The 71,839-nt window shown below is 37.1% G+C and overlaps 1 protein-coding gene across 1 annotated transcript; it reads left to right on the top strand.

Annotated features, from left to right (window-relative positions):
• The first annotated feature begins 23,158 nt into the window (after positions 1-23,158).
• On the top strand, positions 23,159-56,681 carry LOC127183371 (uncharacterized protein C14orf132-like). The gene is made up of 2 exons (XM_051139388.1): positions 23,159-23,446; positions 51,951-56,681. Exons 1-2 carry the CDS (start codon positions 23,420-23,422, stop codon positions 52,179-52,181), a joined length of 258 nt encoding a protein of 85 aa, XP_050995345.1. The 5' UTR covers positions 23,159-23,419; the 3' UTR covers positions 52,182-56,681.
• The last annotated feature ends 15,158 nt before the right edge of the window (positions 56,682-71,839 follow it).

Here is a 71,839-nt window from a genome sequence, read left to right as displayed (position 1 = left end):
AACAATTATATGTTAAACTGGATTAATATGCATGACTGTGTTGCCAACCAGTCATGGAAATTGTAAGAAATTTAATAATTCTGGTTCCAATTCTGATTCATCTTAACAAATCCAATTCCTTAACAGTCCCGTTCATTTTTAATTACTTTTGGGGAACAAACATGCTATTTGAAGAAGGAAAATGCTGTTTCATAAATGATGAGATAAAAAAATACAAAGTGACTATATTTTGTATAGTGTTACGTACATAGCTGCAGGCATACTGTAACTGTAGCATTTTGTTTTAGTTCACAATGTGTTCACCTGCCATCAGTGGCTGACCTATAAATCTCAAATGGCATATGTAGTACACAGAAGGAATGAAAAAACTTAAAGAAACCAAGTGTGTTCCTTATTTACCTCTGCTGAGTTGGCAACCCTATTTTTAGTGTGTAGCTTTTAATCAAGACTGTCAACATCAAAGGTGCAATGTTTTATTTTATTTTGTTTTTTCATATATGTAGTGAATTTCGCTTTCGCCAACCTAGGGAGGTGAAATAGGGTAGTGATGGGTTCTCATGTCACATTTGACGTTATGATTCTTGGATCACATGTCAATTAATGTGTGGTTATGAGTACATCACATAAGAAAGATTGGTGGGATCTCTAACTTGTAGAACCTCTTACTGTATTATCAACCCAAGGAAGACACAAGTTGTAATAAAATAGATTTTATTAACAAAAGATAGACTAGAGTAATCAGCAACTACTAAATGAATACCATGAATGAAAGTGCATAAGATGCATAAAATGCAAGTGATTATGTTGATGTTACTATGTCAGAGCTACGTTATCCGGAAAGATAAACTGTTGTTACTCTGAAACAAATAAGGTGAAGAACCTTATTATGTATCAGACAAATACGTGTAAGATTTGTTATCAACTGCAGTCAGCTATATAATATCTAATGTAAATTAGAAAATCATATACTGATAATATACAACAATTCCAAGGTCTCTGGAAGAGGTTTGGAAGTGATATTTACGTTCGCTGTGGTTGAGTGAGCAGTCCGGTGGCGGCAACGACTTCCACTGGTTGCGCTGGTGGCAGTACAGTAGGGGAGGGAGCAGGAATCCGTTTCAACAGCCTTGAACATGAAACGCTGTAGGATGCTAATCTCCTGGAGCACCAAAGGGTCCTAAGATCTGGAACACGCAGATGTAGCCCTGGAGTAGGTGCTGAAGGTCCTTAGCTTGGAACACGCAAGCAAAAGTACCTGAAGTGAAGGTTTGCTCGCCGGAGCTTAACCTTGTTGCAAATGTCTGTGTGTCCTCTGCCTGTCTGGGCTAGAGACTCAGAACTTGGTCAATCCGCTTTGTCTCCCTAGGATGGAGACTCGGGACGCTGCATCTGTTGTTGTCTCGATGGACGAAGACTCTGAACGTAGATTATCTCTTTCCTCGCAGGCTGGAGGCTCAGAACGTGGTCGTATCTGTTGCTGCCTCAAAAGCTGGAGACTCGGACTTGGTATCTGTGGTTATCTGACCCTTTCGGGTTGCAGACTCAGAACGGTGTAGCTGTTATTGCCTCTTCCCTCACGGGACTCAGGCCTAGTACGGGTATCTGTTAGTCTCTCTGGATGAAAGACTCAGAAGGAGTTGATCTGTTAGCGTCTCCTTTCCGCAGGAGTCTGGGCCGCAGACTCAGAACGGGGGTGATCTGTTGCAGTCTGTTCCCTTTCGGAACTCAAACTCAGAACGAGGAGTGTCTTTTGGAAGGGTACCTTTATCCCTTTCCGATGAAGAGGAGATTTGGCAATTTGGCGCTTCTCCAGTTCGGTGCTGTGATTAGCTGGTTCCATCAGAGTGGGGGGACATGTGGTGGCCCACCCTTCTTTCCTCCAATGGAATTTATTTGCATAGTCCAAACACAGGGTTAGAAAAGTGTCACTAAAGTTTTACCAGTGTCATTTCTCACTTTCCAAACCATAACCAGAATGCATTTGGCAATGTTACGAACACATTAAGTCCAAACATGATTTGAACAGATTGAACTGTTATGCATGCATTCATTTGTCCATTAACAGCTGAGTTTGTGTAAGATGTTGCATTACACATTGTTGTCACTAGGAATACTTATTTCTCTGAATAAGTATAAGATGTGTGTGTTGTAGTGTGCATCAATTTTAAGGTTTAAAAACCTAGTTATGAATGGATTTGGATAGATCTTTGTGATGTCCCTATGTTTCACCCAATGCTGCTGCATCTGGAGGTCCTAAGGAATTTTTATGGTCGGTCACAGGCCAAAGTCTTAGGAATTAGTCTCAAGGTGGGTGGAAGGCAGAAACTGCATTTTGACCAATAGGAAGTTCTGTCCTTCCCGGGCTTTGTACCAAAGGTCTTCTTCTTGCCCTCTAAGAGGTGTCTGGCTGTTGTCCTGGCATCTTTATCTGATGGCGTTGGACAGTTTGTTTATGTTAGTTCACCAAGATCCAATCAAAATGTACCAAACCTCTGTACACTTGTGGTCAGGGAGGGGCCCCCTTGCCATAAACTGGGCCCTGGAATGTGCTGTCCACTACATATATTTTATTATTATTATTATTTTATTTATTCAAAAATAGCATCATGATTATTATTATTATTATTATCAAACCACAAGGTTAATATTAATATTTAGACTGGCCTGAGCCAATACACACAGCATGTAATGACTTATCACCCTGAGATATTCAGCTCAATACCTATCCAGTGACGAAGAGCGAAAGGAAGGTGCTGATTAATAGTGTGAAGTCATCCATCAAAGCCTGTGTAGCTTTCTGCTGAGGGAATCCCTTATTGTTGCAATGTTGTCTGTACTCCCCTGATTACTCATGTAGAGCTTTTAAAGGGATTCACCCAAAGAATGAAAGTTCTGTCATTATTCAAACATGGTGATTCCAAACCCACATGACATGTCTCTTTCCGTGGAACACAAAATGGGAAGTTATGCAGAATGTTTGCATTATCTTTTCCAGAAGTGGATGTGGATCAAGGCTGCAAGCTCTAAAAAGACGAACACACAAAAAAGTACAAAATAGCAGCTTGAACATTCTATAAAATATCTCATTTGTGTTCCATGGATTATTTTATTTTGTTTTATTGTTTTTTACAGTTATTTTACCTGCATTTTGGATTATGCATTTTATTTTGATGTGTTTTCAAGACTTTAAACCAGAACATGTTCACAATAACAGTTGGTTACCATTCACTATTCACTATCCCTAGTCCAAACACAGGGTTAGAAAAGTGTCACTAGTCTTACCAGTGCATTTCTCACTTTCCAAACCAAAACTAGAATGCATTTAGCAATGTTACGAACACATTAAGTCCAAACGTGATGGGAACAGATTGAACTGTTATGCATGCATTCATTTGTCCATTAAAAGCTGAGTTTGTGTGAGATGTTGCATTACACATTGTTGTCACCAGGAATACTTATTTCTCTAGTATAAGTTGTGTGTGTTGTAGTGTGCATCAATTTTAAGGATAAAAAACCTAGGTATGAATGGATTTGAATAGATCTTTGTGATCTCCCTATGTTTCACCCAATGCTGCTGCATCTGGAGGTCCTAAGGAATTTGTATGGTCGGTCACAGGCCAAAGTCTTAGGAATCAGTCTCAAGGTGGGTGGAAGGCAGAAACTGCATTTTGACCAATAGGAAGTTCTGTCCTTCCCGGTCTTTGTCCCAAAGGTCTTCTTCTTGCCCTCTAAGAGGTGTCTGGCTGTTGTCCTGGCATCTTTATCTGATGGTGTTGGACAGTTTGCTTATGTTATTTCGCCAAGATCCAGTCAAAATGTACCAAAACTCTGTCCACTATTGTGGTCAGGGAGGGGCCCCCTTGCCATAAACTGGGCCCTGGAATGTGCTGTCCACTACATATATTTTATTATTATTATTATTATTATTATTATTATTTATTCAAAAATAGCATTATGATTATTATTATATTTATTATCAAACCACAAGGTTAATATTAATATTTAGACTGGCCTGAGCCAATACACATAGTATGTAATGAGTTATCACCCTGAGATATTCAGCTCAATACCTATCCAGTGACGAAGAGCGAAAGGAAGGTACTGATTAATAGTGTGAAGTCATCCATCAAAGCCTGTTTAGCTTTCTGCTGAGGGAATCCCTTATTGTTGCAATATTGTCTTTACTCCTCCGATTACTCATGTAGAGGTTTTAAAGGGATTCACCCAAAGAATGAAAGTTCTGTCATTATTCAAACATGGTGATTCCAAACCCACATGACATGTCTCTTTCTATGGAACACAAAATGGGAAGTTGTGCAGAATGTTTGCATTATCTTTTCCAGAAGTGGATGTGGATCAAGGCTGCAAGCTCTAAAAAGACGCACACACAAAAAAGTACAAAATAGCAGCTTGAATATTCTTTAAAATATCTCATTTGTGTTCCATGGATAATTTTATTTTATTTTATTGTTGTTTTTTTACAGTTATTTTACCTGCATTTTGGATTATGCATTTTGATGTGTTTTCAAGACTTTAAACCAGAACATGTTCACAATAACAGTTGGTTACCATTCACTATCATTGTATAGAAAACAGCAGCTTGAACATTCTTCAAAATATCTCAATATGTGTTTTAATGATCATTTTAGCACTCTCAGAAATAAAGGTACAAAAGCTGTCACTGGGATGGTACATTTTCAGATGGTACACTTTTGTACCTTGTAATAATATGTACACTTGAAGTACTAATATGTACCTTTAAGGTACCAAAATGGACTCTGTAGGTACAAACATGAACCTTTTGAAAAGGTATCGCCCCAGTGACAGCTTTGTACCTTTATTTCTGAGAGTGCCTGTATTTTGAACTATACATGTCATACTGTTGTGTTTTTAACATTAAACTAAAACACGTTCGAAATGACAGCCTTGATCATTATTTATTATATTAAAAACAGCAGCCTGAACATTATTTTGTATTCTACAGATAATATTAAAAGCTTATGTATATTTATTTTTGGCAGTTATTTATGTTTATTTTTATTTTTTAATTTTGAACACATTTCATTATGTTGTGACAACAACGCCTGCCACGAGGCAGGAAGGCATGGCCAGTATTATTGCGGAGGGGAGCTCTGCCCACTGCAACATGGCTGAGGGTGAGCTGGTCGAAGATCTGGGATTGCTTGAGGCTGAGGGGGTATTTGACAGGGACCTTATAGACTTGTGGGCTGACCAACTCCCTCTCCTCCCACCTTCATCGAAATTGACTGAAACTGCCATGTCTGAGCTCAGCTCTGAGTGGGCTCCTCTACCTGAGCTCAGCCCTGAGGAGGCTTACAATTGCCCACCCACTTCTGCCTTATCCTCCGCTTTCATCTGGCAGCCCCTCCGTTCACCCTCAGTCCTCCATCTGTTTGGTGGGTTCGCCGCTGGCCTGCCAGTCTCCTTCGGCGTTGCAGCTGTAGTATCCCTTGTCTCCGCCTCCAGCCTCAGAGTCCAGGACTCTGCCTCGACCCGTCGACCCAGCAGCTCCACCATGGCTCCTAGCTTCCTCCTCTCCGCTATGGCCCAGCAGTCCACTGGCTCCATCAGGCTCCCTCGTCCTTCTGGCTCCGCTGTGGGCTGTCGTCGTCTATCCTACGCCTCGGGACTCCACTCCTCCACCTTTACCTCGTCCCTCCATCCCTCCAGCTCCATCAGGCTCCTTCATCCCTCTGGCTCTACCTTGGTCCTCTGTCGCTCCGGCTCCACCGCGGCCTCCCCGATCCACGTGTCCGCATCAGTTCCACTTCGGCCCTCCGGATCCTCCTCGTCACCCTGGCTTATTGGCTCTCCATCTACGCCTCGGGCTCCTCCTGCTGCGCCGCCATCGGCCGGCCCCCTGGAGTTGTCATCCCTTCCTCTTCCATGGCTCCTCCCTCTGTCCGCTCAACTGTGGGTCATCATCATGGGTGTGACCTAGGTCCCACCTAGCTCCTCCTGCTCCAAGTCCCTCCTGTCTCCATCTGATCCGCCCTGGTCTCTCCTGTTGTCTCCCTGGCTTCTTCCTTCGCCGTCTTCACCCAGAACTCTATTCGTTGTCCTCCTCCCGAGATTCCACTTATGCCTCCCTCTGTGGTTTTTGTTGTTTACAGTGCAAGGACACACCTTCCAGGAGGGGGGTGATAATGTCAGAACTATGAACCTGTTTAGTCTTGTGTTGCCATGGTTTTGTTTCCTGTTTTGCCTTATTTGGTCATGTTTCTATCTTTGTTTAGTTTAATTAATAATCCCATGCACCTGTGTTTTGGTAATTACCCCGTGTATTACTTCCTGTCTGTTCATGTGTGTTTTGCTGGGTCTACTCATTGTTACGTGTGTCATTTCAAGCCTTGATTGTGGATTATCCCTTGTGTTTCTTTATTAAAGGAGAACTCCACTTCCAGAACAACAATTTACAAATAATTTACTCACCTCATCCAAGATGTTCACGTCTTTCTTTCTTCAGTCATAAAGAAATTATGTTTTTTTGAGAAAAACATTTCAGCATTTTCTCCATATAATGGACTGATATGGTGCCCCGATTTTGAACTTCCAAAATGCAGTTTAAATGTGGCTGTAAACGATCTAAAATGCGGTTGTAAATGATCCCAGCCGAGAAGGAAGGGTCTTATCTAGCGTAACAATCTGATATTTTAATAAAAATAATACAGCAGCCTGAACATTCTTCCAGATATCTCATTTTGTGTTCTACAAATAACATTAAATGCACATATATATATATATATATATATATATATATATATATATATATATATTTTGGCAGTTTTATTTATTTATTTTTTAAAACTATATTTTGAATTATAAATTTCATTATGTTGTGTTTTTAATACATTAAACTAGAACATGTTAGCAGTGACAGCCTTGGTCACCATTCACTTTCATTGTATGGAAAACAGCAGCATGGACATTCTTTAACATATTTAAAAATAATTTCTGTGTTCCATGGATAATATTAAACACTCAAATAAACTTAAGATCACTTTTATGTTTCAAGACCCATACACATCCTGCATATAATTTTCCGCAAAGTACATGCTCAGTTTCCTCCCACACAAAGTTTTTATCTCCTGTCTTCATCTTTTTCAATTAGTACCGACCTCCCCAGTCCTGAAGGGCCCTGTATCTGAATACTGTCCATTATCTTCCACTTCTTCCACTCAAATGATCATTTCCATGTGAAAAATACACAGTTCATTTTTTATGACGCAGAATAAATGAACATACGAAGTGGAATGCCTCCAAAAATTTGCATTCAAATTAGATCACGCCCCCACACGCACCATGTGAGCAACGGCTCTGCTCTGTGCCCTGTCCTGTCCTACTTCCCTGGTACTGCCATCATTGTAGACTCCATCTGTTCATATGCTGGGGAGAGAGATTTGGCATTAAGATTCATCTGCAGCCTAAGTTATAAATCACATCTTGACTGGATGATAGCAAGCAATTAGCAGCCAACAATGTGTGTGTGCTTGTCGGTGCTTGGTTATGAAAAGGAAATAAAAGAAAGGTATAAAAGGCTGTAATTTAGATCTTGGGCACAGTGGCTTAAAGGTGAAGTGTGTAATTTTTCAAAGCTAATAGCTCTTCAGACTATAAGATGTTTGTGCAATCATGTAATTGTATGAGTATCCTGATCAGGTCAAAGCAGCAGCATTGGCTTAGCCAATGGGGTGAGTTTAGGGCAGGACTATCTGTATGTCTGACCAATAACAGACAAGGGGAGTGTTCCAAATGTTTACAACTCCCGTTTAATCTCACTAATGATACAACACACACTTCAGCCTCAAACTCAAAAGATTCTAATGTGACTTTGGAGTTTTATAAAGTGTTATGTTTTGAAAAAAAAAAAAAAAAAAAAAAAAAAAAAAAAAAAACTTTTGAGAACTTGTATAGGAAGATGGTTCCTCTAATCCAGAGAAAATCTTGTCATTGAGAGAAAGAACAACAATCAATAGAGATCAATTTGATTTTAAACTAAATTTACAAAAATAAATAAATAAATACTTAAATAAAGCCTTTCCAACTATTTGGAACCCTGAACAATATCTGCAAGATTTTTACAGACTTTGCAATGACTTTCAGTGAGCAAATAGACCACTATATATATATAGAGAGAGAGAGAGAGAGAGAGAGAGAGAGAGAGAGAGAGAGAGAGAGAGAATTTAATTGCCATTTTAATTGTAATTTTTGTAATTACAAATTGCATTTTTTAATGCATAAAAAATAAATAAATGTAAGATAATAAAAAAGAATGACAAACACACACACACACACACACATATATATATATATATATATATATATATATATATATATATATATGTGTGTGTGTGTGTGTGTGTGTGTGTGTGTATTTGTACATTTGTTGCCAGACTCTGTGTGAAAAAAAACATTGATTTTCCTAATGTTCAGGTGCTTTCTAAAGGGTTAAAGTAAGTTATAGGCCATTTTTAACTGAATTTCTTCACAGATGATTTCGTTGACAGCCTTTTCCCACAGCATATGGAGGGAATATGCAGCTGAGTATATTTGCTGTTGACAGTTTTCCAGGCCTTTTGATGTTCAGTGTTTATGGCTTCAATAAGCCTTACTATCCTTAGGGACTTGACCATATTATGACAGACTCAGGTCATATTGACCTCTACTCTTCCTACCATCAGAGATGGCAAAGCTTGACACGTACATGTCAAGGACAAGGGTAATAAGCACTGTATAAATTTATTTAATCAGTTAAAATGGTTAATTCAATTCGGACTTCAATAAATGTTTCATTTGTGTTTATTAATTTGGTTTAGAATGAGAATTAATCCTTCTGGTTAGAGCTAATTGTGGATAATGGATCATTATGGTTTGTCCCAGGTTCTCTTTAGTCGGTTAAAATTCAGCTGAATCACACAAGAAATGTCAGCGAGACACCTCAAGTTTGGACGTGTCTGGTGAGAGGAACCATTAAAGGTCAAGTCACTGTGATTAGCCAGTTAAGTATAATATACTGTGACAGGGGCATTTACTCACTCAAGCTCATCCTTATTGAGCAAAACAGCAGATTTTCTTGGGTTGTTTTGTTCTCAAACTTGATTTTTTACGGAATTTCAAATAAATCTTATTTAAGAACTTTCTTTAGGTGTGTTTCAAAGGTAGTGAAAAGTTTTATCACCTCTAGGTATAGTGATTTTTAATTTGGTTTCCTGAAACAGTGGTACTGCATACAAAGGGCCACAGCTGTGGAGAGGTAAATTGCTGGATATGTCTTCATTAAGGTCCTCATTAAAAATGGGAACCAACAAATACTCTAATTCCTTCCTCGTGACAAATCTGAGACACATATTTAAAACTTCCTCAAGGTTGTCTCTGCTCTTTTTTTTTTATTAATTTAATTTAATTTGGTTTTACAAAGGAAGTCAATTTCAGAGACACAGGCTTTCCAATATATAATATAACATAACATAACATAACATAACATAACATCACATCATAATGTAATATAATATAATAATAAACAACATATCATCTAGTAAGCAATTTTAATTGAATTGACTTGAATTTTACAAAGGAAGTCAATTTTAGAGACACAGGCTTTCCAATATATAATATAATATAATATAATATAATATAATATAATATAATATAATATAATATAACATAACATAACATAACATAATATAATATAATATAATATTCCAATTATAATATAATAAGCTTTCCAATATATAATATAAAACAATATAATATAAAACGTCTCAGGTTACGTATGTAACCCTAGTTCCCTGAGAAAGGAACGAGACACTGCATCCTCTAGAGGTCGCTATGGGGAACGGTTATACCCACGCTGCCATGCTGAGGGGAGTGCAAGCTAGACACCAAAGGCGAGCACTAAGTACCAGCTCCACCCAAGTAAAGGGAGCTGCCCCAAAAGACGTCCAGGTGGCTGTCAGTGACTTCATCCCATTTGGCCAAAGGCCTGAGCTCCATACCCAAGAACTTACCTGTAAGGACCGGGCTAAAGATGCCTGACCGTAGGGCAGAGCTCAGACTTGGAATCAGAAAAGAGATTCCTTTAAGGGATATAGCCTATAGTCTAGGACAGTAGCCTAGAACCCGGCTTGTCAACAGGGGGTTTACCTACTGCTCTGCGTGACCTTGCTCGAGGAGCTGGTCGGGCAGGTCATCAGCAGGTATCGATAAGATACATAAGTCGAGTGTGGCCCAAGGTTCCGGGGCCGAACAGCTCAAGAATGGGTACGAAGCTAAATGCGTGATCCCCACCATACAGGATTTTAGAAAGAACACAAGAAGCTAGTGTGTATTCTTACCACAACATGGATTTTAGAATGTGCCCGGCTAGCCTGGACACTGAAATACCGTTCACAAAAAGAGGCTCTGGAAAGCAGAGAACACAAATCCCAAATTAGGGAGGTTCTAAGCTCTCAGGGAGCAAAATCGTGCTCAAAGTGACCCTTCTGTAAGAGGGGAGCACTGCAAAGCTCAATACTGAGCAGCCTGAATGGGATGCCCTGGAGCAGAGGAAGTAAACTCTCTTAGGACAAGAGGAATCTTAGTTGCTCAACAGGGAACTGCATGCTCACAGGAGACCCTCATACTTTGAGAGGAGCGAAAGAAGGCTGGTTTAACATCCCACCAGGGGCTTCCACCAGGAATAGCCAGAGCCATGGGGAGCGAAGGCCCTTCCCTCGGTACAGAAAGGTACCTATGAGCTCCAATTAGGAGTGGCATGCTCACATAAGACCCTCAGTGAGGGGAGCATTGCCAAGCTCATGCAATGTCAGGAGAGACATCACAGGGACAGAGAAAGAGACCTAAAGACCTAGGCTGCTGTCTATGGAGCTTCCAGGACACCAAGGCCTATAAGGCCCTAATGGGTCAGTGCAGCCGTCACAGTCAAAGTGGCGAAAGGCGAAACACATCGGGCGGCAGCAAGCGGCCGATTTATCCGATGAGATTGTTACAAAAGCTCAGTCCTAATAACCAAGGTGAGCATTTAGCAGCCACAGGGTAGATACCTCACCAGCAGTGGGGAGGACCTGTTCGTTCTGCCCAAGAATGGTGTGCTTAAATGACCCTACTTAGTGAGGGAAGCACTGCCACGCTCATCTCCTGACAGGAGAGATACAAGGGCAGAAACGAGGTCAAGTGACCTAGGCTGCTGATTCTATGAAGCTCCAGGAGGCCAGAGGCGTTTAATACTCAAATGGGGTAGTACAACTTCTGTACGCACTGTGACAGAAGCAGAGACACATTGGGCGGCAGCAAGCAGCCGACTTATCCAATGTGACAGCAATGGAATGCACAGCAGCTGTAGGGTAGATACCTAACCTAATATAGAGAGGAGGACCTACCCCTTCTGCCCAAAAAACGGCTTGCTTTAATGACCCTGCATTAGCGAGGGGATCACAGCCCTGCTCATCTCATGTCAGGAGAGACATCACAAGGACAGAGAAGAGGTCTAATGACCTAGGTTGCTGATTCTATGAAGCTCCAGGAGGCAAAGGCCTCAAGTACCCAAGTAGGGTAGTGCATCTTCCATACACACATAATATGATGGGAGGAGGAACACATCGGGCGGCAGCAAGCGTCCGATTTATCCGATGAGGTCGTTGTGAAGCTTCAGCAGCCATAGGGAAGGTACATAACCCCCAAGAGGGGGAGGATCTACCCACTCTACCGAAGGATAGTGTGCTCCAAAAAACCTCGTCCCAGCGAGGTAAGCAATACCGTATCCTGGGATGAGCATCCAGAAGGAGGTATTGAACGAGATCCAGCATCGAAGGGGAGTCGAATCGTTCTTAGAAAAATGAGTTGAAATCAACTCATATGAGATAAAGTGCTCTAGTACCTTCAGCCTGTAGCTGAGGCGAGCACCAAGGCTAGCCCTCCATGGAGGGGAGCCTAACCAGGGCGACCAACAATGGCTAGAAAGAGGCATCGCTATGCCCTGCCAAAGAGGGGCATTAGCTATTATCAACCCAAGTAGTCCATGCTTTCTTTCTCAAAAGAAAGCGTGGGCCCTGTTCTAGCCAACCCTCAGGTGTGCACGAACAGAATGGGCCTAATCATGCCTGGTAGGCTGCTGCTCCTCAGAGCCAGCACTAAAAGGGGTTTCCGCAGAAACGCCTTAGAGCATGCGGATTGGGTGAATAGCTCGGCAACAGGAAGCCCCTCAGGACGAGGCATGAGAAGAGTGCAATGAATCCAGCCAGAGATGTCCAGGGGCATCTTGTGAAGAGAACTTCTAAGAGCTTACCTAGAGGAAGGACAAAACAAGTCCTAGACGAAAAGAAAAGGTGAGCAGAAAGCATGTAAAACTGAAGGTTACCTGAATGGAGATTAACAAGCCCTGGGGTTGCAGTAATGTAGCAGGGACCTAGTGAACAAGGAACTGCCTTGTAGTACCTAGTGGTTCGGCAGCAGAATAAGGAAAGCCTTCCAAATCCAATCCAGGATGGAGACATCAACAGCAACCAGGGGTCCCATCATCCGGTGGGGGGGGGGTGTCCTACCCTGAAATATAAGATGAACACAGAACCCAGCCGAACATACTGCAACACAAGCCTAAGCGGCTAATAACAAATACCAGTTCTAGTGAGATAAAAGAAAAGGATCATACTCATCACCATGGCTCCCCAGCATGATTCATCCACAGACATACTAGAAGGGCTAGTCTGAAGATTGAGTCCGGACCATCAGTTAGGCTGTTCTATACATAATAGAACATAACCCTGCACATCAAGGTCAATGTGCCAGAGTGGGTCCAGCTGAGACAAACACACAGAAAGTGTGCTGTCTACTTACAGCCCTAGCTGGGGAGACAACACTGTCTGGATAAAAGCTCAAGAGACCACTACTTAAAAAACCCTAGAAAGGTGTGCAATCAGTGAGCTATCAGTAGCTAGTCCCGCATAGCCAGTTCGAAGAACCCAATAAACCATCCTAAACACAACCCAGACCACCAGAGTGGGCCATCTACTTTCAACCCTAGGAAGGGGAGCGATAACCGAGCTAGCAATGGCTATCCTCAGCTGGTTTTTAGGAAAGGGGACCATGTAAGCATCAGGACCATTTCCATTTAAATATAAACCCGAAAAGGGAAGACAGCACCATCTCGGCAGGGCTCCAGGAAGGGTCTTAGTAAGCACACAGCTACCCTCAGAAAGCTATGCTTCCACCAAGGGGCAAGTTGACACACAGCTAACCTCAGATAGCTGCCCTTATGTAAGTCTGTCCCAGTATTAACATGGCTGAACTATAACCACCCTCAGATGGCTGTGTTAAGGAGGTGTCCCTTTTTTTTTTTTTGTCCATACACCCAAGTTTTGGCAGATAATTAACACCGCAACCGCAACGCACAGCATATATTCAGCTCCCGCAGGAGCTAAACACGCTCCACCCACACACTAGATTCCCCCGGGAATCAGGTGAGAACGGAGCTGCCGCCGCAGCTGCGGATACTGGTGCCGCGACAGGCGAACGCACTCATGCAAATTCGGATGTTACAACTCGGGTAAACAGTTGAAGACTCACATCCGTTTTTTGCGAATGCATCGCGATAAGCACATCCAGTTCCTTGAGAGCAAGACGCGCTGCTCTTAACCACACACACACAGCCCATGAGCTCGTGAAAGCGGGTATGAGAGCACGCCTGTCTCTCGCAAGAAACAAGCATTGAATGCGACGATCACGTTCAACTCCCTGGAGAGCCGATATTCGCTTACTCCTCACCATACATACACAGCTCGTGTAGCCGTAAGGAAAGCTGCGGGTATCAGAGCATGCTTGCCTCTCGCAAGAGACAAACAAAGAGCATAATAAACTCCCTGAGTTTAAAGCTGAAAGCGCTTGCTCTTTACCATACATCGTCACAGCGACATCATAGGCCGGCCCCCGCCAGTACTGTGTAGTTTTTGTATATAGGCTTCAGACACGGGTCACGTATGAGACATTCCCCATAGCGACCTCTAGAGGACGCATTTCGACTTCCTCGAAGGGAACAATATAATATAATATAATAAACAACATATCATCTAGTAAGCATTTTTATTTTATTTTATTTGACAAAGTATAATAATATAATATATTCTAAAAAATATAATATAATATAATATAATATAATATAATATAATATAACATCATGTAAACAACATATAATCTAGTAAACATTTTTATTTTGTTTTATTTTACAAACAAAGTCAATTTCAGAGACACATGCTTTTCAATATATAATATAATATAGTATAATATAAACAACACGTATTTTAGCATTATTTTACTTTATTTTACAAAGGAAGTCAATTTCAGAGACACAGGCTTTCCAATAACTAGTGTGCAGTTACTATGGATACAGAGAACCAAACCAAATATAATGGAGAATCAAAGTGACAAGACTTTCAGATGAACTCTGTAGAAGCCAGTCTTAAACCTAGACAAAAGAACAAAAATCTGATTTGACCCTTGGAATGACTTCATCAGCATAACTGCACTCAGATTTATTCAGTCATATTTAAAAATGACTTTAAAAAAAAACTAAACAAAAAAAAAAGTTTCAGATTTATTTCAGAAATATCCTACTCAATACAAAACCACATTTGTAGAGCCACTTTGGATGGATGTTCTAGAAACTTGATCATCTGTAATGAAGCAGCTCAGATCACAGTGAGTAAATCATTCTGACCTTTAACGCCCCCAAAATTAATTTCAACTCAGCATGTGTTCGCCCCCCTCCATTCACTCAACAGCGTCAGTGTCTCGTCCGCTTTTTGTAAGGGGAGTGGCTATATTCAATGATGAGGTGCTGACCTTCATCAGATAAAGAGGGCAGACAGATGCCCGTTAAACTGATTGAAGCTCAAGGGAGATGTGATCTTCATACAGTATGTAGATAGAAATGGTGAAAATGAGAAAATACAACAGCTTGAATTATGATGACAAAGTGCATTTTTAACCCTAATACTTCCTGAACTGCCACTCTCACTCTTATGTCCTTTATAAACAATGTTAAAAAGCATTTAGTTTGAGATTCTGGTCAAAGAAAACTTTAATGATTCTTATTCTTTAAAAGAAGTCCTTCTAATATAGATAGAGAGATAGATAGATAGAACATCAACAAACCCAGGACTTGAGGCCTCTTCCTGTTTTACTGCATTGGTGCCATTGTGTTTTCATCGAGGCTGTAAGTAAATCATTGAAGAGGAGCATAGCAGAGGGATGTCTCTTGACCCCTTTATATAAATTGCTTTATATAAAATGTTTCCTGTAATAAATTTTAGAAACAGCAACAGCTAAGCATGCCTGGGGTAATCACACAGCCCAGATCAGCATTACCTTCTCCACTTCCATTATGGCTGGGCTTCTCCCAGCATGCATTAGTATAGAAACATTCCTGAATTAGGTCGGCCACGGAACGCATACGTCTTTGTTGATGCGCCCGCAAAGAGATGGAGCACTATACTTTACTGGGAGCAGCTGGATCTGACTGTAAAGGAAAAAAGAATTCTGCTATTTGACGAAGAGCCAACCGGAGCAGAAAATCAGCTCCGTGGAGGACTAACAGACTCGTGACCTTTATCTGCATCTACTGTGTTTGCTTTGTTGGTGGAAAGGAAGAGCCAGTTACTCCCATGAAATCCCATTCAGTTTGAAACAATAACACATTGCTTCCGCTTCCATTTTTAGCCTCTGACTTGTGATTTAGAGAGCACCATTTTAAAACATCCTTTGCATTAGAATCTGAAAAAATTAGACCATATTCACAGTGTAAAGTGGTTTATGTATAAATCTGAAGGTTGCTTTATTTTCAGATCACTCCATGGGATCAACAAAGTCTAAATAAGTTGCTTTTAAAACCGCTCCATTAATGCTCACATGATTTAAATCCCAGCAATGCATAAAAATCCACAGGTCATAAAAAATAGGTTGAACCATCATATGTGATTAGTGTATCTGCTGTACACTTGTATCAATGCACTGAAGTATAAAGTAGAATAAAATATGATGAAAAGAAATGTACAGAAAAAAGTGTCAGGTTTATTACTTACTTTCATTGTTTTATTTCAGCTCTGCACTCTGAAGAAATGACTATGACAGCCCATTTCTTTTAAATATAAATATGATGTTTTTATAACATTTATAACTGTTATAGCGCCAGCCGTGGTCCGATCTCCCTGAAACTTTGCATGCTTGTTCATGCATACTTGCCTGTCACATGTGCTCAGCAAGTTTTGAGTTTTTATTTAGGCTTCATAGGGTTTTGGGTATATTTGGACAGGCCCCTTTTCTAAAGGACCCCGTTATAGCTTCACAAAGGGTAAATTTCCACTGAGTTTTGTTCCGATCGTCCTCTGTTAACCTTGTCTAATAGGTGCTCAAACCTCCCCATAGACACTTTGGACCAAGACCGTGCACAGCAATTTTCTGTTGATAGGACAAATGGTTGCCTAGTTATAGCCATTTTTGTGTTTTTTTGTTCGTTTTTTTTTGTCCCTCTTACAGTGCCAAGTGGTGAATCTCTGCAATTTTGTTTTTTCTGGTGACCTCAGCTTGAGCTCTTACATAAGTGTGCTGAGATTGGCGGAGATATCTCATTCCAGAGTTACAGGCATTTTACTAAAAGTGGCCCTGCCCCCTTCAAACGTTTTGGCGTCCCTTTGCGACGGTGAGTCAAAAGTTCTTTTTTTTTTTGATTATTGATATTCACTCTTCAGAGAATCTTTCTGCACTGGTTTGGTTCTATTTGGGCAAAAAACCTAGGACTAGTTAGCAAAAGTAGATTTTGCAAAAAATGTGAAATACCCAAAAATTTCTCCACGCTCACGATCGAATTTGACATGTGCTTTGTCCGGCATGAGCCAAGGATTTCAACGACATAAGACACTTAAGCCTGCGACTAACTGTTTAGGAGTTATGAGCAATTTCATACTTGCGATCACTGTAGCGTCAGGCTGATTGGGGCGAGCCTTGGTCACGTTGTAGGCGGTGTGAGTACTACCATCCCTCTAAGTATCAAGTCTCTACAATTTACGGTTTGGTCTGCACAATCATTGCTCATCCGTGACCATTCTAACACTTACAACTGGATTCTGGGTACAACTCCTAAAAACTTGTAGTTGATTTTTTGTTCACTAAAATCTAATTAATATGTAAAGTTGCAGCTGTGACATTTAAAGTCATGTTACAAAAATGCAGATGCTTTTGTGAGACTTAAAAGTCACATTATGAGAAAAGAAAGTTCCATTTATGAGATTTAATGTCAGATTACAAAGAACAACGATTGAGAAACTATGAGAACTAGATTTGCTAGATTTAAAAATCACATTACAAAAAACAAAGTCACATTTCTAAAATTTAAAATCAAATTACGAGAAACAAAGACGCTTTTGTGAGACCTTAAGTCACATTTTAAGAAAGTAAAGTTGCATTTGTGAAATTTGAAGTTGGATTACAAAAAACAAAGACACATTTGCTAGACTTAAAGTCACATTATGAGAACAATAAAATTGCATTTGCTAGTTTTAAAGTCACAATACAAGAAGCAAAGTTGCGTTTGTGAGATTTAAACAAAGATGCTTTTGCAAGACTTAAGGCTACATTACGGAAATGTAATGCAAGATCTGATACAACATATACTTTTAAAGGGGACATCAGATGCCCACTTTCCACAAGTTGGTATGATTCTTAATGGCCTTCATAAAATGTCTGCAAAATTCAGTAATTCCTTAAACTTTTTTACCTTTCAAAAACATGAGCTACTGCTCACTCCACCCCTCTTTTCCGTGTTTTTGTGTATTCTGTGGCACATTAAAATAAAAACAAAACTAGTGTGTTCTCAGTCACTCTGATGTCAGGAGAAAATTAAGACTATTACGTTCACTTTTCCAACTACAAAACACCTGCATTGTTTACGAGACGTAGTTACAGCTGCTGAAGCGTGGAGAAAATGGTGAACAGCCCACAACAGGCTGAGGGCGGAAATATACAAAGTCTGCTAAGTATCACAGTCCGTAAGCAGTCATGGGCGGGGATTGAGCAATACAACGTCATGCTCAGAAAATCAAAACGACTTAATAATTGAGACTGTTTAGGTTTTTTGGGAAAAATGAAGTAAATGGATTTTTATCATTGTAGGAGGGTTGTGCCCACACACTGCTAAGACACATTTATATGCAAACACCATGTAAAAGTGAATTTTGCATCCAATGTCTCCTTAATGCAATGTAAAAGTGAATTCAAACTGTGCCAACAGACACCTTCATCTGTTTTTGATCAGAGTGTTACCCCTGTCAGCTGTTGGCAATGGCTGGCACTTAATTTCACCGAATCTTCACTTGCTGTTTGTCAGGTCAAGGAACAGAACTGATGGACTGTAATCTAGTGACTGACGTCTGTCGCTGCAGTGTGAATCAGCCTTAAGTCACTTTAGATTAAAAGAAAGAAAAAAAAGTGTTATGATTGTGGGAAGTAAAATCACAACTGGGAGATATAAAGTCACATTGCATCATTTTTCCATAAATAAATGATAAACAAGGTGCAGACAGTTTCAAATTGGGTCATGGAGACAGCATTTACAAACACCAGAGGGATGACATATTTTCAAGAGTTTAGACAGGACAACAGCTCATCGCCATCATCCTAACTACGCGTCATCTGCTCAGCATCACAATAGCTTTTGTTATATGTGCTGTGAATAGGTTTATTAGCTGTCTGAGGAAGGGATTACACTTCATACAGTGGGGCTGTGGGTAATTTGTAATTGTATAAAATAAGAAATCATGAATCGAGCAGCCAGTCTGCGCATAATAATTACATTTATATGAAAAGTGGTGCAAAAATAAGTAGTAGTTAAAGCCTCAGTCTTCTATTTAGCATATTTTTGTATTTGTCTAAGCGCTCATTTAATAGTGCTTTATTTCCATACTTAATAGTCATCATGCATATAAATAACTATATGACCTACTCCACAATCACACCAACAAATGACTGGAGGGTGAATAGTCCAGATATTACAAACATTGGATAGCATTACCTAGAAACAAGGATGCAGTCAAATTCATATTTCTGTTCTTAGCGGTTTCTAAGTAGCTAGGCTGTATTTTAAATATATAATATAATATAATATAATATAATATTTGTTAACTTCGTTCACTAACCTGGTCTGCAATGGCATGAAATGTACCGACATACTCAGATAGCACTAATGAGCAAAACAGTCTCTAAAGACTTCATTCGTGGAGGTCTGTTGCTATGAGACAAACATTTAACCAGAAAATGCGGCCTAACCTTTATCGACGGCTTAAGGGATTTCCGGTTTAGACATTAATAATTGATGTGCTGTGACCTGTTATTCTGAGGACAGTTGCTGTGGGCGTCACAGCGCCTTCTCAGATGTTTCAGCTCAACAATTTAATTCTCCGAAAAGATATGTTTACCTCTTCTTTTCTGGAGTTGCACTTCAGGGCACATTATGTAACTGTTTTGCAAGTGGATCCATCATTGTCTTATTTTTTTATTTATTTATTTTTTTTCTAACATGCTGTTCTGACGAGTTTGTCTGGGAGTTCAACAACTGTCTGCTTTGAATCACTTTCTCCATCTCAGTGTGAGTGTTTGTCTGTGTATATTTTACTGTAGTGCTAAACAAAAATTCCTCTCGAGGTTTTAACGTCAATCAATATTCATTGTCATAACACAGAAAATCGTTTTGGCACAGATATGAAGAAACCGTTGAATAAAGTCATTATTTGTGTTATCTTGCACAAAAAGTATTCTCATAGTTTCGTAAAGAACCTCTGATGTCACATGGACTATTTTAATGATGTCCTTACTACTTTTCTGGGCCTTGAACATGTCAGTTGTGTTGCTGTCTAGGCAGGGCCAGAAAGCTCTTGGATTTCATCAAAAATATCTTAAATTTGTGTTCTGAAGATGAACGATGGGCTCATGGGTTTAGAACGACATGAGGGTGAGTAATTAAGGATAGAGTTTTATTTTTGGGTGAACTATCCCTTTAAAGTACACTATTCACACATTCAGTCCTCTTTCACAACTGTGCACATCTAATGGGTTTGTTCATCGCACATCAGTGCATTGTTGACAGGAAATGCTAGCTGTTTTCTGAACCCTGTGGTCAAATGTGTGAGGGTTCATCAAGAGTACAACGATTCTGTCCTCTAAACCCCATTAACCTGCCAAGAGGGTGGCATTTTTGTGCTCACAGACTGGAATGACGATTACCTCTCGCATTTGCAATTCAAATTGTTGTCATGCACAAAACAGAGAGTGTGGCAGTTCAATAATCTTCCATTAACAGATTGTGCATACATGTGTCAAGTATTGACTCAGTGTTTCACCTCATCGCAATCAGCTCCTCAAACGTGTTTGTGACTATAACCTTGAATCAGGTAGAGAACAGTTTGATTATATGACATTTCAACTTCATGACAAATCAAGATTAGGGTTGAGAAAGCATTCTTTTTTTAATAATATTTGGTTGAATCCATATTGATTTTATACTATCAGTGATGGTCCAAGAGAAGCAGATGATGTGTGTGTGTGTGTGTGTGTGTGTGTGTGTGTACTGGCATTCGCTACATTATGAGAACCAGTATAGTAATAGCAATAAAAAAATGACTACTACTACTGGGGACTTTTTTTTTTTTTTTTCTTTTTTTCGATCGTTAAGAAAAACAAAAAACAAAACAAAAAAAAAATACATACATACATATATATATATATATATATATATATATATATATATATATATATATATATATATATATATAAATCATACAAAAATAAGTGTTTTGAAAATCTAAAATAGCAGAAAGTTTCGTAGGTAGGTTTAGGTGTAGGGTTTAGGTAAAGGGGTTAGAAAATGCAGTTTGTACAAAAAAAAAAACAAAACAACATGTCTATGGGAATGTCCCCACAGTGTGTGTGTGTGTGTGTGTGTGTGTGTGTGTGTGTGTGTGTGTGTGTTTCACAACTCCATGTTCTGCTGTACTTAGAAGGTGCCAACATCATTTATTAATAGCAACAGTTCATCTTCATAAATTATCACTAGAACAGTGAACTTGATTTAACGTCAGCTTCTGAACCTTAAAGGGGTCAACCCATTTTCCACAAGTTGATATGATTATTTAGGGTCTTAATGAGGAGTCTATAACATGTTTTGGTTAAAATTTATCAGCGGTAGTGTAAAAAACACCCTTTTTACCTTGTCATAATCAGCCCTTTTTACAGTGAGCCATTCTGTTGCATGTTCCTTTAAATGCTAATGAGCTCTGCTCGCCCCGCCCCTCTCTTCTGTTGGGTGAAGAGTCATAATGAATATCAATACTTTGGCTGCATTTATCCTCAAAACTTGCTAACTAGCACATTAAGAAAGGCTATTTGGAAAGATACAGAAAAAAGATAAAAAAAAAAAAAAAAAAAAAAAAAAAAAAAAAACGGTACTCACTCCTGCTACATATTAGTACCTTAAAGGTACATTTTAGCCCTTTGAAAGTATAAATTGTTACCCTAAAGGTACATATTGGTATATGTACCTTACCAATATGTACCTTAAAGGTACATATTAGTACTTTAAAAAGTACATATTTGTACCTTTTCACTTTGTACCTTATAGGGCACCGCCCCGGCGACAGAACTCCTAAATACAGTACTAAATACAGTACTATTAAAGTAATAATATGTACCTTTAAGGTACCCATGTGGATCTTTAAAGTACCAATATGTACTTTCAAAGTACTAAATGTACCTTTAAGGTGCTAAAATGATCTGTTTAGGGGTAGGTAAGGTACAAAGATGTACCTTTTTCACTTTTGTACCTTATAGGGTACCGCCCCAGTGACAGATCATGGATGATTTGCACAAACATGGACACATTTATTATTATGATCGGCGCATTTCCTTCAAAATCGAAAGTATCATCAATCCTCTGCGTCTTTAGCGGCTCAGATGTCCGGAGTAAATGATGACTCCTTCGTTCATTACTACATCCACCAACAGAACCTCAATCGCTCAGTCAGAGAAATTCTTGTCTTACCCTGCACCGGACTTCACACAATGGCGGTCGGACTGTTATCAGCTCATTCAGGGTGGGTCTAAGGTAAGATGGTCATGTCAATCAACTATCGTAGGAGCGGCCTTGGTCGGTGTGGCATCACACAGACAATAAACTGAGAATGACCTGATTTGAAAAATGTGATATTACTTATAAAAATTACAAAAATACCACTGGGTGGATTTTTATCATAATAGGGTGGTTGTGCACACACACTGTCAACACACATTTATTTACATTCAAACAGCATGTAAAAGTGAGTTTGGCATCCGATGACACCTTTAATAATGGAAGAGCAATAGGCTTTTTTTCCAAGACAATTGAGGCCACATTACTAACTCATAACAGCAACTATATTTCATCCCTTGCTGATTATTTGCAAACCTTTTGGAGGTTTTAACACATTTTATTTTATGGCAGCCTATTGTTCATAACATAATGGATCTGGATACATTAAATATTTGTCACATCCTGACTCCCTTATTAATTATAAAAGGTTTTACTGCATTTGGCTTCATATTATTCAAGTCTCGTTCCTGAGCACTCCATCATGAACAGCAAGCCTTATACGTTTACCTTTCTCCAAAGATGTTTCCTTTATCTCAAATTATGATCACGCTAATATGTTAAATGTTTTGTTTAGCTACTTAATGTTTTATTTGATATTGCCTTTCAATGACATGACAAAAAAAAAAAAAAAAAAAAAAAAAAAAAAAAAGAAAAGAAAAGTCTACATTTATTTTGCATTTTAGGCAAATCCCCAAGCAGCCTAAATCAAATTATCTTGAACGTCTTTGGTTTGCTAATATTATGGCTGTAGAAATAAACATGGTCATATTTTTGGTGTCAACAAATCGGACATAACTGACTTTAAAAGAGCTTTTATTATTATTATTATTTTTTTTATTTTACTAAATACTTCGCTCTCATATGTGGCGCATCTACAAAAGCTTTGTCTAAAAATCTTTTCGAGACGTTCGGTCAGTCGGCGTCACAAAAACAAATGAATACGAATAAGACAAGCACGCGCTCCCTCACTCGGTCTCTCTCTCTCTCTTTCTCTCTTTCCATCCTCTTGTTTCCTCTCCTCTGGTCTGTCTCATCCTCGTCTCGCTGTTGATCCGTCTCTAAAATGATCGCAGACGCACATCAGATGTTGAGGATTCATGTACCTGGAGGCTGGAGCTGAACTCGACGATGTCATTTGGATGTAAATAGGTTACCCCTGTGGACAGAGACGACACAGAAAGCAAGCTTACCTGCCCTTCCTGAAGCTTTAGTTATTGTTCTGATAAGCAAATCATCATGGATCTGTCATTTATGGCCGCGCAGGTAAGACATTTAAAGCTTTTGTCTCGAGCTATAGATATACATACATAAAGATATGCATAAAGTCATAAAGTCAGCTTGAACTTCATGTGGAACTGCTTGTTGGAGTCAGAATGTACAAACTTCAGCTTAATCACGTCAGCAAAACTAATTATACATGGGGTCCAAAAGTCTATATCCAAAACTCCATAGGCGACTTTAAAAAATACTGGAATTAAATCCAGTTAATAGGCAACAGTGTTTAAGTTTCTGCACAATTTTAGGTCACTAATTAAATACGTTTATGTATACATTTGTGCACAAGTGCTGCTTTGTACAAAAGGTCGCATAGTCTTTCTTTCATTGAAGCACAAGATGCTCATTGTAACATTATCAAATCATGCTGGGGAATATGGATCACGTTTTTATATGAACTTGTGGAGTTCATAATAAGCCATTCTTCCTAAGACAGTGTTCTTATAGTCACCCTTTAAAAAATAACCTGCAAGCAACTGTCAGCTTCTTGGATTTAAGAAAAAAAAAAATTATAATAAAACACCAAGTAATTATAACATATAAATTATCTTGTGTTTATTATTTCATCCACTCACTTTACAACCATAGCAATTAAATCCGTCCTAAACATGTTTATATGCAATTTTATCGTCTTAAATATGATCAATAATTATTGTATTTATTAGACCTTGAGAATGTGTATGCAGTGTGCATGATTCAGAGAGTAATAAAATTAAGAAATGATAGGAACAACTGCAGCCTTTGTAATGAGCTGTAGAGCAATTATTGGTGGAAGGCTAATGGGAAAGAACAGCAGCGCTCAAGCTTTATAGTTATGTTCATTTCCTTGTGTTTCATTAACTTGTCGGAATAAAAAAAAATCAAAAATATAAAGTGTTTCAACACTGAAGCAAAATAAACTTAGTTAAAAGAAAGCTCATAATTTATGCCTATGGCAACCACTTTACTGTGGAGTTAGATAAAAAAAAATATATATATATAGCTTTTATAAGCCAGAATTCTGTGATTACACACAGTGCTTGTTTTGGATAGGTATTTTCTTGTAGGCAGACGAGCGAGACGAGTTCTGCTTGGAGCGACATCAGAAAATTGCTCTGACAAAGTCATTTAAAAGGATGTAGCTAAGTGAAGTGAACAACATCATTGCAACATCAGCCAGGGGTGCAACTAAACAACCTTTTCCTCTTACTGGATGAGCTACAGAAATAACTTCATGTGTGTATCCCAGACTAGATTGTGCTGCGTATGGATTTGATCCAAGGCCAGACAGAGACAGGTTACAGGGCATCAAAGAGTGATCTCTCCATTAGTGTTGTCTTCTCTCAGTGTCATTTCTCTTGACAGCCAGGAGGCAGAAGCTTTAATATTAATGGCTGAGACCAAGTCAGGGTTCAAACTAGCCTACCAGAACAGTGCTGTTACCTAAGAATAGGCATTACCCTCATAAAGTCACATCTGATAGGTACGTTTTGCTTTGACTGATTTCTGATGCCAAGTCTGATCTATTTCAGAACAGACAAACTGGATTGAGGTCTTAGTTTCTATATGCTTGCGACTCTCGGTGGAGAGTTTTAGAGTCTAGCCAAATCATAATAAGTGGCAGTTCAAGGCTAAATGCTTTTTCGGTTCCGTTTCATCCCTCATTTGTGCCCTTGATGCAAATGAATCTTTGGCTTTATGTGTTTTGACAGGTGCTAAAAGATGGCCACGGATTCTCACAATGGCCCTGATTGCTGGCGAGATTTTTGTTAATTATCCAACTTCCCTCATTAATCTCATATAGCGTTGTCTCTCTGGATTTAATTGAATTGCTCCATTTTGCTCAAATGGTGCGGAACAGTGAGCCTATTTTTTGGGAACGAGCTAAATTATATCAGTGATGTTACAGAACAAGTTACGCAACTACTTTTAGTTCTGTACTAATAGTGCAGAGAAAAAATGTTCTTATTTTCTTTCCTATTAACTATTCCAAATAGATTTTCGCAAATGGTTTACATGCATGCTTTCACCAAAAACATAGAAAATAGTTGCACCCAGTAAGCTGCCTAAAGAAGTAGCATTTTAAAGCCCAAAGTATACTTCAGTTCATCTGTTGGTTATCTGTTGTTATGACAACATTGAGGGTTTATTCGGGAGCCCCAATCATCTCTGATAAAAGAAAACACCAATAAAGTTTGGCTAGTTGATTTTGTATGTAGACATTCCCCAGGTGGAGAGCGGTTGCAGGGCACTTGTGCCCGCAAAATGCCGCCACTTGGAGGAGCCGTCCATGTGATCCTCCAGCTGACACTGTTCCACTGGGCACGGATCAGCTCTTTTTCAGGAGGTGGTGGGGACAGCCCTGCTCCTGCCCCGGAGGAGGGCCGGGCGGAAAATCTTATGTTAAGTTTTCTTTCTGTTCTGCAGAAACTTTCAATTAAAGAGCAGTTTCCCTTTCCTCTGGGTTATCAGGCTCATGGGTTGACATCCGCTTCCTTACTCTTGCCCACGACACCCCGTGTCATCAGTGGCCAAGATCATCATCAGATGCATCCAACCTCAGGACTGGTTTCTAGTGGTCGACCTGAAGGACATGTACTTTCATGTCTCGATTTGTCCTTGACACAGGCTATTCCTACAATTTGTGTTCGAGGGTCAGGCATAGCAATACACGGTCCTCCCCTTCGGACTGTCCCGGTCCCCCCATGTCTTTGCAGAAGTTGTGGAGGGCGCCCTTGCCCTGTTATGGGAAATGGGCATCAGGATCCTCAACTGCCTTGATGGCTGGAACATCATGTCCCAGTCAAGAGAGCAACTGTGCGATCACAGGGACCTTGTGCTCCGGCACCTCAGCCAGGCTTCAGGTCAACTGGTAACAGGTAAGACACGGGAGAAACTGGCTCAGTGTCACGTTTGCTGTGCCATTCCACTTCACACAGGGATGCTAGTGTCTTTCTTCTCCTAGTGGAGTTCCTGGACAGTGAACCCTGGTCAAGCATCCTCCAGCACCCTCAGCAGTCAGACTGCCCATATGGCTTGATTCCTTGCGGATAATCATGTATGTGTATTCTCCGAAATAGTTTCCCATTGGTAATGCTGCGTTTTCGCTTGAAAGACCTGCTCTGTGAGTCTCTGCTGGTGATAGTTCCAACCCTACTATCAGGTAGGACCTGCCTCAGAGACTCATTCCATATGTTGTACTGCCCCCTTACTGGTCAGTCCATATCAGTGTCTCTACATGTCACCTCCCTATAGGTAGAAGGTGTCCCCTATAGGAAGGACTGTACGCATACGCTATTATGTTGTCGTCAGAACTGAAGTATGCACTGGGCTTCATGCTTATTGTAGTGTTATACTGATAGCATTGCAACATGCTAACGTGAATCTACATTGAACTTTATTGCAAGTAGAGTCTCTTGTGTGGAGCACAATTTGTGTGCTTTGCTGTCTGTGTAGAAGGTTCTAAATCATTCACTTATGAGGTAACAGGTAAACTTTTAAAGTTGCTGGGTTCAGGCATTTTATTGCACGACCAGATGATGAAACATGACTACATCTGTTGTGTAACAAAGCTTCAGTGTGCTCCACTAACGGCAGTAAGAGTACTGCTGATCAAGTGTGCTATTGTTGCAGCTGTGGTCATGCTATATGCATTTGACAGGTCGAAACGTATTGTCTAACACAGTGGTTCTCAATTCCAGTCCTGGGGGACCCGTGCTCTGCACATTTTGCAGTTCTCCCTTATTTAACACAACTGATTGAGATCATCAGCTCATTAGGAGAGGGATCCATGAACTGAACTAACAAGTTGATGATCTCAATCAGGTGTGTTAAATATGGGAGACATGCAAAATGTGCAGATCAGGGCTCCCCCAGGAATGGAATTGAGAACCACTGGTCTATCAGACAAGATGGCATGAGGCAAAGCTGTTTTTGATGTAACTTTTCAAACATGAACACAAGATAAGTCATGAATGTAATTCATTTAATGAATTGGAACAGCCTACTGATAGAAGTTTTCTTCCCAAAGATTCCCACTGGCTGATTGATACTGATGATTTTAGACTGCATTTTTATTATTTAAAATGAAAAACGTTCAGTTGGTTGACTGCCCCAGCACATCATAAAAATAACCCTGCAAATGGGTTAATGCAGTGGTTCTCAATTCCAGTTCTGGTACCACTTCTCTGCACATGTTGTATGTCTCCCTTATTTAATGCTCCTGTTTCACATCAGTTCATTAGGAGGGAGATCCATGAAATGAACCGAGAACATCAATTAATAGAGACATACAAAATGTGTGCAGAGCAGGGGTGCTCCAGGACTGGAATTGGGAATTACTGGGTTAATGTATAAAGCCCAACAAACTGGGTTAAAATAGCCCAGCATGTGTTCTATCCAATATTTAGTCAGCGCTGCGTTGCCGAATAACCCAGACATTTTTGTTTTTAACCCAGCATTTTTTTTTAGAGTGCAGGCTTTTGGAAAATCACTGTTGACTTCCTTAGTAAATAACTAAAAATGTTTTCAACATCTGACTTCCTGTATGTTCTTCAGCCTTTGTTGCCTCCTCATCATGAGCAAGGCTAGATATAGTAGAGACAGTGGCTCGGTTTTTAAGCTGTATATTGTACTCTGTGTCTGGTAATGTTTGTTTATGGTTCAATGAGGCTTTGCAAGCCCTTTATATGGGTAATTAATTCTGGTGTCACTAACATAAAATGCTGTTTTACTCATGTGATGTGCCCTCATCACCTCTTCTCTTGTGTTGGTGTGTTGTTGGTCCACAGTTTCTTTGTAGTACCATCAAAGATGCCATGACCATAATTCTTATAGCCTTCATTCTTGGACTTTCATAAACACAGTAAAAGTTTGGCTATTTATCATGGTCCAGTTAACCCTGCTGGAAATACCATAAATACACCATCTGCCTGCAAAAAGCACTGTTGGTCTTAACACACTCCAAATCGCTTTAATGTGCAACATCCAGATGTTGTTTTTTACGGACTGTGACAGAGTGTACACTTTTTATGTTATTGTCTACACTCACATTGAGTGGCTTCCCCATCATCTCAATCCTTTCCTGCATTGTGAGTGTGGAAAAAACTCTTTTTATCAGCCTTTGAACCTCAGCACATGCATATTGGCTTCTTTTATTTCCCCATGGGCTCGTGGCTGCTTTTTGATTCCTTACCCATTTGTGTGATGGGTTTGCTGAGATCTAGCCTTGGGTCTTACTCTCTGACAGTCTGTGAATCCCTAATGTAGACTACAGGATTGTGGGCAGTTCTCCTTTGGGACAACTCTGTACTAGCAATACTCTACAGCAATAATAAATGCTTTAGCTTTTTCACCCGGCTCTTGACACCTTTGTTAAATTTAGCCATCTTGTTAATCACATGGCATTTGCATTTTTAAAAGCGTCTTTGACGTTGATCTATGTATATATATTTTTTCTGTCTCTGTGCACTGCTGCTCATGCTTAATGTAACACCTATTGTTTAAGTGAATGGGTTCACTTGCTCTTTTGAGTTTTTTTCTCTCAACGACAGCTATGTGAAACCTGCCAAAACCGGCAAACTAACATAATGGAATAAATAAATAAACAAATAAATAAATAAGTGAGGTTAAAACAAGTGAAAAAAATAATAATAATAAAAAATCTGTACCTGATTAAAACAAAAAGTTGTGAGTTGTGAAAACAACTAAAAATGCTGTATTATGTATGTCAGGCCAGTAGTTGGCGATGTCATTTTGTAAAGAAACACTACACGCCTATACACATGCACATTCCTATAGAATGAACATGTTACTCACATTTTCATGACGTCACCGTTTTCACAAATTTGCATTTTTGTATTTTACACAGAGATGCTAACAATACTGTTTTAAAAAGCATACACTTTGAAACCCGTTTGAAACCTGAAACATTGTCATGTAAATTGACTGCTAGAACACATTCAGATGTGGCCATTAATAATAGTGATCAACCAATATTGATTTTTCTATAACCGATACCGATACCAATTATTTGCATGTTTATGTGCCCGATAATTGATATGCAGAACCAATATTTATTTACTGATGTAAAATAAATAAATGACTGAGTGAAGTAAGTCCATACTTCACTTTGGTTTTTCCTCCTTTCAGTCATCATAAAAACGTGTTGAAAAATAGCAGTCTTTCCTCTTAAATTTAATCTTCATATTACAACAATAAAAACATTTTATTAAAAAACAAACAAACAAAAAAACAAAACATCAGCTGCAACACTAATAAGCAAAAATAAATGTGGAATGTGTGATGTTTTAAAATGGAGAAAATAAATAAAGGACAAAGTCATTTTAACTTCATTTTAAACTACATTTTTAGTAGGTTTATAAGCTGTTTAATAGGGTAAATAGTGAAATATAATTCACTGGATAATGTTAATTCACTGAATAATATTCTTTGGAATATAACAAACAAAACATCGTATTTTATTGCATTTCTCAACTGCGATCACTCACGGAGATAATACATAATTCATTTCCATTGGGCTGTATTTATTTAGATGTGTATTAACTAAAAATGGCTATATAGTAAATGTTAATATAATTTAAAGTGTTTTAAACAAGTGAATCTTGTTACATACGGTGGCTGTGCTGGAGGATTTCCTGAGCATCAACCCAGCGAGTGAACAGCAAAATGAAAGTGACTTCACGAGACTACTGATGAGCATATAGACAACAGAGACAGAATTAAATTCAGTGCTTTTATTTCCAACATGGGCTCATTCCTGCAATGACGATGGTGCGTGCAATTACAAAACCGATTATGATAAAATGCTTAAATATTGGGAAATATATCTGTAAATTGATATGTAGGTCGATTTCTAATTAATAATGCACTTTTTTTTTTTTTCATGTGACATCATGCAATTTGTTACGTGTGATCATGGAGCTTCCTGCAGCTGCTTTTTCAGATTTTTAAAAATGGCAGCCTTTTAGTGCCACATAAAAAAAAAAAAAAGAATAAATAAATAAATAAAAACTAAATAATAATAATGAATACATGAAAGATTACAAGATTAAATTCACAATATTTAAATAATAAAATAAAAATTACAAGAATAACCTCATAGCCACATGAGATTCAAGTGATAATATTTTGAGAATAAATTCGTAGCAATATGAGATTAAAGTCAGAATGTTTTATGAATAAGGGTTTAGCATTATGAGATTCAAGTTGTAGTAGGAGAATGAAGTCAAAAAACAAAGTCACAGCATTACGAGATTAAAGTCATTATATTTTGAGAATAAAGTTGTAGCAAGCTAAATTAAATATATTTTTTTAAAACAATGAAATATATAATACAGCCAGCTGTGATCAGCTTCAATCTAATACATTTTCATATTCTGAGTTGACATTGTTGTTGTTTTGTGTGTTGTCTATGTCAAGCCAACCCAATCAAATGAAAAATGGGTAACACTTTATTTTAAGGACGATTTTTTACTATTAAGCTTTTTAGCATGCATATTACTAGCATATTGACTGTTTATTATTTCTTACAAAGCACATATTAATGCCTCATTCTGCATGACTATATATTAGATCAGTTAATTCTTCCCCATACCTAAACTTACCCACTACCATACTAACTATTAATAAGCAGCAACACTGTAAAAAACAATTTGTTGAGTCAACTTCAAATAATTTGTAACCTGGCTGCCTTAAAATATTAAGCTCAGTCAACTCAAAAAAAGTTTATTCGACTTGAAATTTTAAATTATACGAAGCGACAACTTAGATATTGAATCAACTTAAAATTTTAAGGCAGCTGTGTTACTTGCCCATCTGTTAAGTTTAGCAAACACAAATATCTAAGTTGTTACTTAGTACAACTTAACATTTAAAGTTGAATAAACTTATTTTAGTTGACTGAACTTAAAATTTTAAGGCAGCAGGGTAACACATTATTTTAAGCTGACTCAACAAATTCTTTTTTTTTTTTTTTTTTTTTTTTTTTTACAGTGAAATTAGAAGTTTGTTCAGGGAAAACTTATGAATGTAAAAAAACAAAAACAAAAAAAAAACTGTTTTAATCAGAAAATATACACTGTTTACAAGCTGCTTACTGTTACTGTTGCTTGAGAAACCACTTCAAATGAATCAGTCTGTGAGTTATCAAAATGATTCAGACCAATTTGTTAATCAGTTCATTAAATAGAGCTGACTGAGTGATTATTTGATAATTATGCCTCACTGTAGTTGTGATTATAAGTAGGTGACATAACATATATTCATATGGTATGCCATTATATTGTCAAGGAAAATGCTACCTCGCTACTTAATCAATAAAACAGATTCATTACTGAAGCTACATGATTTAATAAATAAATAAAGACTCTGCCACCTCACCACTGACAAATGAATATTAGATGTTTGAGAAGACGGTGCAGCACTGCAAGTGATAATCTTTTAATTAAGGTTAATTCAGGTTACTTAACAAATGCAGTCTGTGACACTAAAATTGCGAGCCAAAACAAGTTCACAAACTGCTGATGAGGAAGTTCTCTGTGTTTTAGCCAGTTGAACAAATGCCACATCACCAATCTGGAACCTCCTCCTCAGAGACCCGAGTGTCATTCCCCGCTAGCTGAGGACAGCAATGCCTGGATGGGTAAATGTGTGTCCATAAGGACGATGAAGGCAGCGGGACAGGGGCCGGAAGCTTGTTCAGCACTGCTGTGAATGGAAATGGTACTTCAGTGTAGATAATGCCATGTAGTTCACTGCACACTGATTCATTTGCTCTAGCCAGAGGATTCCTTCTCTCAGAGGCACAAGCTGATGGCTCACATAAGGTGTTTTTCTCCCCTCTGCCTCTCTCGTGTTTCGTGAGCAGCTTTCCTACATATGGTGATACTCTTATGTAAGCCATCACAGTTCTGAATACGTTCGTGCTCAGATGGAAATCTAATGGTTTTAACTGGACGTCTGTTGGATTCATCAGAGTTTATGTGAGGTCAAAAGGTTAAAATATCCCAAACACATATTACTTATTCTGTAAGATTGGCATGGTCTCATACAACAGGGGATTTGAAATACTCTGATGCTATGGACAACCAATATCTAAAATACAACTACAAAGGCAACTACATATTCACATAAAAACAGTCTTTTACTGTGTACTGTTATTTTTTGTAAACATTAAGAGGCACATAAGAAGCTCATAAAACGAAGAGAAACATAAAGGGGTAATAATGCCAGTAATGCTTACACTTTACTAAACTATAATAAAGCAGCAATATTTTTAATGTGCTCTTATCCAGATCTGCTTCATATCTGCTTTATTAACATATCCTTTATCATCACGATTATCCTGGAACTCTACATGGCTCAGGCTGATGGGTCCTTAATGCAAACTGATGATACAGTATTCACAGCATTGCCACAAGCTGATTAAGCTTGCTGCTTTACATTTAAATGGCTGGTTAGCATCCACTAGAGCATTTTGTAGCACATTCAGAGTTCCTCTGAAACCCTCCCCACCTCCACCTGTACAGATCTGCAACAATCGGTTTGCATAACCAAAGAATTTCTGCACAAACTGTCAGAAACCGTCTCAGGGAAGCTCATCTGCATGCTCGTCGTCCTCAGGGTCTCGACCTGACTGCAGTTCGTCATCGTAACCGACTTGAGTGGGCAAATGCTCACATTCGATGGCGTCTGGCACTTTGGGGAGGTGTTCTCTTCACGGATGAATCCTGGTTTTCACTGTACAGGGCAGATGCCAGACAGCGTGTATGGCGTTGTGTGGGTGAGCGGATGGCTGATGTCAATCTTGTGGATCAAGTGGCCCATGGTGGTGGTGGGGTTATAGTATGGGCAGGCGTATGTTATGCACAACGAACACAGGTGCATTTTATTGATGCCATTTTAAATGCACAGAGATACCGTGACGAGATCCTGAGGCCTATTGTGCCATTCACCCACGACCATCACCTCATGTTGCAGCATGATAATGCACGGCCCCATGTTGCAAGACTCTGTACACAATTCCTGGAAGCTGAAAACATCCCAGTTCTTGCATGGCCACCATACTCACTGGACATGTCACCCACTGAGCATGTTTGGGATCCTCTGAATCAGCGTATACGACAGCATGTTCCAGTTCCTGCCAATATGCAGCAACTTTGCACAGCCATTGAAGAGGAGTGGACAGACATTCCACAGGCCACAATCAACAACCTGATCAACTCTACACGAAGGAGATGTGTTGCACTGCGTGAGGCAAATGGTGGTCACACCAGATACTGACTGGTTTTCGGAGAGAGGAAGTGAGAAGTGCTCACTAGCACAGATTTAGACAGATTTGTGAACAATATTTCAGAGAAATAGGCCTTTTATGTACATAGAAAAAAGGGGTCAAAAAGAAAAGTGTTGCATTTTAATTTTGGTCAGTGTATTAATTCAGAGCCCAATTGTTTTAGAATTAAACAATTTATAATATATTCAAACGTAGAGGTAGAAAGGTAGAAAAGAATTTGCTATGAAGCAAATACTTGCTGTTCACTGTTTCTTGGCACATTTGACAAAATATGTTTACCTGACATGAAGTCTCAACATTTATGATATGAAATTACCTAGAAGTGCAGGATTTCATCTGAAGAAAAAATATGTTTTAGTGTTTATTTTATTTATTTTTTCTTCAAAAAATTCAATATAAGTTTATGTTAAAAAAAATTAGACTCTGACTTTTTTTTTTTTTTTTTTCTTGAGTATGTCTAGCATTCATCTAACTGTTATGCACTTCCATAAGACTTGACAAACTTTAAAGTAAACAGTCAGTACAAGCAACAGATTGAAGGTGTTAGATGGGTTTTGCCAAACATGTGAATCAATTCACAATTCAGTTTGATGTGTTAGTACTGAGTGAATCATCTGGAGCTGTTTCTCTGTCAGTCAAAAAGTATACTTGAGAAAAGTCAGTAAAAATAAGGCCCAATACTGTGATAATATGAAATAATTTTCTCTATTGATATTCCACAAGTGTTTTACCCATATTTAATGCATTGCACTGTGTTAAAGCAATTGCATTTAGGGCTAAAGCAAATAGCTGTACATTAAAACATAATTTTACATTTACATTTTTTTTTTTTACAGTGAATAAAGAACAAAATATTTATCCACAGTGCAATTAATTGAAACAAAAGGATATTTGTTTTTAAGAAGTAAACTAACTTTGTGAAGCTTCAGCTAGTGCATTGTCACGTGAATAACCAGGTGTTCACACCATTTTTTTTTTTGTGTCCATATTGTTTTTCAGTTGCTTTTAATATAAATCTGCACTAGATTAGATGTGTTTAGCTGTTTTAGTATTTTAAAACACGTCTAGGAGATACTTTCATTCTACACACGTGTACCATTTACTGAAGTATTAAAAATGCTCATCTCAAAGTAAACTTTAATGTTTTTATTTTGTTTTTTTGCAAACATGGATTATCAGACCACCAACACAAAAAAATCTAGTTATTTAGTCAGTATCGTGGAATGAAAACATTCACCCCTTTTAATTAAAAATAGCTGCTAGAAAGTATGATTTGATTTCATTTTATCTTAGAATTATAACATTATTTACTTCCCCTAAAACCTCCAACCAAACAATTCCTTGATATTTTTTAGACTTTTTGTTCCAGCCACACATATACATCTCTAAATTTTCTGTTAAAGAGTGTTTAATCTGGAAAGCATCCATTTTGTACAAACTGATAAAAAGCAGGTTTACATACTTTCTAAATCAAAAGACACTGTCATTTTAAAAAAACTCTTTTTATTAACAGAGACAGTGTGATTCACTGCCATTGAATTCCAAAGACAAACTGAGTCATGTTGCATAACTCAGTCTGGTTAATTCACTGATGGCTTGAATACATTATTAGACACTGAGAATTATGAATTATGAATCATAATTTGCATTCAAGCAGATCAATCCTAGCCAAGACTGATGTTTGCTAATTCCATCTTTCTAATAAATATCATAACGAAGCTTTTTAGTGATACCTTTACCTCTGCCTTTTTATCTTCAGGCAGTGTGTAACGGACACTTTTGGCAAATGCCTTTATCTCTTCACGACATAGAGGCTATCAGCCTCTGAAAAGATTTCATTTCTAGCATGCGGAAACTCATTAGTCACCATCAATGCATGCTATCTTGGCACGACTGAATGACTGAGGATCTTTTTTCCTGTTTTTGATCTGGTTTAATTTCGAATTTAACTGTGATGCTTAAGTTGACAGAAAGTCAAGTGCTCACACTTCATTCCATCTTCAACAACTAGACTCTTACTTTTGCTTTTTTTGAATAAGTGGATTATAATAGTGGATATGAATAGTGTCAGCTGGAATATATTAACATCAGATACTTCTTTTCAAAATGTCCTTTCTATCCAATGTTCCCTTAAGATTCAGAGTGTTCATTTACATAATTTGAAAGCTTCCCTTTGTCTCCAGAATTGGCTGAATAGGAGATTGGTTCAAACCAACACTAGGTCTGCTGGAAATTGGTCCAACGATTTCCTATTTTTGCAGTCCTCTTCTGGAAGATGAAGAGTAATTGGTATTCTGTGGAAGAAGAGCTTTGGTTTGAGAGCACAACCCTTGGCTTGGAAGCAACAAGAATTGTGTTGTGTCTTACCATATAATATAAAATAGCTTTTAGCATATGCCACTATTGTAACATAAGGCTGAATTAGAGTGTGTCCTTCTGTATGATTTATAGGATGAGACACAAGAGTAATAGAGCGGGGAAAGGCAGCAAGCTCTGTTATAAGACAGAATTAAAATGTTAAATCGATACCCACAGTTTCCTTTTGCTGAACTTTCTAAACTTTTTAAAAGTTAAGTAAAACTAACCATGTTGGATATATGTCTAAATATCATTTCAAGCGTTCATTTTCTGCAAATAAAGACTAAGTTAACACAAAATAAATAGAGTTAATTTGAATTTATTTAAAAATGTTTAAATCTGTGCCAGAATGGGCAATAATAAGGTTACAAAGTTATCATAAGCTATTTGCATAGTTTGGAGTCAGTACTTCTGCAGTGATGTAGGATGATTTTGAAATGATTTTTGAAGTTGAGGGAGAAAATATGATTGGAGGTTTTCGACATTTCGACATTTTACTTTGGATTTTTGGGCTTAAATGTCTTTACCCAACATGCTGGGTTGTTTTATTTAAGTAAACTATTGTTTAAAAATTATTATATTAATGGCCTAAAATGGGCTGGAAATTAAAAATCACAGACTTATAGAGGCAACGGCAATAATCAAAAGATGAACATTTATTATTAAGAATTTTATTTATTTTGGTGAATACAGAATATTTTGCTATATTACATGCATTTAAACTCGTTCAATAAGCATTTTTAAAAAAAAAAAAAAAAGTAACATTTAAAGGTAACATTTTAATTTAAGTGTATTAAATGGTTCTCTTTAATAACTTTTCACCAAAATAGTGCTCATTCTCATTCTGGTTTGTCTGCAAAATCTAAGCTGGTGAAGGGCTGCTTTCGCCGAGGGAACTATGAACCTCAGACCGCCGCCTTGTGTTTCACTTGTAGCTAAAAGAAACAGTGACTGACTTCAAAACCTGCCCATAAAAAAACAATACTGAGATCAGAGAACATATTTTAACATCAAATTCAATTCAATTCAGTATTATAATGAAAAAAAAAAAAAAAAAAAAAAATCAATTTATGTTATGCAAGTCAAAAGGCATCTCGGCCTTGTATGTTGTGTTGCATAAAATAATATAATTTACAGCACAGTAAAGACTTTATAAATTAAATAACCTATACAAACCTTTATTTCACTGAAGAAGTGCACCAAATTGGCTCTAAGAACTGCTCTCTCCTGTAAAGGACTCAAAAACCCCTTCTCTGACTGAAACTGGGTTGTTTCGTCAAAGACAGCCTCAGCTCAGTGGTTGGATAGAAAAAAATAACCCAATATTTAATAACCCATTAAAAATGACCCGGCAGCTTAGTTACAAAAAAAACTACCCTGGGTAAAATATATAAATAAATAAATAAAAATAAGCCAATAAAATGACCCAACATGCTGAACCCAGCATTTGGGTTTAAAAACTAACCCAGCATTTTTTAGAGTGTACAGATACAAATAGAGAAAATGAACTGAAATCATGCTTCTTTTTTCACTGTTACAATCTATTATATTAAGGTAGTTTATTTTATGTGGGGGAAAAAAAAAATCCTGTAACTGAGTTGCTAAAAAAATGTGGAGCATAGATAAATATTATGTTTTTGGTAATTAATATGACTTTATGAATTAACACTTTGCAAAATAAATTTTAAAAGAATATGTAAAAAAATAGATGCATTTGAAAATTCTGTAATTCTGTAAAATTACAATATAAAAATCTCTGAGGCGGGACCGGTTAAAATGTCTATTTTAATGGTGGGTTACAGACAAGTGATGTGTTTAAATGTAAATGAGTTTTATATTTGTCTAAATTATCTAACAGTTTTGTCAGCAAACAACAACAAAAATTGGTTTTGTGCCTCAGATGCTTTAATAAAACAAAGTTCCATAAATCACCGTAAATCACCCGAACACAAAGGAGTTTCACAAACAGTACGTTTCTGTCAGACTTTTGTATCATTACTAAAGTTTAATTGACAGCAGATGCAAATGTCATGCCCTTGGTGGAGGATATCTCATGTATCCAATCATAAGCTAAAGGGAAACGTCCTTTTCTCACCCCATCCAGAAAGGTGCTTCATCATTCTGAACTTTCATTCAAAGTTTGAATGCATATTTGCAAGAATAAATCACTTTGGCAATCAGTCATTGGTAGTGATGGATTGCGGCTCTTAATCAAATCTCACACTGCCAGCAGTTGAAGAGCTGCAGTTTGGAATTCAGTTGGATGGTAACAGGCAGCCAAAAGCACTGCAGAAGATATATCATCGTAGTGAGTGAATCCAAAACTATGACACATTAAAAAAATCTGCCATTGTCCTCTGGCTCTGTAGATTTATAAAGTCAAATCTTTTTTTCTGAACCCTATATCCTCCTGCTAGACTGAGATTCACTCTTCCCTCTGAATTTCTTTAATTTGCAGGTGCCTTGAAGGCCAAAGCGCCTGCACCTCAACCAATAATAAAGCAGAGGTTCATAAAGAAGTTGCTGAAGGAGGTTTTCTAAGACTGGAATCAGGAACAAAGAATGGCGGCTGTGAACAGAAAAGAGGATTTTGTTTAAAAATTGTGACATTTAAATGGAAGGAGGGCAAAAAATAGCTGTAAGGCCTGCTGTACAGAAAGCTCTCTGTCTTCGGCACAGCGATAACACCCGTCTAGGGGAGGCTTCATCATACTGACAATGATCTGCTCTCAGTACAATAAACCCCTATCGGTATAGCAAGGTGTGTATGCATTGGTATTATCAAATCTAACATTATTCAAAAATGGCGAATAGTTTAGGAATTTAAAATGGTAATGTTATCAATTAAGGGAGAGTGGTAAGCCATGTTTTAAACTGCACTTCAGTGACAAATAATGATGAGGGAAAATTTGTAAGAAAGCATGCATACACACATACAGCTATAGGAGTATCCATATAGCTCCAAGAAAATACATCTTGGGAAATAATAGTTAGGCCTAAAAGCAATTTATATGTGAATTGCTTATAAAATGCCCATCCATTTGGATTAAGTTTTAATATAATCTCATAAACTCCTATTTGCAGATATTAAAGGAGAAGTCCACTTCCAGAACAACAATTTACAAATAATTTACTTACTCCCTTGTCATCCAAGATGTTCATGTCATTCTGTCTTCAGTCATAAAGAAATTATTGTTTTTGAGAAAAACATTGATGAAAACATGATTGTTCTTCATATAATGGACTTCAATTGTGCCCCTGATTTTGAACTCCCAAAATGTAGTTTAAATGCAGCTTCAAAAGGCTCTAAACAATCCCAGCCAAGGAAGAAGAGTCTTACCTAGTGAAACGATCGGTAATTTTTTTTGAAAAATAAAAATTTGTATACTTTTTAGGCACAAAAGCTTGTGTAGCACAGGCTCTGGGATGCGTTTTCTTGAATGATTCATTCATTTAATTTGAACAGATCTTTAAATGTGACTCGGGAAGAACTAGTTGTCTTGGGGAGTGATTCGTTCAGTCGTGCATGCGCAACATCCTATTAGGTTCTGTACTGGAATTAGTTCACCTGTTTTGAGTCTTCGGGTTTTTCGAGTCATTCGTTCATCTTATGAGGCTGTCACATGATCGACGAACGAACGACTCAAACCCGAAAACTTGTCAGATAAGAGGTGAGGTGAGCTAATCATAGACTAAAGACCCAGGTAAACAATGAATTCATCTTTTCTGTTTCTTATAGCATTACAGTTTTGTCTCGTTTGTAGTGTGATCAGTTTGTAGTGTGTAAGCAGTAGATGTGTTAGGGAAGTAACATGTAACATTTTAATTATATTTTGCTAAAATTAACAAAATGACTCGAAAAAAAGATTTGTCCATTTTGCTGAACGAGACTCAAAGGTACGAGTCGGTAAAATGATCCGAACTTCCCATCACTACTACGAATCACGTCTAAGTTCATCGTCTGTGTATTCCGGCTCAAAAAGGTTGAGAATGGCGAAAAACTCCATCTTATTTTCTCCTACAACTTCAGAATCGTGTGACATCTTTGTAACGTTTTGTTTGTAAACAGCGTTTGACTTACTTGCACTTTGTTAGTCTTTGTGCGTTCGCTTCGTAAACACTGGGTCTGTAGTTCCGCGTGACCTTTCGACATGATTCAATAGTACGTAGTGCTGTGAACGCACATCCCAGAACCTGTGCTACATGAGCTTTTGTGCTTAAAAAGTATACACATTTTTATTTTTTGGAAAAAAATGGCCGATCGTTTCGCTAGATAAGACCCTTCTTCCTAGGCTGGGATCGTTTAGAGCCTTTTGAAGCTGCATTTAAACTACATTTTGGAAGTTCAAAATCGAGGGCACAATTGAAGTCCATTATATGAAGAAAAATCCTGAAATGATTTCCTCAAAAACCATAATTTCTTTATGACTGAAGACAGAAAACATAAACATTTTGGATGACAAGTGGGTGAGTAAATTATTTGTAAATTGTTGTTTTGGAAGTGGACTTCTCCTTTAAACTTTCTTTAGCACAAAACAAATAACAATTCACAGAAACAGGGGCTAAACACTGGAACAATGAAGTAAATACAAATTAAAAGTCCAGGAAACGAAAACTGGAAACAGAAACAGAAACAGTTACAGTAACGGCTAACGACTAACGACTAACAGTAATAAACTGGAAAAAATTAACTGGAACTGAAAAACCATGTAAATTTGCATGAGAACGCTTGGGCATCGACAGATAGTTAACTGTTTAAGTATGTGTACATTTGTTTGCATTCATTATCTCATTTTTATTAGGTGTCCCAGAGTGCCTATTCAGTACTGTGAGCCTTTGGGCTTTTAGCTGTCCTTTGAATCCTTCATATTTGAGCTCAGAGCAGAGGCAGCTAGAAGCATGAGAATCATTAAGACTTAATGCAGCTCTCTGAATGGTATTAAGCTCCAGGCAACTCATTTCAGCAGATGCCCATGCAATGAACAGATACTGAATTCATGTGACAGTTGCACTAGATGAAAGTCTTCATCTTGAAATAAAGGTTGATATTCATGTAATGTTTCTATCTATGCATATTTCAGTTTTTTTTTTTTTTTTTAAGCAGTAAAATCCATCAGTGACTGCCGTTAAAAGTTAAAAAATGTTAAAGGAGGTTGAGGTTACGAGAATACTGAGAACCTTTCAGTGCGATTGATTTAAGGATTACTCCACCCCAAAATGAAAATTTTGTGTTTAATCACTTACCCTCATGTCATTCCAAACCCGTAAAAGCTTAGTTTGTCTTCAGAACACAATTTAAGATATTTTAGATGAAAACTGGGAGGTTTGTGACTGTCCATTGACTGCCAAGTAAATACCACTGTCAAGGCCCAGAAAAGTATGAAAGATGCCGTCAAAATAGTCCATCTGTCATCAGTGGTTCAACCAGAATTTTACGAAGCTACGAGAATACTGTTTGTATGCAAATTCGTCTCCTCTGTGTCACCATAGCGCCATTTTGGAGAGCATCCACTGGTCGCAAACTGTATACGCTGTTCTGTGTCAGTCAAATCACATGGATATGTTTTCTACTTTTATTTATGCTTTGATTTGAACAAAAACAGCGTATCCGTGTGACACAGCTGACACAGAAGGGCATACGCAGTTTGCACCCATCGGATACTCTTAAAATGGTGACACAGAGGAGACAAATTGTTGAATAAAGTCGTTATTTTTGTTTTCGTTGCATACAAAAAGTATTCTCGTAGCTTCGTAAAAATTATGGTTGAACCACTGATAGCAGATGGACTATTTTGACGATTCATACTTTCATACTTTTCTGGGCCTTGACAGTGGTATTTACTTGGCAGTCAATGGGACAGTCACAAGCCTCCTGGTTTTCATCCAAAATATCTTAAATCGTGTTTCGAATCGTTTGGAACGACATGGGGGTAAGTGATTAATGACAAAATTTTCATTTTTGTGTGGAGTAACTCTTTAAATAGAGGAAAAATGCAATAGAAAAGCATCGTTTGACAGTAAAGTGTTCTGTTTGGAGTTATAAGGAATCAGTGGTTAACTGATTCATATATTACTTTTGTAAAATGTATTTCTTAGGGATTGTGAAGGAGTAAAAAGAATATAATCCAAGTAATATAAATAAAAACTGAATTTAAACTGAAGCTTTCAAGTAACAGTGAAAAAGCACAATAAAATGTCATAATGCACTAAAATTTAAAGTCCTTATAAGCTATAGCCAAATGTGTGAAAAACAAATTTAAGTTGTTTTTCACTGATAGTATTTTTAAGGGGTCATCGGATGCCCATTTTCCACAAGCTGATATGATTCTTTAGGGTCTTAATGAGAAGTCTATAACATACTTTGGTTAAAATTTCTCTGTGGTAGTGTAAAACAACACCCTTTTTGCCTTGTCAAAATCAGCCCTGTTCAGAGCGAGCCATTCTATTGCACGTTCCTCCTGTGAGGTGATGAGCTGGTCTGTTTACTTTAGTTGCATTTAGCTGTGTTTAGCCGCAAAACTTGCTAACTAGCAACTTATTAAAAAAGGTGATTTGCAAAGATGCATAAAAACCCTTAGACTCACTTCTGCTGTAGGTGAAGCTGCATCACGAATGATTTTCGCGAACATAGATGTATTTATGTGATGGCCGGGCGCATTTCCTAAAACAAAAGTAATATTAATGCTCAGTGTCTTCAGCGGCTCAGATGTTGGGAGTAAATGATGACTGCTATGATCATTATTACATTCAGCAACAGAACACTTTGATCATTCAATCAGAGACACTGTTGTCTTCCCTTGCACTGGAGTAGATACAATGGCGGTCAGAGTCGGACTGTTACAGCTCAGTCAGGGCAGGTCTAAGTTAAGACAGTCTTGTCAATCAACTATTGTGGAAGCGTCTTTTGTCGGTGTGATGTCACAAGCTGAGAATGGCTTTATTTGAAAAAGGGTTTCTTATAAAGGTTGCAAAAATACCAGTGGTTGGATTTTATCATAATAGGGTGGTTGTGTACACACACTGCAAACACACATTTATGTTCAAACAACATGTGAAAGTAAGTTTTGCATCTGATGACCCCTTTAATATTGTAAAAGATTTAAGTAAAATTTCAAAGCCGAATCATTCTGAACCATTAGTAAATCTTTCAGGCTGGTTTTGTGCATTGGATCAATTGATTGACTGAAAAGATTAAATTCAAAAGTATAATTTGTTCACAAATCAGGTAAAGCTTCTCTGATTGAACACTCCTGGTGGATGAGAGCTTAAACGTCAGTTAGTCTTTTTCACACTAACCAGTCTGTTGCACATAAAAAAAAAAAAAAAAAAAAAAAAAAATATATATATATATATATATATATATATATATATATACACACATATATACACACACACACATATATATATATATATATATATATATATATATATATATATATGTGGAAACATTTAGGGCTGCCCTTGACTAAAGATTTTTCTGGTTGACTAGTGGTCGTTCATTTTAAGCATTAGTTGACTATTAGTCACACGTTAATTAATAAACCATATAGATCATATTAATGTGTCTTTAATTGCCTATATAGCCTAATAATATGGGATTATTTTTGTGCCAATAAGAATGAACGTAACTTTATAAAACTGAACGTAACTTTCCAAGAAACGATCAAAAATATGCCACTGCAAAAGAAGAAAAACACAATGAAAATGAAAAAATGAACTCAAATTTACACAAATTTAACATGCTCTTCAAATATGCTTCATTCTTTGTTAATGATTTTCAAAGAATCGTTTTCGCGAATCATGGATTCTGAATGCGTTGCCACAGCTTTCGCTTACGCTTCGCAAATTTTCGTTTGCGGTTTTGGCACAAACCTCTCGTGGGGGCGGGCTTAACAGCGATCTACTCTGATTGGCTAATGAGCTTTTGATGGACAGTTGCTCTCTGACCTGGAAGCACAGACGGTGACGTCAGTGGTGCACATATTGGAAAGTTGTTGCGGTGTGCAATACGTCGTGCTTTGTTTATATTAAGTATTAATGTTATTAGTATTTCACCTACGGTCGTCTCTTAGTTTCTAAAGATGAGCTCCCAGGAGAGACACGGAGCGGCATCATCTTCCACCTCAGCTTGTCCCTCAGGGCAGCTTGAAGTAAGTTTGTGTTGCTAAAGTAACGTTAATCAATAACATCGATGAAAGTTTTATTCATGTACAGTGTGCAACAGTTATTTTGTGGGTTATTGTTGTTATTCACAAGTTTGCAATGCGCTGATGTTATTTTATGTTATTTATACAGTTATACTTATTATATTTAAGGACGTGTCATTGTAGTGCAGGTATCAAACTGGTCTTTATATTTATATGAGCGACTGGTTAAGAATTTCAAGGATGTTATGTACAGCTGCAGATGCAGCATCTGCACCAAGATTAATGCCTTGCTGTAGAATATAAAGACCAGTTTGATACCTGCACTACAATGACACGTCCTTAAATATAATAAGTATAACTGTATAAATGAAAGTTATGAAATACTAATAATAGGTGAAATACTAATAACATTAATACAACTTTCCAATATGAGCGCCACTGACGTCACCGTCTGTGCTTCCAGGTCAGAGAGCAACTGTCCATCAAAAGCTCATTAGCCAATCAGAGTAGATCGCTGTTAAGCCCGCCCCCACGAGAGGTTTGTGGCAAAACAGCAAACGAAAATTTGCAAAGCGTAAGCGAAAGCCGTGGCAACGCATTCAGAATGCATGATTCGCGAAAACGATTCTTTGAAAATCATTAACAAAGAATGAAGCATATTTGAAGAGCATGTTAAATTTGTGCGACTGAGTTCATTTTTTCATTTTCATTGTGTTTTTCTTCTTTTGCAGTGGCATATTTTTGATCGTTTCTTGGAAAGTTACGTTCAGTTTTATAAAGTTACGTTCATTCTTATTGGCACAAAAATAATCCCATATAATAAGCGCTCAAGCGCACAAAACAAGCTTGCCACAACACACCGCCAGATATTATAGTCATGAATTATGTAGACTGCATTACTAAGACTGTTTTACTAAGTTATTGATAAACTAGCACTTTCTTTGTTTTCAGTTTAAGTGATGAAGTCGGCACTGACTCATCTCTCTGCAGTAGTGATGAGCCTGCATGCACATTTCATAAGCTGAGAATATTTGTTTTCTATTTAAATTAGTTCATTTGAAAGCAAGTCAAAAATATAAACAAATTCTGTGCCAATAACATAAAGCAAAAATAATGTTTGTACATCATCTGAAGTCTCTGTTGTGTGCCTTGATCTCCTTAAATGTTAGCCAATCATTGCTTGAAACTGTAGCACTGAAGATAGTCCAGTCAGGACTGAAATGTTTGCTTTTTGTTTGTGTGTGCACAGTCACTTTTTTTGTTTGTGCACTTTAGTTTTTGTTGTCACTCCTATGTAAATCTTCAGTAATAAATTCTTGTTCAATGGACTTTGAATTTGGCATCTCGTTTTGATGTGCGGATATATTTTTTATTTTTGTATTTTTCTTTCATTTGAAAGCAGACATTTCACTCTCTATAGATATATTTTTATGTCTGTAAGGAAGGAATACACAGAGTTTCAAAGTTTTGCGGTCAAGTTCACAGAGACCGAGACAGCAGAAAGTGCATCCTGTTTGCGTTTATTATTTTACAAAAGCGCAACATTTTGGTTGTTATTCTGAGCGCACACAAATAAGTGTAGAGTCTTTACAGATTCAAAAGATGCGTTACTTTTTTCTGTATGACCAAAAATGGAGTAAGTGGAGTAAGAGCAAGTGACCGCACCGGCGCCTCCATCTGTCATGCAGTGATTGCACTACTGTTTAGCCTCCACACTCCGCACAGACAGTTCAATAGTGCACATTTTTCTATTAACATTAGATTGAGCGACCATGTAAAGTTGTTACTACATACATCTTTCAAATTAAAACCTATATTTGAAGTCAGTGAATGATAGGTGAGCGTTTGGATGTTCTGCTTGATGTACTGTATTACCACATAGACTTCACAATCTGTCCGCCATGGACTGTGTGACTTTGCCACTTTTCAGAGACTAAGACTGAGTTTTAGTTAGTTGACTATTAGGGAGCGTCCCTAGAAAAATAATCATTTTCAACCCTTATTCTGACTCTCTGTCTAAAACAAGCTGTTTTAAGGGGCAGGTCCTGTAAGACTTGTTAATAATTGGCCACTGTTATGATTTGTTATGTCATTGAATAGGAAACAGTATCAACGCTCCCTCGCTACTGCATGTGAGTGTTCTAACAATATGATCAAAATAAAACCGTCATTTCCAGACAAAGCATTATAAAATAATTTACTTACAGTTTGTGATGCAGCTGCAGTCAGATCTAGTACCACTTCATTTTTCAAATGTTTCTTTGTGAACTCTCCAAGACATTGTGCCTCATTTACAAAACAAAAATGCTCCGGACATTCCTCAGACATTCCGGGATAAAAATAACCTATCCACTTGTTCCTTATGCTGGGATCCTTCTGATATCTGTACGAAAACGCGAGTGAGCTGTTTAAACCAAACGTGCCAAAGTGAATGTTCTTTCACACCATTTATCCAATAGACAAGATACACTGTAAAAAAAAAATAAATAGAAAATACACTGTAAAAAAAATTAAATAAAATAAAAAAAAACATTTATGGTAAAAAAAAACTGCAGCAGTGGTTGTTTAGTGTAAAAAAAAAAAAATACGGTTTTAGAATTTTAACTTATATTTACAGTTAAATACCAAAATTTCATTAACTGATATAATGTTAATGTACCAACCTATTGAAGTACTGAAATTTGTTTTGTAATAGGGATGGGCGTATCGATTCTGAAGTATTGATATATCGATACTGATGCAAGTATTGAAAATATCGATACTCAAATAAAAAATATCAATATTAAGGCGTGTTTTATTTTCCAGTAATTTTGTTTATTTAACAAAAAATAATGCATACAATATGCATTATATATAGGGAATATTGTGCAGGAAAGAACTATTTTCCTGCTCATCTGAAACCATGCAAATGTTGCAAGACAGAACCAATCAGTCACAGAGAGTGTTCACTCACTTCTGACACTGCATTCAAACAGGGCTGTGTTTCCCAAAAGTATCATAAGAAAGCATTGATGGTTTTCGGAATGGCAGCCCAGAACAATGCTTATTAGAGGACAGAGAAAAAAAAACAAAACAAAAAAAACATGTTTGAGTAATTTCACAATAAACAAATTGAAATTGTAGCCTACATAATTTGTGCAATTACATTTATTTAAATTAAGGTTTAAAGTCCATTGCTCATGTTCTATTTTGTGGTAATGTTAATATAAACCATACACTGTCAGAATAAAAAGGTTGCATTTTATGTGTGCAACAGCACACATAAAATGCTCAGTGGCAGCCCCTTACTGGCAGCCCCTTATGAAACTAAGTTTTCAACTATAGGTTTTGTAGTTACCACTGCAGTAAACATATTTTAACCATGTGTAAAAAATATATAATTTAAATATAGCTGCAATTAATCCATAATAAATGCTAAAATGTATTTCAAATATAAAGTGAAGGGGCTATCGTTACATATTTTACTCTTAATAATTTAATAAATGCAAAAATGTAAAAGTTTACCATTAACCATTTAAAATATTTTTACTGTAGCATGTTTACAGTCTTTTATCGTTAAATTCATAGTCATTTAGCAGGAGTGATTGTAATTTCAACCTACTTTTGACGTGACATGACACTCGCATTCAGCCTAATCAAGGGTCAGCCGTTAAGCAGCTGAGTGTTAGTGGGTGGGGCCTCTGGTAAGAAGATGGCTATTCGTTGATGCCTTGCTCCGGAGGCAGTGTTTATGCAAACAACGTCACGTTGGCACTTCAAATCCAAACGAGCCATTTTTGGAGCTTGACTAAATAAATGCTTTGTTTATAATGAGAAGAAGGTTTCAAGCTATGAAACTTGAAGGATGCTTTAATGGTACAAAGACCTCTTATATGCCAAAAGATCAAGGCGAATTTGATTTCTTATGTCATGACCCCTTTAAAAAGCATAGCCAGAGTATGAAATAGTAATTATTAATGATAGCAAATAATGACAGATTTTTTTTGTTGTTGTTGTTGTTCGATTTAGAACGTCTTTTTCTGAGAGTGTGAAACCTTTAATATGAAGACAGAAGTGGAAAAGGTTTTGTGCTGATTTATTTAGTAGCACTGTTATTTATGTCTATGTCCATTTTTATGTTTCGAAAAGATGAGAGAAGGTTTTTCTCTTTAAAGATTGATGGAGTTATTCTGTCCGTGAGAAGCAGCAGGTGCACTGCTGTATCGATTGCTGCTCAGTTGCCTCAGTTTTACACAGACTCCAATAATCAGCCAGTCACTGACTTCTGAGTCATAAATCAACATAACATCTCAAAATAGAAAGTAGTTCTGAAATGGTGTCATTTTAAGTAATATGAAAACCTCATATTCTACTCAGCTTTCCTAGTCTTAATGTAAGCCTGGCAGTTTGACTGTAATTCAGCTGTTCAAGTGTGCTGTTTCCTTTAGCAAAATGGAAAACACTGCTATCAAAACTGACGAAATACACAGCAGCATGACATACTGAATTATTAATTGTATATTCAATATATATTTGAATTTACAATATATTATATACACATGTTTGTGAATGATTTTCACTTCACAAGATGTTAACTGATGGACTAGAGCCATTTGGATTACTTTCGGAATATTATGATGTTTTTATCAGCAGTTTGGACACTTATTCTGACGGCACCCATTCACTGCAGAGTATCCACTGGTGAGCAAGTGATGTAATGCTACATTTATCCAAATCTGTTCTAAAGAAGAAACAAACTTATCTACATCTTGGATGGCCTGAGGATAAGTACATTTTAGTGTTTAAGTGTACTGTCCCTTTAAATGTGCAATACTGAAGTAGAATAACTAAAGTTGTGTTTTCTTCTAAAACATACTCCGATAATCTTTATTTACAATTTCGAATAATCATTTTTTACAGTGTAGTAAACATACCTTAGTCCTATTTGAGTGTATTGTTTCTGCAAGAGCAGTTTGTGCTCCCTGAAATTGCTTTGAATATGTAGATACAAATTAAAAAGTGTTCAGCCATGAGTGAAATGATACATTATAAACAATTATACTGCACGATGGATGATTCAGACGCTGCTTTCTTTGATTTTGTTTACCCACTCATGATGGTTCACTGGTAGCCGCTCATACACAGTGAAGTTTGTCATCCTTCTTCATTCCCAGCATCCTTGCCTCCATCATTCCTTGTTCTCCTCTGTCACCAGTTGCCATAGTGAAAAAGAACAAGGATCTGTCTTTGTATGTGTGAAGCGTGCAGCTTGTAAGGGTGTAACACCTCAAACCGCAAGCACAGACAGGTGTGCATGTCAGACAGAATAGAGAGGAGAGGAATTGGCCGTCTCTGGGTTCTTTGTGATATTTTTACCCTGGTGGTGAGAGTCTTTTCATCTCAGCTCAGTGGAGGCTGTCAGACTCTTTGCTGCCCCGTGCAGGTTTTGATCAGCCCTGAAACAGACCAGACACGTCTCTGGAAATAGCCCGAATTGTTATTCACTGTTGTTCACGGTCTCGCTTTAATTGTCAACATGCGACTCGTTAGACACTTTGTTGTGAAGCTTATGCAAATGACAGCTCTGCTTTGTGAATTACTAAATAGGACCATTTTTAGGGCCAAGGGGCATTAGACACGGTTGTGTGCTGTGAAGTATTTTCAGGGAAATTTGATTAATGAACACAGATGTGAAATATATATATATATATATATATATATATATATAAATTAAATAAAATTAATTAAATTAAAATGTGTAAATTTATGACAAGTTACACATTTATTTCTGTAAAATAGTAAAAGATTGTGATGCATAATAATAATAATAATAATAATATAAAATAGTGACTAACATAAATGTTATTTAAATAACAATTTACCATATTTTATTTGTTGATACAAAACTTCTTTTGATTTGAAAGTTTGCAGGTTAAACATTAATTTTAAATTCAATTTAATTTAGTTTAATTGAATTAAAATTGTGTACATTTAAAAAAGGTTACACATTTATTTATGTAAACTAGTAAAGATTGTGATGCATGATAATAATAGTAATAATAATAATAATAATAATAATAAGCAAATAATGAACAAATAATTATTATAATAATTATTTTAATTACAATAATAGTTATATAATTAAATGTAACTTTTGTATTATTTGACATTATTTGGGATACAATTCAAAGTTATTTAAATTGCATAATGTATTATATTTATTGAAACAAAACTGCTTTTGATTTGAAAGTTTAAATTAAATTAAATTAAACTATGTAAATTTATGAAAAGTTATGCATTTATGTAAAACTACTAAAGATTGTGATGCATATAACAATAATAATAATAATAATAATAATAATAAGCAAATAGTGAATAAAATAATTACATTTCACAAAAAGTTTGTTGTTGTTGTTGTTTATTTTAAATGATCAAAACTGCTTTTGATATGTAAGTGTGCAGGTTAAAAACAAATTAAATTAAATTAAATTATGTACGTTTATGAAAAGTTATGCATTTATTTATGTAAAACTAGAAAAGATTGTGATGCATATAATAATAATAATAATAATCAAATAGTGAATAAAATAATTACATTTCACAAAATGTTTGTTGTTGTTGTTTATCATTTTAAATTATTTGGGATATAATTCATAGTTATTTAAACAACATAATTCATCATATTTTATTTGTTGAAACAAAACTGCTTTTGATTTGTATGTTTGCAGGGTAAAAACTAATTTAATTAAAATTCAATTCAATTAAATTTAATTGAATTTAATTTAATTTAATTAATGAAAATGGATTGAAAACAAATTATGTACATTTATGAAAAGAATTATAAGGTTCTGTCTGACATTTTTGTCAAAACTGAGTTATTCACATATTCTTATTTAGTGACAACGTATTTACATTATGTGATGTTTCTTTTGTAAGCTGTGTACATGGCCGTTTTTAGAAAACAAAAATGGTTGTATCTACAGAAGTCTATGGAATGCAAAAACTTTGAAGCTCAATATCTCAAAAGTGCTCAGAATGCGGATAGAACCTGATAATTCTAAGGCGACAATTTATTTCTGTAAACTAGTAAACCTTGTGATACATCTTAAAAATAGGTTTAGTTACATTCAGTTAGACACCTCAAAAAATAAATAAAATGACAATGATAACCAAAAGAGTGATCTCGAATTTCTCCTGCAGATCTTTAGAATATGCACTTACTTTTATTTGACAGAAATCCAGAGCAACTCATTATAGCATTTAATGTATATATTTAATCAGTATTATATTTTCAGTAGTATGTGTTTTATTATCAAAATCAGTAATAAGGTAATGCACTTACTGTAGTCATATACAGTCATATACAAAACTTAGTAAAATTAATTAGTGTTAATGTCATTTTATTATTTGCAATAAATCTAATCAAATCTACATGTATATGTCCTTTGCATGGTTGATGAATCTTCTATGGCAAGGCTGTGAAAACCCCCTTTTGGTTCTGTTATTGTTAAGAGTTTCTTTTAAGGATAAAGCAATCTAAGTGCACTTCTCCATTGTCTCCTGAGCTGTAATTGTGCCTAGCAGTGATTTCAGTGAGACTTTTGTAAGATGTCTGTAAAACCAGACCAGGATGCACATCAGAGTGCCACTGATGTAGAAGATGGAATCATTTGGTTGAATGCCCATCCGTCTGACCTCATCTCTTCTCCATCATCAGATCCCAGTGATGACAGGAGCCTTCATGGACTCATCGCCTCACGATGACTACAGCACGGATCACTCTCTCTTCAACTCCTCTGCTAGCGTCCACGCCGCCGCTCTGGCAGCTCACAATCAACAGGAGGAGCAGCAGCCCATGTCCCGGGACGCCATCTGGTTGTGGATCGCCATCACGGCCACCATCGGGAACATCGTTGTGGTGGGCGTCGTCTACGCCTTCACGTTCTGAACTTTGGAGACATGTTCGACTTTGAGTCCCTCAAATACAGGACCTTGGGCCCCTCATCAGACAAACAGTGTGTGCAGTCTTTCAACAAAAAATTACACGGTGTTAGTTGTTTATTTGGTTGTTTTTTTGTTTGTTTGTTTTTTACGCAGAACGGTACTTAGAAGCTCCAGAAATCATTTTTGATTCATTGTAATTTTCATGTTGCAAACCTTTTAGATTGTTCAATGCTAAATAAGTGTAACATGAGGTGTTTTTTTTCCTGAGAAAGTAATACTGCCAGACTTTTGCCAAATAATTTATACGTTTTTGCTTTTAGTGTGTAATATCGAATGTTGTTATTAAGCTTTAAATGTCTAGAGGGCAAACGCTACTCTCTGAAAGTCATCCAACTGCCTTTTTAATGCAGTGATTAGAAAGTTGAAATGATTCCCAAACCTAATTTGGACAAGTAACCATAAAATAATGTAAATACAGGAAGTTCAGAATGTAAGTGCCCAGATTAGAAAACTTTTTTTTTTTTTTTTTACTTTGGTCAGAAACAGAGATAATAAGCGATAAAAGCACTTAAAATCTTCTTGACGCATGGGACATTTATACACACTCATTTTTTTTTGGCCCCAGGACATGTACATTTGGAGACAATCTCTTCTCTTAAATCTTCGCGTAGTAAAATCACCACTTTATTTTATGAAAGGTTCAGGTTAACATTTGATTTTAATTAAAGCCTGCATACTAGTACATGATTTTATACTGATAAATCATTCCATCCCCTTGGTTGAGGGTGACAGGCCTAGCTTGTATTTGGTAGAGGTCAAAGCTTTGTTTTTAATGAGCTCAGCGTAAAATGTGGGTGTTGCTATGGTGACTGTTTCATGATGTCTGGGAGAAAGCGGCTGCGGCTTCTTATCCCACCATCACACACCTGCAAACATCTTCACTGCCCGCTGGCGCAAAGCAACTGTCCAAACAAACATGCATATGAAGAGATTTATTTCATGCCTTTTTTTTAGTAATTAGTTCATTACTTAATTTATTTAAATGGTGTCTTTTTTGGAGTGTTTCAAACCCTTAATCTGCAGATGAAGCCAACAATTTTATCTGGTTCGGTGACCAACATGGTCTTTCTAAAGAAGATAGTTGACTAGGTTAAACCAAGCTCTATCAAAAATTAACATTTGCTTAAAATGTATTCATCTTCAGGTCATCTAAAATGAGGGACAGATTTAGAGAAATTTAGCATTACGCTATTTGATGACCAATGGATCCTCTGCAGTGAATGGGTGCCGTCAGAATGAGAGTCCAAACAGCTGATCAAAACATCATAATAATCCACAACACGACTCCAGTTCAACTATAAACGTTGTTGTTTGTAAAAAACAAATCCATCAAGACATTTTTAAACTAAAATATGAAAACTAGTGAAAAAGTCATCTCGTCTGATTTAGGAGAGAAATATGCACAGATCAAGCACTGTTTACAAGCGAAAACAGACCAAAACAATTGTATCAGTACATTTTGATGTGAAAAGATGACAGGGAATTGATTTTCACTGGATGAAGTGTCATTATAGATTATAAGTGGTTTAGAAGTGACAGTTTAAAGTTAAAATATCTTAATTTGGATTTGTTTCTTGTTTCTTCAAAAATGCAAATTTTCACTTATCATTATGTTAATTGATGTTTAGGAGTTATGTGGATTATTGTGATGTTTTTTTTATCAGCTGTTTGGACTGTCATTCTGACAGCACCCATTCACTGCAGAGGATTCACTGCTGAGCGAGCGATGCAATGCTAAATTTCTTCAAATCTGTTTTGATAAAGAAACAAACTCAAGTACATTTCAGAAGGCTTGGGTGTAAGTAATTGTTTCTTCAAATTTTCATTTTTGGGTGAACTATTAATTTGAAGGATTAGTTCACTTCCAGAACAAAAATTTCCTGATCATTTACTCATCCTTATGTCATTCAAGATGTTCATGTCTTTCTTTCTTCAGTCAAAAAGAAACTAAGATTTTTGAGGAAAACATTCCTGGATGGGTTGAAAGTCCATATTGCAGTTTCAATGGAGCTTCAAAGGACTCTACACAATCCCACCTGAGGTATAAGGGTCTTATCTAGTGAAACGATCAGTCATTTCCAATAAATAAATAAATAAATTGATATATGTTTTAACCACAAATGCTCATCTTGCACTAGCTCGACCTCACACATTACACAATCACGTTGGAAAGGTCACGCATAACGTAGGCGGAAGTACCGACCCAGTGTTTACAAAGCAAATGTGCAAAGAAAATCAAACACCCTTTACAAAAACAACACTGTCAGATTATTTTGAAGTTCAAGGAGAAAAAGAGATGTATTTTTTGGCCCTACCCAAACTTTTTGAACCGAAGTACACAGCTGAAGAACAAACCTCGCTTAACCTTTCTGACATGATTACCTAATGTGCGGAGACGTAGACGCATATTGCAGAACTAGTGCAAGATGAGCATTTGTGGTTTAGGCAGTGGTTATTTGCAATAGTTATTTGCGATAAAGGCTGTTTACACTAAGTGCAAATAGCAACAGAGGCTATGTACACTAAGAGAAAATAGCCTATTTTCTTAGCATTTGATGCTATTTACACTAAGTGCAAATAGCAGTATTTTTTAGCTATATGTTATTTACACTAAGTGCAAATAGCTGTAGATTCTATTTACACTACGTTAAAATAGCAGGATTTATTTATACTACTTATTGCAAATAGAGGCTATTATCTGTATTATTATCTGTATTACCTCAGTATTGCAGTAGGCTACATTATAAAACAGAATGCAATGGTAACAAATTGAGTGTAAATTATAATTTTAATTCAAATTATTAAATGGATTTCACCAAGTCCTCCCTACATCTACTGTAACCCTAACTTTATTTTCAATTATTATTATTTTTATTTATTTATTATTATTATTATTATTATTATTATTATTATTATTATTATTATTTCCTTATTTATTATGTGATATGAGATTTAAAAAAGGAGAAAAAAAATAAATTTGGCAAAAGGCAGATTCGAACCCGGGTAGGTCATGTCCAGAAAGACTACGACACTCGCTTTACAATGGACGCCACTGCAGCTTGTGATCAATATTCATTTGTTTGTAATGTTGAATATCACCATTACACGTTGGTGGGCGGAGTTAGCGTAAACAGCTTTTGCCGGCTATTTGCACTTAGTGTAAACAGACCCTCAGAAATTTTGGATTCACAATAAGACCCTTATTTCTTGGCTAGGATTGTGTAAAACACTGAAACTGCACTGAAACTACAGTGTGAACCTTCAACCCTTTGGCCACCACTGAAGTCTACTAATCCTATATGTTTTCCTCAAAAACCTCAATTTCTTTTTGACTAAAGTAAGAAAGGCATGAACATTTTGGATGACATGGGGGTGAGAAAATTATCAGGAATATTTTGTTCTGCAAGTGAACTAATCCTTTAAGCTAAATTGTTAAGCAGATTAATGGGAACACTGGCTTCCCATCATTTGTTACTGCTGGTGTTTTTTTTTTTTTTTTTTTTTTTTTTTTTTTTTTTTTTTAGATCGGTCATTTCTGTTTTAACCCTAATCATGCAACTGCCAAACATTTTCAGATAACCAACTATAAACTAAAAAAAAAGAAGTTGTTATTTCATACCAGTTGAGTTTTACAAACCAGTCAGATCTTCAGTATTTTCACTGTAAATCCTGAGGGACAATTACTAATTGAGTCGTTATTGACCGAACAGTTTTCAGACTGTGACGGTCACTGTATTGATCTGATCAATGGACTTTGGACCTTATTTATAAGGCTGACCATAATGAACCGGTTTTAGCTATGGTTCAGTGGGATGAAATGGACTGGGACCAAGCCAAGATGATCATCTATCATCTTCTCTGCAGTGGATTGCACTATAAGAAATGGAGTTGAATATATGCTGAACAGAGAAATGGCCTTCACTTTATCAAAGACTTCGATTTATGGACTGGAAGGTCTCACGTCGGTATGTAAAAATACTTCACTGAGAAACTCTAACTGCCACAATGAAGTTTGATGAAGCGCTGATTGTTAATTATGGCTTATAATACAGCCTAATTGGAAAGACTTTTGAAATGTCCTTCAAAGTCTCTTTTCGATTAAGGAAATAAACTGCAGTTTGCTGGTACCATTGCGGTTCCTAATAGAGGAACATGTGTTATTTAGACCAGCGCGATTCACAATCTTCAAACCACAGTAAACCTTCATTTAGAAGTGTACTGCGAAGTATCACAATTTTCTGCTCGGCAAAAAACGTGTAGATATTACGATTCTTAGTAAAAGTCCTGTCTGTTGATGTTGAGAGGTCTTTATATAGAGGCCTCAAATCTAGTGTAGCAAATGAACACAGGTGTGTTCAGCGCAAGTCTGCTTCACCTGCACTGCAAAAATGTTTCATTTTGTATTGAAAAACCACTGTTGAATTAAACGACTCATTAAACACCAGATGTGCGACTGTCATACACTTATGATAACAAATCTGCTCATCTTTTCTGATGATAACACTGAACTAAACCTTGACACTTTAACCTGAATATTTTCTTGTCACTAAAGATAGCCTAGTGTACCATGAATCCCTTGCTTCGAGTTTTGAAAACTCTGCATAAGCACCACTAAAACATTTTAGAGTATGTTGTTAACTAATGAAAAAAAGAGTTTAAAGATCTCCAAATAGGAAGATATTGAAAGCAAAGTTTATTGGTTTAGTGTATGTTACTGAATGTCTAGTACTGAGCTATCTCCATAAAAGTAAACATATTTGAAGGCTCATTTAAAAATTCAATAAAAATGCATTTCTAAACAGATTAGCCTATTAGCCTATATTATTGCAAAATAAGTGAAGCACTTTGAGCAATTGTAAATTTTGCAATAAATAAGTAATTATGTATACACACACACACACACACACACATATATATATATATATATATATATATATATATGCAACATCACACTTCTAGACGTGAGTTATAGCTGTATATCGGCACGGGTGTGATTCGGCCGTAGGTAAAGCGTGCCGATATACAGCCATATCTCACGCCTATGAGTGTGTTGTTGCATTTATATAACAGTTCGACGCCATGAGTTGTAAATATATAACCAACAATGGAGTGTCTTTAAAAATCCTCTTTTGTGCAGAACTACTTCCTTCCACCACAGATTCAAATCTCAGTTGAACAGCTGAGACAAAGCCTCTATTACTAATTCGAAAATGTCACTTTAGAACTAGTAACGAAGAAACGTTGAGTTGCTTCACTGAAAGCTTATTGTATTACTGTATTAAAAGCTCACTGTATTATGTAGTATTATGAGAGAAAGAGATGGACTGAGCAAGTGTGATTAATGTACCTACATCTGACACACCATTCATTCTTCAGATCAGTCTTGTATTCACAAAAAAACATTACTTAATATGAAACACTATTATTAAATACTACTATTATTTATTGAATAATAGTATTTAATCATCATCATCAACAACAACAGCCACCATAAAAGTTGCTAGGCAATTCAGTCAAAAGTACAAAGGCAGCGCTTTGATATACAGCATTGAATTTACACAAACGATGAGATTTTGCCAAAACTATCTTCTCTGGAACACATAATAGAGCCTATTAGATTTACCTGAATTATGAATTATATCTCATGTTTAACCACTATAGAGACATCAGAGCCAGTGGCAAATTCTAGAAGATCTGGCTGAGGTGAGGCACTCTCAGGCAGGTTTATGAGCACGGAACGGCCGCTGACGATCTGGAGCTCACCTGTTGGAAAACATCGAAGCAAATTCTCAAATAGAAGTTATCTTTAACAAACTGTACACTGTACAAAACAACTACTTTCTCGCCTGAAAAACTTTTAAAATGCATTCCATGACACAAAAACCGTAATATTTATATGATACTGTGTTTGGGCATCCACCATGACACTCGCTGTAAGAAGTACCACAAGCAGAGTGATAAGATTACAAACTGTGAAATGGCTGTTCAGGTCATTTAATTAAAAGTGAATTTCAGAATTCCAATACTTCTTCCTTAATCAAAGCAGCAGTTTTGCTCTGAAATAGCTGTGATGAATAGAATTAAATATCTTGACATGTGAGTGCATGTGTTTGCATTCAGTAATCAATTACTTTTTTGGATTCAGCAACTTGGTCCACACAGAAACTGTAAAGAAAGGATCAAGTGAAAAACAATCACAGAATGATTTGGTGCCCATTAGTCCACAGGGAGTCAAATTGAGAGCATTTTATCTCTCAGCTTGCAGCTTGGTCTACAACAAAACACTCCCAAGCGCCACAGGAGAGGAATAACAAGAGGAAGAAGAAGAAGAAGAAGAAGAAGAAGAAGAAGAAGAAGAAGAAGAAAAACATGACAATGAGACACCATGGCAGGTGTAGATATAAAAGTATGCATTTTACCCACCTTATTTTAGATGAAATTCAGCTTTCGGTCACTGTTGCCAGTTCATGAGTTCACGCTTACACATAATTAGCTGGAGTATAGTAATGCATATTTCGAACCCAGAGAACCCCTAGGTGTAGTGAGAACTCGAAGTGAGGAGATGCGGTGGTGGAGGGATGCTGATAAACCATCAAATGGATAGAAGCAAGTCAGCTGTATTTAAATTTGTAGCGTTGATTAGCTTGAGTGAGCTTCTCTTGTGATTAGGCTAGGTATCTGATGCGCTCCTCCCACACCTTGTTAATAAAACATCATATAATGTGTAACTTCATTTGTGCAGTCATATGTGAGAGAATATGTTTTCTGTGGACAAACTGCTTTGTTGACATAAAATATACAGTTATAGTTTACTTTTTTAATAACTGGGTCCTTCCATGTCAAATCAACCAAATTTCAGAAACCCTGGCTCAAATTTTTGATTTTGCTAATATATATATATATATATATATATATATATATATATATTATTTATTTATTTATTCATGTATTTAAATTTATTTTATTATGTTTTTTCTGAGGAAAGATATAGTGATGAAAACCAAAAAATTAAATGTCATGGATGAATATTTACTGAGTAATCCACTATTTTGTAGAGGGAGGTCAAAATGGCAAATTTCACCTTATTTTTACAGGGGGGTAAAAATAACTTCAGAAAGATGGCAGCATTGTGATGTTATTTTTACACAGAGATTAGAAGGTCTATTAGTAAAATCTGTTGACTTTAGCAGTCTTTTTTTTTTGCATTATGTGCCAATGGTGACTATTCAAAAATGAAGACACAGCACTTTTCAAGTTTTTCTCCAAAGTTTGCATGCCTGAAACTCAAGAGGTATTACAGATATCTTAATATCCTCTTAGATATTGGGTCTTAACAAACCTTCCTTTTGGCATCCTTATTTTTAATGCCCTTATATGATTCGGTTCCAGAGATATTGGAATTTTAATGTGGCTCCAGGAGTAAATAGTTAAAATGTACACATTTTCAAAAAAAAAAACAAAAAACAAAAACAAACAAACAAACAAAAAAAACAGTATGTACATCTCATTTCGTTCTGCCAAGACAACTGCATTGAACATACCTGTCTGAGTGCCATAAATATTCTTTTTCCAAAGGCTGAAAGCCTATAGCTCACAAAATTAAAAATATTGCAATATGATAAGATTGTAGTTGTTAATAAACTCTTCTTTTGGAATTTAAATGTTCATGTCCCTACATCATTCAGTCCCAGAGATATGGGGATCTCAATGAGGCTCCATGTCCAAATTGTTGAATATTACCCATTTTCAGTGGTCAAAAACAAAATGTTTTCTCAGGTGAAAATTGCAATTTTGACCCCTCTCTGCAAAACAGTGGACTACTCAGTTAATAATCATCCATGACATTGAATATTTAGCTTTCATCACTATACATGTCAATCTTTCTTCAGAATAAATATTAGCAAAACCAAAAATTTGAGCCAGGGACCTCTGGTTGAGTTGATGGCTACGTTCTACGTCATCCGCTGGAACTCCACTCTCATGAAAACGCATATACGACAGTTAGCGGAAGTCTTTTTTAACCCCCCGGAGCCATGTGGATCACTTTTTATGATGGATACACTTTATTTGGACAGCCATTTACTGTCATTATAAAGTTTGGAAGAGCCAGGATATATTTTTTTTTTAATACTGTATAACTCAGACTGTATTTGTTTGAAAGAAGAAAGTACACAAAGGTCTTAAGGGTGAGTAAATCATGGGGTAATTTTCATTTTTGGGTGAACTATTCTTTTAATATTAATAAGTAAATCCTTACGCTGATAGACTCGAAACGAGAACAACTACATGCCATTAAGCATGGTGGTGCAAATGTCTATAACTTGCTGTATTTCCTCCTCTGTGCCTGGATGACTACACATCATTAAGGGAACCTTCTGAGGTATAGTTCTGGAAGAGTGGGCAAAAATCTTCCAAAACAGATGTCAGAGACTGATTAGTGGCTATGGGAGATGTTTACACCACATTATTGCTGCTAATGAAGGAAATCACAAGCTGTTTACCAATATGCATATTTTTGCACACATTAAATCTGAGTGTAAAAAAGATTTTATAGGATATAGTAGACAACATTATAGGACACAACAGAGTTTTTGATCGGTTTTACTTGTACCTATTAGTAGTTTGCGCCAGCTGCCATTAGAATATCAAATGCTAAGCTATGTGTAGGAGTTGGGTGGAAACGCATGCACATACACAAGGGTTCGACAAAATAATGTGAACACTTGGGAAATAAGCAACATTTCATTATTACGTGCCTTTAATACTGCTTCCAGCCTTTTTATAGATTCATCCAACTTCTGTATAGTCTCTAGTTAAATGTAGTCTATAAAAACATCTGCCAGTTGTTTCAGAGATGGTTGAGGGAATCTGCTTCTCACACTTCTCTCCAAAACATCTCACAGTAGTTGATACTATTCAAATAAGGTGATTTGACAGATGCTGAAAATCATTTTGGTGTTCCAACTGTCCAGCTTTTATAATCCGAACACTGTCACAGTAGGTCCAAGGAAGGTGAAGGTAATCCACATAAATGCTTTTAATTCAAATCCACACGATACACGAAAGGTAAGCATTCAAGGTTAAACAAACACATGACAATAAACAACAGTAGACTGAACAGAAAGGAGACTTAAAATAGGGTAACTGACAAAGGGCAAAACAGGAGATGGGAGTTAACTAATAATGAACTAATGAGAACAGGAACATAACCAAATAAGGACAAACGGGAACTGGAAGAAACCAACAGGAAGGACTAAACCAATACAGAAGACAGAACCTATGTCAAACAAAATACAACAAAAAAGTTCATAACTGAAAAACACCATCTTTTTCACATTTTATCAGTGGTGTCTGTGATTAAAGTTTTACCAGTTGCAGCTCTATCATTAGTCTTGCCTTCGTTGGTTTTTGTGGAAACACAATAAAGCCTAATGTTTTATACTGTTCTTATGTATTCCTTTTTGTTTTTTTTTTTTTTTTTTTGGTTGTTGATGTCTGAATCTATATTGTATGATGAAGTCAAAGACAAAGACTAACTAACAACTAGCTTACTGAGATTTTAAAATCAATGCCTTTTTGTTGACAGGCCTGGAAAATCAAACAAAAGATAATAGCTTGATTCTCTCAGATCAAAGTATAATGGTGAGGCCTATTCTTGCCTTTGATCCCAATAAACACCCCTCTGCTTGTCAAGAATTAGACATAAATTGACAAAAACAAGTATTGTGCCATATACAGAATAATTTAGCAAGTAGCTCAAGATATCAAAAGTTTCATGGAGCTACAGAAATAAAATTATTCTGGAGACCGAACATATGGCATGTTCTTTTTCAGCTTCTCTAGAGGAAGCTGCGAGCCTGCAAAAATCCCAGTGTCCAACCTGTTCCCTTTGATTTGATACATATTCTATGAGCCTCTCAGCCTGTTCCCACAAACCCTGGTCTTTGTTGACTCGGACTGAGGCAAGCTCCCCAGAGACATCTGCTGTTTCAGAGCTCATGCTTTACAGACGCCTCAGTGCTGCTCAGAGCGACACTTAACATAACTCTCACGTCTCTCTCAATGTCTCCCACGAACGCTCAGTTCTGATTTCAGCCAACCCAAATATGACTACCCAAGAGCTTTTACTTGCACTCTTAGTTTTTTTTTTATTTTTAATGAGCAATGCTCCTATATGTGTTTGTGTGTGTGTGAATCTAAATGATTAAGAGCCCCTTCAGTATATCTTAGTAACAGAAATGTTGCTCTGCATCTAAATGCAGAAATCACTTGCAATGTGTCATCAATTTAAAATGTGAAAACAAAAAGCAAACACCTTGTATAGTTGAATTTGCATTATGAAGCAGGAGGATATAAAAGCATGGACCACTAGAACAATGCAATGCTTTTAGAGCTGTCTGAATTCCATGGGGATTCATTTCTGCCTACGACCCTTCATGCTTATGACAAGGATGGCAGTGAAAATAACAGTGCCGGGAGGTTTGCAGCAGGGATGGACTGGACAATTAGGGAACACCAAGATGTTTGTTGTGGACTATTGTCAATTATGTTTGCTTTATAGGTAAAATTAGATAATACAGCAGGCAAGTCATTTAAATAAGAAATAACATTCATCAAATAAACCAGATCAGGACAGGTTTCACATTAGTCTAAAGGGGGTTACTTTGCATTAATGGCCAGATAGCTATAAAGTGCTGGGTGATGACCGGTTCAAATGGTAAACTGGTTTGAATTATGCTCACAGTATGAATATTACAAAAATGGCATACCAGAACATGTGACTAAGCAATGTAGACATTGTTGTGAATTGAGAGGAAATCCCTGCACTGCACTTTTGACAGTTAGAGAACTATTAACAACACTCAACTAATTCTTTAAAGGGGTCATCGGATGCCCATTTTCCACAAGTTGTTATGATTCTTTAGGGTCTTAATGAAAAGTCTATAATATACTTTGGTTAAAAATTCTCAATGGTAGTGTAAAACAACACCCTTTTTACCTTGTCAATATGAGCTCTGCAAAAATCAGCTCATTCTAAGGGATTGTTCCTTTAAATGCAAATACGCTCTGCTTGCCCCACCCCTCTTTTCTCTCTGTGGAGTGACGAGCCTGTTTACTTTAGCCGCATTTAGTTTTGATCATGATTTAAAGGTCCACTGAAGTGCTTTGAAACACGCTGCATTATTCAGTTTGTTGACATAATTTCAACTGAAACATGAAGAGAGGCTGGGACATATCAAGCAGTCCTGCCCCCTTTATAAAATGAGTGTAAATGTGTGCACGCTGCAGTAGTTCATGCGACACAGCGCAAAACCAGACTTCTTTTGCCCCAAAGCATATTTAACTGTCTGAATGGTTCCCTATACCCTATATATAGTGCCATTCATTGTACAGAAAATACTAATTCTGTGAACAAATGACCAATCTCAGCCGGAGCTTCAGCATCAATTTATAGTGTAGGGGGCGGGGCTCTTCAGATTCTAGAGAGCATTTGATTGGACAGAAAGTTTGTTGAGAAGCTGAAGTGCAGGGTGATGTCATCAAAATCACTGAAATTTTTAATAATGTACGTTTTGAATGCTTATATCTTCAAATGTGAATTGTTTCATTGTTTTGGAGAACACCAGCTTACAGATAACATTAAGGCTAAGATATTCATACTTAAAGCCAAAAAAAAAAATTCAGTTTTGATTTCATGGGGACTTTAGGTTCTGAAGTGAGGGTTTATATGAATAAATGAAGAGTTTGGTTCCAAAACACTATAAATCCATTTTGATTAATCTGAGTAAACGTGTTTTCTTTACCAAGAAAGTAGCTAGATGAAAAAAAAAAAAAATCAATAAATCCATCAGGGCTCTAGGCTTACTTTTCTTTTTAGGAGCACTTGTGCTTCTAACTTAAAAAAAAAAAAAATAAAAATTAGGAGCACAGTCAAAAATTTAGGAGCACCTTCTAATCAATAATCAAAAAATCTGTTCAAAAATTAGCCTTACCATTACGAAGTGATATTTGACTCCTTAAAATGAATTAGAAAGGAATTGTGTTTTTACCTTTGTAATGGCATTTTTTTAACTTTATTAAAAGTATGCCATCTTTTATGTCAATTTATTTATTTTATTATTACTTTTTATATATATAAGCTTTTTTAAAATTTCTAAAACAACAGGCTAGGGTTAAAACAACAGAATAAGAATAAGTTACCAATCAAATGAAATCAGTATTAACAAAATTAATTTGTACTACAGAGGTGGCACAGCAGAACACATAAATTCATGAATTTATGTTGAGATTAATGTTTTAAAATATGATATTGAGTATAAAATTTTGAATATAGAAATATTAAATGATTTAAATAACTGGAAAGAAGATACTTTAAAAATTAAACTAAAACTGCCAGTAGGTGGCGGTTTTAATTACTGAATCATATCATTCATTTGATTCCTCTGAACGGCTGATTTATTCAGGAATAAAGCAAGTGACTGTCTTTATGAATGTGTAATTGATTCATTGACTCACTAGATCCGTTTAAAAACGCACGTTCATTCCTAAAGGAAACACAGCTGTGTTTGAATAGAGATGCGCAGTAGCTCAGTTGTGACTTTGTTTTGACAAAATAGAGCAAAATCAGGCAATAGTGTTATAGTCAGACAATGTTAGTCACTTAATATAATAACTTCTTGTTTATTTAACTGTTGTATTAAATCAATATCTCATTTACAAACTTTTCTTAAATATCATTAAAAGCTGTCACTCATATTAGTTCATTGCAATCTCACAAAGTTCCATTATAATCAATGAAGCTCTCTACACTGCACAGTGAACCTCTTATTTACACTCTCTCTACACTTTGTTTATGAAAGTATTCGTCAGATATGTCTGTGATTGAAAAGTAGGATGCTGGGTGTATTCAAAGCGCCGCCTTTACTCTTTACAATGTGTGAAATGGTGCGCTGATTGGCTAAGCAGATGTATCGCATTTTGCAGAGAAGAAGAAAAACATGACAGAATAACATTTTGAGTAAAATTAAAAACTGTCTTTTCAATACCAACCAGATACAATACTGATTTTGGCAAGAACTCAATTTTGAAAAAATGGTGTTTATTGCGTTTTGGAACCAAACTCTTCATATAACCCCCTAAAAAGAAACACAAAGAAACGCGGTATCGCTGCTGTTCCATAAGTGCCACCTGCTGTCAAAGAGTGAATTTGTGTGCTTATTCATCCTGGCTGCTATTTCTGTTTTGTTTAGAAGTTATATGTAGTGTAATTTCACATAGGTAAGGTAAGACTATTTTGTTTTTGCTTTAAATTCTGAAATTATAAAATCTTCACATCCAAAACTGCTCATACTGTATGTAGCATGTTTATTTAGATTGTGATTTAAAGGTCCACTGAAGTGCTTTGAAATACGCTGCATTGTTTGTTGACCTAATTTCAACTGAAACAGGAAGAGAGGGTGGGACATATCAAGCAGTCCTGCCCCTTTGTAAATGGCCAGTAGCGTTTTATTTATATTAGCTTGGGTCAGAGTCATTGAGATCAGTAAAGCCACATTTGACAGACACAATCTCATCCAAATTCTAACAAAATACAGCATTCTGTGTAGAATTCAGATGTGCCTAATACGTTTTGTGGTCTGCACCAGCCCGCACATCTGCTTCATGCTATCGTGTCTGTGGACCGAAGCAGGCTGTGTGTGCACTGCAGTGGCTCATGTGACACAGCTCAAAACCCTTCTTTTGCCCCAAAGCATATTTACACTGTCTGAATCATTTCCTATGCACAATATAGTGCACTGTCATCAAAATCGTTGAAATTTTAAATGCATGTATCTTTTAAATGCAAATTTTGTCATTGTTTTGGAGCACATAGTTTACAGATAACATTAAGGCTAACATATTCATACTAAAAGAAAAAAAAAAGGTTCATTATCCGCTATAGGGAAATAACAAGAAGAATAACAACATGCAGTAAACGTTAAAACTGTTTGCACTACAATCCAGTGTGTTCATAACTAGGATAATACATTAAAATAATATGGTAAGGCACACCTATTTGCAATATCAAGCAGCAAAACAAGCTGTTTTGTACAGTCAAAAATAGCTGGACGGTGAAGAGACCAGAAACCAGACCCATAAAATTTACAAATGGCTGCACCCACTCTAATGGGAAGAAAAAGGTAGATACATTACCCCTCTTATTGCATATCTACATTTGTACTTTTGTTAAGTTTTTTCTATGCACTACTTAGCTAACATAATTAGCTACAATTTATGATGTTACAAGATGGTGCCAATTATAATATGCAAGTTATATATTGTTATGTTATATAGTTCTTAATAGTGTAAAAAGTTGTTTTTTTTTTTTTCAGCGGATTGTGACAGGTTGGCATTGATCCCATTTCATCCCTGTTTACAGATCAGTCCCTCTGACATCACTGATGGATTACTTAATACTTCGCTAATGTGAAAGTGAATGCTTTAGTTGGAGGTGAAAAATGACTGTTTTCAGCCTCTACATCAGCGCTTGATTTGTTCACTATTATTGATGGTTTGTTCCACACAGAGATTTGTAACACATGCCATGTTCAGCCGCCAACAAACCTCGTTTTTCTCCACCTCAGGCTGTTGTCACACACATTTAGGACACTTGCGTGAAGCCTGAATGCTTCGAATGCTACAACCACTCATTTTATGAAGGTCTCTAATGTTTGTCATCAATCTGTCCATGTCTGTTTCGAGAATCCGTCGGTTTCGATTTTCTGACGTTCCCGTAAAGCTCTTCAGTGTTTGCGTTTGGTCTTAAACCAGACAGATGATGATCCTTGTGATGTTATAAGATATGAAATTAGATATTCCATCCACCCAGGGGTCAGACCAAGGTAACCTGATATTACAGTTTTCCATCTCGTGGATTCATTGGCTCCGTTAAGATGAATAGTTGTGTGTGGGATTGTGTTTTGTCGAGATTACATGTGGAAAACACTTATATGAAGCCCTCCCACAAATGTGTGCAGACTAGTTGCAAATTACCAGTGGAAATTCTGTTGCTATGGCAGCATCACCATGGTGACAGTAATGTAACAGTTTTTGAGGATTAAGCAGGCAGCGACCCAGCAGCTGATGTTCGGGTGTTATATGACCACAAAGAAAGAAAATTCACACCGATGTCGTTCATCTCCTGTGCGTCAGACTTAGATACATTCAGTCTGATGAACCCTGTGACTGCGGATCCTGCAACGCATCAGGTCCATCAATCTCCCACATACTGTGTGCGTGGGATTGATGGCTCATTGCCGGGTTGTAAAGGAGAGAACTGGGGGAGCCTGGCTCCAATTATCCCACAAATCTCAAAACAGCTGCATGTTGATGAATGGGTCCCACCTGTCACCTTCTGTTTGACATCACCTGGCAGGTAAACTCATTTAGCAAAAGAGCAAACAGTGGATGCGATGCGCCTGTGCGTCTCTGTTCGTTCATCGTGATATGTTGGCTGACTAACTGCCTCTGTTTTTGCCATATCCGATTATGGGAATCAAGTAACATTCAGGGTAATTCCTAAGCCGTTTCCTGGATGAGGCCTATATCTGGAGAAAATTACTGTCAGTGCTGAATCTAAAATGAAAATAGTCTTTTGTTAGGGTTATGTTTAGCCGAAGTGTGGAGAAATAGCAGCGTCTTGTGTTTATTTTATCGCTGTGACTTATAAAGTAATTATAAACAGCACTAACCACACAGAGTGATTTTTTGACTCCATTAGTTTAATGGAACAAGTAAAAATGCAGCTGGATGAAGCATGTGTTTTGGTATTTTTTATTAATTACATCGTTCTGTATTTTTAAGATTTGCGGACCCTTTTTTCATATATAGCGAGCTGGTCAACATGATAGTATATAATTACAAATCGATTAAATTTGACCAATTACCTTTGAAATGAGTTTATGAACGGTTGCATACTTGTAGCACGCAGACATAAATAGTAGCTAACACTTGTAAAAGCAATAAACTATGAGCTCAGGCCCTCTATTAAACTGGAGCTCATGTTTCATCTGCAGTAACAATCGATGGGAGCAAGAAACAAATTAAATTATGAAATCTGGTAGCCACAATGTAAACAATCTCTTCCACGTTTCCACTCTTCCACGTTCACTCTTCCACAACCTCTTCCACACAGATTTCATGGCAAATATGGCAAATCATCGATACAATAACATTACCTTATAGCTGGCCTATTATATTAGTTATAGTAAAATATGGAAAATAATTCAAAATATATATACATTTACATATTTACATTTTACATATACACTTGAATATTTAGATTTAGCATATGTAAATTTCATGTAAATGTCAGTTCAGCTATTTGTTTTGAGGACTATATGCAAACATCTGTTACATGAAATAGCTTATATACATATATTGTAATAAAAAGAAAATAATTTTAGGAAAATAAATTTTAAATATAATAATTTAATCTATAATGATTCTATATACAATATACAATATTCTATATACATTATTATTATTATTATTATTATTATTATTATTAATAAACTATACTACCAGACTATATTATATATTATTTTAATGAGTAAATAAATATAATAAAAATAGTAAACCAAATGTAAATACTGTTACGTATGTAAAAATAAATTAATAAATAGATAAAATTACTGACCCCAAACTTTTGAACAGTACTGTATATTGTTAAAAAATAAATTGCTATTTTAAATAAATCCTCTTATTTTTAATGTTTAATTCATTAAAAAAGTCCTGAAAAAAGTTTCACAAATTCCGAATGAATTAATGCATGAATGAATGAAGCACAGCTGTGATAATAAATCAGCGTATTATGGGCATGGTCATACATGGTCATATACAGGCAGGGTCAGACAATGCAAACAGGCATATGAGGGCGAAAAACAAGAGTAATCCAAGACAAGTGAGGGTCGATCAAGGGCGAATCCATTTATTATGGATTGCCAGGGGGATAGACAAAAGGGTAATCCATTAAACAGGTAATCCATTAAACAGGCAAGACAAAGGGTTAAATCCACGACAGATGATAATAATTCCAGGACAGGCTGCTGACGAGACAAGACGATATAACCAGACTAGAATACAAGACTTGAATGACAAAAAACTAGGAAAACAAGAAATAACTAGACTTAGCAAACCAGGAAGTGGCTCTGTAAAGATGCTAACACTAGGTGAGCGCTAAACATGTTACAATACTCGGCCCAGAATAATGGAAAGGGTCTCGTATCTATAGCGAGTCTAATTGGATACAGGAGGAGAAGGTAATCAGTGAGGTGCAGCATGGGAAATGTAGTCCATGGTGTGGTGCAACAGTCTGTGTAATGTGAATGTCAATAGAATGAGAGAGCGACATCTGGTGGTGAGCAGACAGAAGGCCACAGGCCAGATTCGTGACATAGCAACCTTCACCCACTCCCCAAAGAGAAGCTTCCAGATGCCCCAAACAACAAGTGTGGGACAAGGCGAGGGAAGGAGGGCCATGTCCATGTGGGGATGGAGGACCTACGGATTGAGGCAGGACCGGCAGAGCAGAGAGCCAGGGCGGAGCCGGCAGAGCAGGGAGAGCTGAGGATCACCACAGCAGGGCAGACGAGACTGAAGATCCCCACGGCAGAGCAAAAGACTACCAGAGCAGGACAGAAGACCTCCAGGACTGAGCAGACGGAGCAGAAGACCTCCAGGGCGGAGCAGATGGAGCAGGAGCCCACCAGGGCAGAGCAGACGGAGCAGAAGACCTCCACTGTGGAGCAGATGGAGCAGGAGCCCACCAGGGCAGAGCAGACGGAGCAGAAGACCTCCACTGTGGAGCAGATGGAGCAGGAGCCCACCAGGGCAGAGCAGACGGAGCAGAAAACCTCCAGGGCAGAGCAGATGGAGCAGAAGCCCACCAGGGCAGAGCAGACGGCACAGAAGACCTCCACAGTGGAGCAGATGGAGCAGGAGCCTTCCAGGGTGGAGCAGACAGGACAGGCAGATCTGAAACACAGAACAGAGAGTTCACAGCCGACATCCTTAGCTGAAACAGACTGGGCTGAGAGTTCGTAAACTGCCTCCATAGCTGTGATAGGATGGGCAGAGAGTTCACTGACAGCCTCCATAGCTGTGGCAGAGACTTGGCGGTGGTGTACGCAGCCCAGACGCACCATAAAGCGATTCCCGTCATGGGTAGAGCTACAGATGGGGGAAACAGTTCAGCAACAGAAGGGCTAAGGTGGGTTGGTTTGGGGATACCAACTAGGTGTACAGATACCAGCGGTGCATCCCTCAAGCTGGATACCAGACAAGCATACCAAAGGACTGACCTTGTGGATCTAGGTGCAGCAGACAGGACGTGACGAGGCTCTGGGAGGTCAGGCGAGACGTGACGAGGATCTGGGAGGTCAGGCAAGACTTGACTAGGCTCTGAGAGGTCAGATGAGACGTGACGAGGCTCTGGGAAATCAGACAAGATGTGACAAGGCTCTGGGAGGTTAGACGTGAGGTGACAAGGCTCTAAGAGGTCAGACAAGATGTGACAAGGCTCTGGGAGGTCAGACGGGACGTGACGAGGCTCTTGGAGAACAGCGGAGATGTGACGAGATTCTGGGTGATCAACTGAGACATGACTTGGCTCATGAAGATCAGCTGTGACTTGACTTGGCTCAGGAAAAACAGCTTTGACTTTACTTGACTCAGGAGCAACAGCTGTAACTTGACTTGACTCAGGAAGAGCAGCTCTGACTTGACTTGACTCAGGAACATCAGCTTTGACCTTACTTGACTCAGGAATGGCCACCATTACTAGAGCACGCTATGGCCACAGACAACAAAGCATAGTCTATGAATTGAACGAGAGATGAATGTGGACCCTCACGAATGAGCTTTGATTTCAGCAGCTGATTAACACCCTCGCAGAAAAGGTCTATGAGCACACAGTCCGGCAGATCAGAATAATGAGCGAGATTTAAATACACTTGTACATAGTCCCGCGTGCCCTGCTCGAGGGCTAATAACAGTCTTGCCTGTCCATACCTGGCCAATGTCCGTGTGAAAATCTGCTGGATCCTTTACAGCCCAGTATTCTGTTATGGAGTGACAGATATGTGAAGCGGGTGGATCCAAATGCCTAGGCAAAAGGGTAATCCACTAAACAGGCGAGAGTTTATACGAGGAGCAAACAGAGTCCAAAACGCCAAGACAAAGGGTTAAATCCACGAAAGGTGATAATAATTCCAGGGCAGGCTGCTGATGAGACAAGACGAAATAACCAGACTAGAATACAAGACTTGAATGACAAAAACTAGGAAAACAAGAAATAACTAGATTTAGCAAACTAGGAGGAAGTGGCTCCGTAAAGACACTAACACTAGGTGAGTGCTAAACACATTACAATACTCGGCCCAGAATAGTGGGAAGGCCCTCGTATTTATAGCAAGTCTAATTGGATACAGGATGAGAGGGTAATCAGTGAGGTGGAACATGGGAAATGTAGTCCATGGTGTGGAAATGGAAAGAAATGGAAAACCATTATTTTAAATTGCAATAATATGTCACTATATATATATATATATATATATATATATA

Source organism: Labeo rohita, chromosome 20, assembly GCF_022985175.1.
Source record: "Labeo rohita strain BAU-BD-2019 chromosome 20, IGBB_LRoh.1.0, whole genome shotgun sequence".
Taxonomy (NCBI): Eukaryota; Metazoa; Chordata; class Actinopteri; order Cypriniformes; family Cyprinidae; genus Labeo; species Labeo rohita.
This window is presented reverse-complemented; position numbering and strand designations above follow the sequence as displayed.

Bases quoted from the DNA above. Each gene is read 5' to 3' on its own strand.
- LOC127183371 (XM_051139388.1), top strand. From the start codon at position 23,420: ATGGATCTGTCATTTATGGCCGCGCAG. The intron at 23,447-51,950 runs GTAAGACATTTA...CTCCATCATCAG, and splicing joins TGTCATTTATGGCCGCGCAG to ATCCCAGTGATGACAGGAGC.